This window comes from Ascaphus truei, chromosome 2, assembly GCF_040206685.1.
Source record: "Ascaphus truei isolate aAscTru1 chromosome 2, aAscTru1.hap1, whole genome shotgun sequence".
Classification (NCBI taxonomy): Eukaryota; Metazoa; Chordata; class Amphibia; order Anura; family Ascaphidae; genus Ascaphus; species Ascaphus truei.
Genome location: NC_134484.1, coordinates 259,512,889 through 259,584,977, shown reverse-complemented (window position 1 = coordinate 259,584,977; position 72,089 = coordinate 259,512,889).

The following is a 72,089-nucleotide window of genomic DNA, read 5'->3' as shown; positions in this document are numbered from 1 at the left end:
CAATGGCTCTGATACGGTGGTTTTCAATAACCTCTTAATATAGCACACCCTACAATTGTACTGCGGCATAAGCTTCACTCCCACCACAATTGGCTCTCATACGGTGAGTGCCCCATTCACTTCTCATGCTGTCCTGTTGCTTTAATCTCAGCAGAGCCTCCAAATGTAGCACCCTTATCCCCTCCCCGCCCCCCCTAAGGGAGATCTGTTCTTCCAGGATAAGTGCCACATGCCCCCGTTGTAATGGTGCATACCTGTAGGTTTACAGCAATCTGAGTGCTCCGTGGATTGTATGGGAGATTCAACAGGACAGGATAATAGCAGTTCGATCATTCAGTGTAGCGCCTCCAGCTTGCAGGGATCCTGTCAGGAACAAGAGTCCAACCCAAAAGCACTCCTTTACCATGAACACACAGTAGGCAGATGATTGAATAACTGTGTTTATTAAGATATTCCAGCCACTCCATCCTCCTCCTTCTTCCCTGGACTGAACCCAAGTGGCTTGAGGCCCCCAAGAGCCTATCCTTAGCCCCCTCAGCCCTGTTTGGATGAGGGGCATTTCTCCCACTCCACAGAGGGAGGGGACAGAAAAACACACAATTTATTTGATTGCCAACTGTTACTGTATACCTGGGGAGGGGTTTGTAACCCTGCCCCATAACAAGGCAGGTCCAGGTACTGACAGGCATCCCACCACTGACATGTGACCAAGTCAATACCGTCCCAGGTATGACACTCCAACTGCAGGGAGACATGCTCCTGGATAGTGTAACATTGTATCTATCTAGGCTGCCACTGCAAGCTAGGCCCTGTCCAGGAGTTTAACCCCAACACTGCCTTTTCTTATGAGGACTTATAGTATTAAGGCCAGGGGAAAGTCTAGGCCAGGGGCACTAGGCTACATCGATATTAGGCTTTTTTAGGTAAGGCCGCTAAATGAACACCTGTCCCATATGTATATATATAACCCCATTCACTGCTGTATTTCATTTTTCAGGCTATCAGCAGCATACTATTAAATTGTTATATGTTTTAAAATCCAATGTACTGTAAGTCGGTATGGAAACAATTTATATCTGCCTCACCTACAATCAACACAAACAGAGAAATAAAGGAATAATGTCTACTTATTTTTTTAGTGGTTTGTGTAGACTTTGGACAAAGTTCATGCAAGTTTTTCCATACAGATAGCAAAGCTCTGTATATGGTAAGGCTTGTATAAACTGGGAATATATATGAACTGGAGTTCATACAAGCCAGGAAATAAATAAGTAAGCCTGTTTTATTATTTATATGCAAAGCTTTGTGTATGGAAAAGCATACTGTATATAGGCTTTGTATTAAGTCAGTGCAGCAAGGAAATAAATTATTAACCTTGTTTTATTTATTATACTACTTTACTTGTACAGACTTTCTATAGTCAGTGGATGTTTTTCCCATACAAATGTATTGGTTTTGGCATGATACAGTATCTTGAAAAAAATATTAAAGGGTGCTAGTATAAACACTGGCCTTAGAAAGAATGAGTTTGGGATAACTTTTAATAGACAAACATATAAATTATACAATGTTTTCTGTATTCGCAAAATAGTTCTCTTAGGTGCAGTTCCTCACAAAGAGTTGTTCATGGTGAGATGTATGAAAAAAACAAATGAAGAAAAAGGTGTATAGTACAATGTGAAAACACCAAATAATGCTAAAGTAAGCTCAAGAGGTATCATAGACACTTACACTCTTTGTTTGGTAGGTTGCCCAATTATGCTGAAGAAGTTAAGCGCTCTTTTATAAACTACTTTTTATTTTAACTTTTTATCGGAGAATAAAAATAATAGTAAAAAAAAATAGTAATGGGGTACAGGAAGGAGAAAAAAAGGGGGGAGGGGTACAATGGCACATTTAATACATTACCATCAGTTCATCTGGTTAAACACTTTACTAGAACATATTTAATTCAGTACAAGAAATAGAATTCACTAAGTTATTTTTGTATATTTTGCAGGTCAAGGGGAAAAGTACATGATTGTTTACATTCACAGATTAATTAGGGGTATGTGGAGTTAATCCAAATGCCCCATGTTTCACAGAAGCTATCATAAATTCCAGAGAGATGTGAGGATCGGGTGCATGCTCTGACCCAGAGTTTGATCCAGACCTTGCTGCAGCTGGTGCCTCAACAGTGCCTGCTGTGGAGACCCTGCCCAGCAATGAATTAGGACTCTGATTCTACTATCAGTTTCTTCTGTGCAGCCGTTCAGCTATTGGCTGTTCCTGCTTTATAAGCTCAGCGATGGCCTCTACCTTTGCTGTTCTTATCTTGCAGTTCTTTACCTGAACCATGGCTCCTGTCTATGACCAACCAACTCTCTCCAACTCTCGACTATGGCTAGTGGCCCCAATGATCATACCCTCTCCTACCTCCGACCACAGCGAGTCTATTAACGTTCAGCACTTCTCCAACCCCGACCCAAATACCCACACCTATGAATCTGCATTCCGGAAGTGACTTCACAACTACAGGTCGGTGTTTCAATATCCGCACCTCGGCGTCGCGGTTCAGTCCAGTCGGTAGCGAGCACCCGTTACAAGAGATAAGTGGAGAGTCTCTCCATTAACATTGCATTGATAATTCTATTTAGAATCGTCTCAATTGGTTTGTCTGCTTCCAAGGGCTTGCAATGAAGCACCTGGTAGCCATGAGAATAGGAGTTATTAATACTTTACCATGTTTGGTTATGTATGGGGTATCTATGTTTACATATAAAATTATCACATTATTTTACTTTAAAAATATCATAGATGATCTTGAAAATAGGGACCTAAGTCTGGGAAATTATTGGACACCTCCACCACATATGTAACATGGAGCCCACTTGCCCACAGCCCCTCCAGCATGTATTGGACACTTACTGCTGCGGCCAACTTTATTCTTACTAATCACCGGCTTGTGCCTGGAATGTTCCTGGAATGCCACACTGTTCACCCGGAGCATGCCGGGCTCCTTTTGCCTTCCCAGCCAGGAGCATGCCCGGCTGACGCGCGGTTGATGTGTTAATTGATAATGGTTCAGGCTTTACTAGGCTGCAATGTTTCGCGTGTCCGCCAGATGGCATAAATTCATGAATTGTAATGCAGTATATATATGTATATGTATATATATATATATATATATATATATGTATATATATATATATATATATATATATATATATATATATATATATATATATATATTGTAAAACAACAACCCTAATAACCCCTAACATACAGTACTGTACACATACAGTACTGTATATGCACATCAATGATACTGTAAGCCGGCGGGGGCGAGATGTGTTTGCAGCAGAGAGAGAACCGCTGCTCTCTCTGCGCAAACATCGGCACATTAAAAATTATTTAAAATACATTTTTATTGATAGTGTACATGTGCAGGGGGTCTCGGGAGCTTAACCTCATTGGTTTCAGGTCCGGGGACCCCCTGCTCCCCGAGATACAGCCCCCTTTATGAGGTGCCGGTATACCTCTGCGTTTCAAGGTCCCGATCACGTGACCGCGACCTGTAAACCAAGCAGAGGGATACCGGCATCCCCTAAAGGGGCCTGTATCTCGGGGAGCAGGGGGTCCCCGGACGTAAAACCACAGAGGATCTGCTCCGGAGACCCTCTGCACATCTACAGTATGAATAAAAAACATATATAAATAAACACGCATTCCTTACCTTAGCGGCTATGTGCTATGGTAACGAAGCAGCATTTCTGTATTTTAATAATATTGTACAGTGAGCAGGGGGTTCCCTGAGCCAGAAATTAATGCTCAGGGGACCCCCTGCTCCTGCACAATATTATTAAAAATACAGAAATGCTGCTTCATTACCATAGCGTATAGCCGCTAAGGCAATGAAGGGGTTAACTCACCGTGCCCGCTTTATTGTGGGTAGCGGGGGTGGGTGAAGGGGGTATTTGGCCCTTGGTGTGAGTTTAGGACTTGCGGGGGGGGTTGCGGGTGCACTTAACCCCTTCATGGCCGTAGCAGTTAATACCGCTACGGTCATGAAGGGGTTAAGCCCTCCCGCTACCCCCCGCAAGCCCTAAACAACCACCTTTGGGGCTAATACCCCCTTCACCCACTCCCGCTACCCACAATAAAAAAAAATCACACACAGCAGCCGCCCAAAAAAAAAAAAAAATCTAAATAAATAAATGACTATAAATAAATACATTTGAAATACATTTTTATTTATAGTGTAGATGTGCAGGGGGTCTCCGGAGCTGAACCGTGTTGGTTTCAGGTCGGGGGACCCCCTGCTCCCCAAGATACAAGCCCCTTTATGAGGTGCCGGTATCCCTCTGCGTTTCAAGGTCCCGATCACGTGGCCGCGACCTGTAAACCATGCAGAGGGATAACGTCACCCCCTAAAGGGGCCTGTATCTCGGGGAGCAGGGGGTCCCCGGACCTAAAACCACAGCGGTTCTGCTCCGGAGACCCCCTGCACATGTACAGTATAAATAAAAAACATATATAAATAAACACTCGTTCCTTACCTTAGCGGCTATGTGCTATGGTAACGAAGCAGCATTTCTGTATTTTAATAATATTGTACAGTGAGCAGGGGGTTCCCTGAGCCAGAAATTAATGCTCAGGGAACCCCCTGCTCCTGCACAATATTATTAAAAATACAGAAATGCTGCTTCATTACCATAGCGTATAGCCGCTAAGGCAATGAAGGGTTAAGGCAGAATAAACAATAAATACATTACATACATATTTTTAATGTGTGTGTTATACCTCCCTGCCTTCACTGTAATCTATGTAAAAAACCCTCCCCCTATTGTGTGTTTTAAAATTCCCTGCCTTCACTGTAATCTATGTAAAAAACCCTCCCCCTATTGTGTGTGAAGCTTCCCTGACTTCACTGTAATCTATGTAAAAAAACCTCCCCCTAATGTGTGTTAAGCTTCCCTGCCTTCACTGTAATCTATGTAAAATCCCTCCCCCTATTGTGTGTGAAGCTTCCCTGCCTTCACTGTAATCTATGTAAAAAAACCTCCCCCTATTGTGTCTGCTAAGCTTCTCTGCTTTGACTAATCTGTGTAAACCCCCCTCCCCCTATTGTGTCAATTAAATATGCCTGGCCTGTGTTTCTGTGAGTGCAGTGTACTGTATGTAAATGTGGGGAGGGGGATCCCGTGTAAATAACCACACCCACTACCCACTACCCACCTGCACATGGCCACTTATTAACCGCTACAGTCATTAAGGGGTTAACCCACCCTCACCCACCACTCGGGATGCCTACATACCCTCCCACACTAACCCCCCCCTGTGAGGCCTAACCACCCAGTACCCACAAGGGAGGCCTACCCACATACCGTTGGGGAAACAACCCCCCCCCCCCACCCCCAGTACCCACAATAAAAACAGTACAGTGACCCACAATAAACAGCATTATATTTATTAAATACATTACCCACCCCCTGTGGGTAAATACAAGATTTATCCTTTTACATACAGGGTTCATAACGCAGACCCACGCGAGTCCCCGGTGGGCTGGCGGGGCACCTGGACAGACCTACAGTTTACCAGCAGCCCTTTTTACACAGGTTCTGGAGGCCTGCTGGTGGATCCCGCCAGCACCATGGCCCCCAGGTGGTCTCCTTGGGTCACTGTGGGCCACAATTGGGTCCCCACGGTAGGCCCGCAGATGTCTGGGAGCCCCGGGTCAGACCCACAGGTGTCTGCGGAGCCTCGGGTGGTTCCCTCGGGGGTCTGGGGAACTCACAGGTGATCACTACGGGTCCGCGGTGCCCCCACAGAAGTGGGACCACACATCATCATCCCCGCAACTACGGGTCGGCGGTGCCCCACAGAAGTGGGACCACACATCGTCATCCCCGCAGACTACGGGTCCGCGGTGCCCCCACAGAAGTGGGACCACACATCATCATCCCCGCATGTGTCACCCGTGGAACCACCAGCCTGATACCCTTGGGATACCCGAGGATACCCGCAGGTGGTCTCCAGAGGTCCCACGCAGAACCACGGAACCAACCCTGAATGTAAAAAAAATAAACCTGACCTATACATTCAATACATACACCCTCCCCCCCAACACCTACAGTACAATAATGTGCAAAATAACTATTATCCAGATTTGGATAATAGATTAATTGCCCATTATTAAAAACATTAACTAGCATATTCAAATAAATAAAGTACTATTGACCTCATCAATACGAAGTGTCCATCGCCAGCAACATCCTTGTCTTGCCCACAACATACATAGCAAATACAAAGCCAATAGATTGCAAGTACATTCAGATATCAATTAACCCCTTAAACACCTTATCAGATAATAACCGCAAAGGTGATTAAGGGGTTAAGCCACACAGGCCCGATACCCACCCTTCACCCATGAATTTGTACAGTTGCTTCATCATGCAACTATATATATATATACTGTATATATATACAGAGAGAGAGATATATATATATATATACACAGTATATATACACACGATGAACCAATATACAAATAAATGTAGAAGGGTTATCAAAACCATACTGTCCTACAACCAAATCTTCTCCATACAGACACTACATTAAAATCAATTTCCTTTAATAATCCTAACTGATCTCACAATCTATTTCATCACAAGCCAATGAAACACCTCACATTCCAATATAAATGATGCATAAAATCTATGCACCATATACATTCTGCAAATGAATCAACCAAGAAAAAAAAATCAATTAGCAATCATTTTTTACATCCATAAACAATACACACTCCATCCTGAACAATGAAACAATTAACTAATTCACGCCTGGAGCAGAACAATTTAGCCTGTGAAAAAATATAAGTACTAACCAAAATCCAACCTTTAAAACCAAGGCTATCGCTGACCTCCCTCAAACACACAATACAATACCAAGGAATACATCTATCTAATTTTAAAATACTTTAAACTCACAATAAAGCATAGCAGTATAGACAAATTAATTTAAAACACATCAAATCAAGCTTTTAAAACAACATAATTTCTTACCCTGTATGTATATATCTCTCTAGACATATATACATACATACATACAGTGGCAAGAAATGATATACCACAAAAAAAAATACACATGTTAAAAAAGCTTTTAAAAAAATTAACAAGTTAAATAAAATACATTTCTTTAGTTCACTTACCATTACTTGCCCCCACCGATTCCCGTTGCGCAGCTTACTCACGAACCAATCCACGATCAGGAACCCATAAAATAATAAACCATAAAAAAATAAACATTAAACTAAAAATCCAAATCAATCCACGGGTCTTCTATTTGTAATCCATCTTCATCTGTATTCTTCTTTCTTCTATCTCCTTCCAGCGGGGCAGGGCGGGGTCTTCTCCCCGTCTGCGGCCATGCCCTGGTCTTCTTTCTTGCCCAGAGGTCCTTCCTCCGTGGCGTCTGGCTTCAAAATGAGACGACATAGGCTGTTAAAGGCCTATGACGTCACATTTTTTGTCATGGTTCCCACGGTCCTGATTGGGCCGTGAAAACCATGTGTTTTGGCCGACAAAAAAATGATGACGTCACTTAAAGGTAATGAAAGCACAGCCAATCAGAATGGCTTTGCTTCAATTGCCTTTAAGATGACGTCATGAAAAGACACATGGCCGCCCTCACATGGTATGGTAGCCAATCAGAGCGTGGGAACTCCATCCCTACTCTGATTGGCTCTAGTATACCATGTGACAGAGGCTTGGGGGGGAAAAGGATGTGAGTTACTACAGCCAATCAGAGTAGGGATGGAGTTCCCACGCTCTGATTGGCTCTAGTACCATGTGACAGAGGCTTGGGGGGAAAAAGGATGTGACGTACTAGAGCCAATCAGAGTAGGGATGGAGTTATATAAATAAAATACAGTTTATATATATATATAGTTGCATGATGAAGCCACTGTACAAATTCATGGGTGAAGGGTGGGTATCGGCCTGTGTGGCTTAACCCCTTAATCACCTTTGCGATTATTATCTGATAAGGTGTTTAAGGTGTTAATTGATATCTGAATGTACTTGCAATCTATTGGCTTTGTATTTGCTATGTATGTTGTGGGTAAGACAAGGATGTTGCTGGCGACGGACACTTCGTATTGATGAGGTCAGTAGTACTTTATTTATTTGAATATGCTAGTTAATGTTTTTAATAATGGGCAATTAATCTATTATCCATATCTGGATAATAGTTATTTTGCACATTATTGTACTGTAGGTGATGGGGGGGAGGGTGTCTGTATTGAATGTATAGGCCAGGTTTATTTTTTTTACATTCAGGGTTGGTTCCGTGGTTCTGCGTGGGACCTCTGGAGACCACCTGCGGGTATCCTCGGGTATCCCAAGGGTATCAGGCTGGTGGTTCCACGGGTGACACATGCGGGGATGATGATGTGTGGTCCCACTTCTGTGGGGGCACTGCGGACCCGTAGTCTGCGGGGATGACGATGTGTGGTCCCACTTCTGTGGGGCACCGCCGACCCATAGTGAGCACCCGTGAGTTCCCCAGACCCCCGAGGGAACCACCCGAGGCCCCGCAGACACCTGTGGGTCTGACCCGGGGCTCCCAGACATCCGCAGGCCTACCGTGGGGACCCAATTGTGGCCCACTGTGACCCAAGGAGACCACCTGGGGGCCATGGTGCTGGCGGGATCCACCAGCAGGCCTCCAGAACCTGTGTAAAAATGGCTGCTGGTAAACTGTAGGTCTGTCCAGGTGCCCCGCCAGCCCACCGGGGACTCGCGTGGGTCTGCGTTATGAACCCTGTGTGTAAAAGGATAAATCTTGTATTTATGGGGGGGCACAGGGGGTGGGTAAGGTATTTAATAAATATAATGCTATTTATTGTGGGTCACTGTACTGTTTTTATTGTGTGTACTGGGGGTGGGGGGGGGTGTTTCCCCAATGGTATGTGGGTAGGCCTCCCTTGTGGGTACTGGGTGGTTAGGCCTCACGGGGGGGGGGGGGTTAGTGCGGGAGGGTATGTAGGCATCCCGAGTGGTGGGTGAGGGTGGGTTAACCCCTTAATGACTGTAGCGGTTAATAACCGCTCTGGTGATTAAGGGGTTAGGGGACATTACTTTGTATGTTTTAATTTTTGTCTCTTTTTTGCAGCAGCGGAGGGGCCATGTGCAGGTGGGTAGTGAGTGGGTAGTGGGTGTGGTTATTTACACGGGATCCCCCTCCTCACATTTACATACAGTACACTGCACTCACAGAAAACACAGGCCAGGCAGATTTAACTGACACAATAGGGGGAGGGGGGCTTACACAGATTAGTCAAAGCAGGGAAGCTTCACACACAATAGGGGGAGGGTTTTTTACATAGATTACAGTGAAGGCAGGGAAGCTTCACACACAATAGGGGGAGGGGTTTTTACATAGATTACAGTGAAGGCAGGGAAGCTTCACACACAATAGGGGGAGGGGTTTTTACATAGATTACAGTGAAGGCTGGGAGGTATAACACACACATTAAAAATATGTATGTAATGTATTTATTGTTTATTCTGCCTTAACCCTTCATTGCCTTAGCGGCTATACACTATGGTAATGAAGCAGCATTTCTGTATTTTTAATAAAATTGTGCAGGAGCAGGGGGTTCCCTGAGCATTAATTTCTGGCTCAGGGAACCCCCTGCTCACTGTAAAATATTATTAAAATACAGAAATGCTGGGCGCATGCGCGACGGCTGGCTGCATGGACGTGTGAGTAATTAGCTCCGTTCACAGCCGGCACGAAAATCAATAAAAACAGCACATAAATTTCACCGAAACTCACATAAAAGCTCCCATAGCCCTCCGAAGCTGCAGGGATGTCAAGGGCAACGCGCTCGAAGCGGACCTCGTCGGTCTTAACCGACTACTTTGCCAAGGGAGAAGCGGGCCGCGCCAAAAACCACGAGGGGCCTATACATAGCGGCTCCGAGTCTGAAGGAGAGGACGGGGCTGATCACGAAAGGGATGACCAGATAATGCGCCGACGGGACATGAGGGAGTTTTGTATGGACATAAAACGCTGCTTTCAGTCTGAACTGACCGCTCTGAGGGCGGATTTAGGCAGCATAGGGATCAGAACAGACTCCCTTGAAAGGAAACTCGACTCCTCCATTAAGGCCCAACAGAAAGCGGAGAAAAAATTTGCCCAACTGAAAGAGGAGGTGCGGGACCTCGCCGACCGACAAGAGGACGCGGACAATCAAGACCGCCGAAACAACGTGCGGATCCGGGGGGTCAGGGAGGAAAAGACGGATCCGGAGGATTTCGTGGCCAGATGGCTCCAGCAGCTTATGCCTGAGAAGTCGGAGCGTGACACCCATCTGGACAGGTGCCACAGAGCCCTGCGCTCGAGGCCACAGCCAGGAGACCCCCCCCGCGACATCATAGCACGCTTCCATTTCTTCAGGACCAAAGAGTCCTTTTGTCAACTGACCCAGAATGAGGCACTATTTGAAGGCCACAAGATGCAGGTCTTTCAGGACATTTCCCCCGCTACCCTCCTCAAACGGAAAAAAATTACACCCATCACGAAGGTACTACGTGATGAGGGGGTTCGCTATCGCTGGTTATACCCGTTTGGCCTAATGGTGATCCGCAATGGCGTCCCACACACCCTGCGGCAGCTAGAGGAAGGGGGGAGTTTCTTGGCCAAACTCGGGCTGCAGGATAAGGCCCCTGCAGAGGCGGCTACTGAACATTCAACCCCAGACCCAACATGGAGGGAAGCTGGGAAAGCTAACAAGAGCCGACAGCCTCGGAGCCCTAAGTGAGGAGGGATGGTGACAAAGGAGAAAACTGACAACAAAATCAAAACTAAATCGTTAAAAGACTATATATACCCATGACAAAAGGGTAAACCGGCTCACTCGACATCGCCACAGTTGACAAAGTTTGCAGTGTTAAGGCTCTAACGTTGAGAGCCGCCTGGGGAATCGGTTGCTCCAAGTTGCACTTACCTCCAAGCCGCCTCCGCAGCCCAGCAGCAGTGTTCCACGTCTGGCGGCCATCTTGGTTCCTCTCCGACTGATCATCTGGCTGAGGGCGGTACCTGATGACGTCACAGGGAAGTAACTGGAAAACCCCGCGAGAAGACCTGCGGGGAGAAAAACGGGACCCTCCAAGATGGCGGCGACACTGACCAAAGGGGGAGGAGCCACAGCGCAAGCCTACGGAGGCCGGGAGGAGCGCTGGAGAGGCCCGAGGAGGAGGATGTCCGAGACAACGAGTGGCACGGGGCCACATCAGACGGGGAATGGAAGAAGGGAGAGTAGAAGGGGGAAAAGGGAGGGTAGAAGGGGGAGAAGGGAGGGCAGGAGAGGGAGAAGGGAGGGAAGATGGGGGAGAGGGGAGGGAAGAAGGGGGAGAGGGAGGGGGGAAGAAGGGGGAAAGAGGGGGAAGGGGGAGAGAGGGGGGAAGGAGGTAGAGAGGAGGGAGAAGGAGGAGAAGAGGGGGAACGGAGGAGCAGAGGGGGGGGGAAGGGAGAAGAAGAGGGGAGGGACAGGAAGAGAAGAGGGGGGGAAAGGAAGAGTAGAGAGGGGGGAAAGGAGGAGAAGAAGGGGGGGGGGGGAAGAGAAGTGGGGGGTTGGGAGTTAGGCACAGAAAGATCGCATGTTGACTACAGGACGAACACAATTACAAGGCCCCAGAAGGGGACATTGGGCGGCAAAATAAGAGGTCAAGGGGGACCGAACAAAAGATAGGGGAGGGATTCCGAGTTAGTTATAGGGAGGGAGGGGAGCTGGAGGTAAGCTAGGTTACGTAGTTAGGAACGCGAATAAGTTGGGGGGGGGGGGTTTTGACGGTAGAGTCAGTTCTTTAAAAGTGCTAGAGGATAGCTCATGGCAAGAGATACCACGTACATAATGGTAAAATTTGTCTGCCGGCGGGGGCTTCAGTCTGGCCGTCGCTGTGCGTCTACAGACTCGGGCCGGGGCGGATGCCCAGGTAGCCGAGAAAGTCCTTGGGAGAGGGTGGAGCGGAGGAGCCCTGTGGAGGGGAGGAGGGAGCCAGGGGCGCGGGAGGAGTTCCACCTACCCAAAGGCAAGGTGGGGGTGGTGGTCTGGGACCATTATTGCCTCACCCACATTGTTGTTCATATCAATGTTGTTTTTTTCCCTTTATGTGTCCTATGTCCCATATGTCTTTCCCCTACCCTTCCCCCCCTCCGGCCAGAGAGGCAACCCACTGCCATTGAGCGCACCGCTGTGCACTACAGAGAGGCCGAGTACTCCCGCGGGGCACCGGACACCCCATCTGAGGACACACAGGACAAGAGGTGAGAACACATGCACCTCATGTCACTAACATTTATCTCACACAACGCCAAGGGGCTGAATTGCCCGCGTAAGCGGAAAATAGCGCTCACTGACTATAAACGTAAGGGTGCGGACATTGTGTTGCTGCAGGAAACACACTTCAGTACCACCAGTTTCCCCAAATATTTTGATAAGCAATTTAGACAAGTTTACCTAGCGTCCGCAAGGGTAAAAAAACGCGGAGTAGCGATACTGATACATAATAGGGTGGGACTGGTGGTGGATGAGGTGAAGAAGGACAAGGAGGGTAGGTTCCTGTTACTCACAGGGTCCATTAACCAGCAACCGCTCACGATCGCCGTAATATATGCCCCTAATGGACAAGACCCGGCCTTCTTCGCCTCATCCTTTGAAACTATCCGCAAACATGCTAAAGGCGCATTAATTATAGGGGGAGACTTTAACACGGTATCAAACGCAGCCCTAGATCGCTCAGGGCCCTACAGAGGCCGAACGGATCCTGGATCCAGGGCCCTCGAACAGGGACTGCGCGATCTACAGCTGGTCGACATCTGGAGGGAACTCCATCCCCTCACCAGAAACTATACTTTCTACTCACACCCACACGACTCATTTAGTAGAATCGATTACTTCTTTGTCTCTAGTAGACTGGTCCCAAAGATCGCCCATGCGGGAATCCACGATATTTCGTGGTCCGATCACGCACCAATAGAGCTACGGTGCACACAGATAGGACTGGACAGGCCAGGAGCAAACTGGAAATTAAATGAATCCCTTCTAAAAATCCCGGATCTACAGATCAGGATTGGAGACGAAATCCAAACATTCTTTAGAGAAAACAAAGGAAGCGTTAGCTCTCACATAACCCTCTGGGAGGCACACAAAGCAACAATAAGGGGGAACCTGATTAGTATTGCGGCCCGTAAGAAAAAAGAGAGCAACGCTAAAATCAGGAAAGAACACGCGGAGCTAAAGACACTGTGGGATAAATATAAAATCACCCCAGACCCTGCCACCCGCCAACAGATTGGCGACACTCAGACTAAACTAAATCTACTTCTGGCCTCTCAGGCGGAGAAGTCGTTGAGTTGGACTAAGAGAAGATTCTTTGAAAAAGCAAACAAACCAGATACCCTGCTGGCTAATATGATCAGCGCTAAAACCAGTAATTATAATATCCAGGCCCTACGGCTGGAGTCAGGCGACACCACGGCCAACCCACAAAAAATTGTAGCGGAGTTCAAAACATACTACGCGAAACTATATGATGGGGACAAAGTAGCCCATTCGGCTGGCACGGACAAAGCCCTGAAAGATTTCTTGAAGGGCTCGAATCTACCGGGCCTGAGTAGGTTGGACAGAGAGGCAATGGGTAGTGACTTTACAACGGAGGAAATATTGGAGGTTATCAAACACCTAAAACCCTCTAAAGCCCCGGGTCCCGACGGTTTCTCGAATCTTTATTATAAGAAATTCGGAAAATTCTTAACCCCGCTCCTTCGCAACATGTTTAATCAAGTACTGGGAGGCACCCCTTTCCCCCAACACATGCTCCAAGCGTCCATCTCGGTAATACACAAACAGGGAAAAGACCCGTTGGACTGCAAAAGCTACAGACCAATATCCCTGATTAATTCGGACATTAAAATTTATGCCAAACTCCTGGCCAATAGATTGGGTCTCATCCTACCCAGACTGGTGCACCCAGATCAAGTCGGGTTTGTCCCGGGTCGACAGTCTTCGGACAATACTCGACGAATCATTGATCTGTTAGAAATAGCCAATGCCAGATCAATACCAGTTATGGCGCTCAGTCTGGATGCAGAAAAAGCATTTGATAGGATAGACTGGCCATACCTTGAGGCCACGCTTGGAGCGTTTGGGATGGGAAAGAAACTAACAAAAGCAATTTTCGCCCTTTACGAGAATCCGTTGGCAAGGGTTACCCACCAGGGGTTCGTCTCGGACCCCTTCCAAATTAAGAGCGGAACAAGACAAGGCTGCCCGCTCTCCCCCCTCCTCTTTGCTTTATGTATGGAGCCACTGGCCGCCCACATACGCGAGAGCAAAGACATTACGGGTATAGACATTGGAAACCAGTCGCATAAGGTGGCACTCTATGCGGATGACGTGTTCCTGACTATATCTAGACCCCTTACCTCTCTGCCAAATCTTTTTGACCTGCTGGGGAGATTCAACAGGATCTCTGGATTCAAAATAAACCAGTCCAAATCTGATGCCATGAATATTAATCTCCCCACGCACATGGAGAAGCTGATCGCCTTAAATTTTAATTTTAATTGGCAACCGAAAAACATTAGATACTTGGGGATCAACGTCACCAAGTCTTATGACACGCTATATCAGGCAAACTATCCCAAATTGACACAGACTTTGAGAGGGGACCTCAAAAGATGGTCCACCCACAATATTTCGTGGATCGGAAAGATCCACTGCGTTAAGATGAACCTGCTTCCACGCATCCTATACCTCTTCCAAACCCTCCCAGTGCCGCTAGGATTGAAGGATGTCCTCTCACTTCAATCAGCTATAGATAAATTTATCTGGGGAGGCAAGAAAGCGAGGGTGGGAAAACAAATTATGCGTAAACGAACGGAAGAAGGAGGGCTGGCGGTACCTTGTTTGTTGTCCTACTACAAAGCGGCGCAACTATGCCAAATCGTGCAATGGCACACGAATCCAGACTCAAAAAGATGGGTCGCCCTAGAAAGGAGCTCTGCTCCCCTGTGGCTCTGGAACATGTAATCTGGCTCCCCAAAAAGGCACGGACTGGTGCCAAACTGCCGCTATCCTCCATGAACAACTCGATCTCGGTTTGTGAGGCCACACGTATGAGATGTAGTCTGACCCATAAAGCGTCAGGTATGACCCCACTTTGGGATAACCCACTTTTTGCTCCGGGCCGGACCAGCGCAGACTTTTCTATCTGGAAAAAAAGAAAAATCAACAGGCTAATAGATATGGGGGGAAAACGAGGCGTTCAAACATTCGATTTACTTAAAGAACACCAAAACATTCCCAACGCCGAGTTCTTTAGATACCTCCAGCTCAGAGCGTTTTATCAATCAGTACAGCCCCACATACCAATGACGAATTTTGAAAAGCTCTGTCGTTCGGGGACATCCACCAAGGGACTCACATCGCAGATGTACGGGGAAGTAATCGGTTCTAGTAAGACAGTGACGGACAAAACGGGGTATATGATTCAATGGGAAAAGGACTTAGGGGAGGAAATTGATGTAGAGGAATGGACAAAAATTGTGACGGCGACTTCAAAAAGCTCAATGTGCACGACTTTGAGGGAGAATGCATATAAAGTTATGATGAGATGGTACCACACCCCCACTAAATTAGCTAAATTTCTGCCCAGCTACTCCCCATTGTGCCCAAGACAATGTGGACAACAAGCAGACTTGCTCCACATGCTGTGGTCTTGCCCCAAACTTACGCCGGTCTGGGATTCAGTTAATGATTGGCTGAATAGGATCCTCGGCACATCCACCCCCGTCGACCCATGGCGGTTCCTTTTGAACAGGCCGCAAAAATGTCTCTCCAGGGGAGCAAATAAACTGGCGGTACATTTCGCAACGGCGGTGAGGGGGGAGATCGCAGCACGTTGGAAACAAAATGAAATCCCAATAATCGCAAAGATCAGGAACCGAATTTGGTCAGTTTGCCAGATGGAGAAATTGACGAGTCTGGTCAATGACACTGGCACAAATTTCTTAAAAGTCTGGTCACCATGGTTGGCACAGACAGACATACAGGGGGTAGATAGGGCCACGATTTGGCATTGATAGATGTAAAATGCATTCTCCCTTAAAGAGGCCCTAAGACACCTCGACGGTCCACGAGCACACACAGTTCATGGGTGGACAGAGAGTGTGGGGTACACCGGTTGCCCACCGGACTATCGGTTTTCTTAATTGCAGAGAGCCAGCGGTCGCACGTTTAGAAGCGGAACCTCGGTCGGAGATCCCTTCCCACCCCCCCCCCCCCCCCCATTTCCCCCTCCCGGCTGGGAGCTATATGTAGTTTGTCGGTTAGTCTGTCTGTCTCCCCGTTTGTCCAAAGTACACAGATATTACGCATGCTGCATGTTCCCCAATTACAGGAGGCACGTTTCCCTCCAAATGTTTACCATGAATGCATGACATGTATGTTCACACAATTTAAAAATAAAAAATTTCAAGTTGAAAAAAAAAATACAGAAATGCTGCTTCGTAACCATAGCACATAGCCGCTAAGGTAAGGAACGAGTGTTTATTTATATATGTTTTTTATTTATACTGTACATGTGCAGGGGGTCTCCGGAGCAGAACCGCTGTTGTTTTAGGTCCGGGAACCCCCTGCTCCCCGAGATACAGGCCCCTTTAGGGGGTGCCGGTATCCCTCTGCTTGGTTTACAGGTCGCGGTCACGTGATCGGGACCTTAAAACGCAGAGGGATACAGGCACCTCATAAAGGGGGCTGTATCTCGGGGAGCAGGGGGTCCCCCGACCTGAAACCAATGTGGTTCAGCTCCGGAGACCCCCTGCACATCTACACTATAAATAAAAATGTATTTCAAATGTATTTATTTATAGTCATTTATTTATTTAGATGGTTTTTTTTTTGGGGCGGCTGCTGTGTGTGATTTTTTTTTATTGTGGGTAGCGGGAGTGGGTGAAGGGGGTATTAGCCCCAAAGGTGGTTGTTTAGGGCTTGCGGGGGGTAGCGGGAGGGCTTAACCCCTTCATGACCGTAGCGGTATTAACTGCTACGGCCGTGAAGGGGTTAAGTGCACCCGCAACCCCCCCCGCAAGTCCTAAACTCACACCAAGGGCCAAATACCCCCTTCACCCAACCCCGCTACCCACAATAAAGCGGGCACGGTGAGTTAACACCTTCATTGCCTTAGCGGCTATACACTATGGTAATGAAGCAGCATTTCTGTATTTTTAATAATATTGTGCAGGAGCAGGGGGTCCCCTTAGCATTATTTTCTGGCTCAGGGAACCCCCTGCTCACTGTACAATATTTTTAAAATACAGAAATGCTGCTTCGCTACCATAGCACATAGCCGCTAAGGTAAGGAACGAGTGTTTATTTTTATATGTTTTTTATTCATACTGTAGATGTGCAGAGGGTCTCCGGAGCAGAACTGCTGTGGTTTTACGTCCGGGGACCCCCTGCTCCCCGAGATACAGGCCCCTTTATGGGGTGCCGGTATCCCTCTGCTTTGTTTACAGGTTGCGGTCACGTGATCGGGACCTTGAAACGCAGAGGGATACCGGCACCTCATAAAGGGGCCTGTATCTCGGGGAGCAGGGAGTCCCCGGACCTGAAACCAACGCGGTTCAGCTCCGGAGACCCCCTGCAGATGTACACTATGAATAAAAATGTACAGTACTGTATGTTAGGGGTTATAGGGGACGGCTTTAAAGACAACAGCTCGCAAACGCCCCCATGCGTTTTTACACGGCATTGCAGTATTGCAGCCAGCGGGAATAAAATGCTTAAATCACAGCCGCGAAAATAACGCTATATACCCCGGGAGAAAACGACACAAAACCGCACATCACCGGGATCTTCTGAAATTCGCGGAGCTAGCCAAGTAAGAATAAAGTTGGTCGCCACTGTAAGTAAACATTTCTTGTAGCCTTGCAGGAACCAAGTACCACCTGAACAGGACCTTATAACCATTTTCTTTAATATTTGAACATATGGAAAGCTTGAATGTCTTAATAGCAACTAAGTGCAACAATATGTTTCCAGTGATAATTCAAGACCCAGCTATTTTTTCCATTTCAACATTTATGGGTTTAAAGATCTGATTTTGGCTCTTGTAAGGTATTAAACAAAGTGGCTATCAGTCCTTTTTTAGTGTATATTTTTTACAAAGTTGTTAGAATTGTGTGGATGTGGGTGGTGAGACACCTGGGAGGTCTGAGGAAGAAATATAATGTTGAATTTGTAAATAGTGATAAAATTCCATATTGGACAGGTTTAATTGTGTGTGAAGATCAGAGAACGGTTTTAGCTTCCCCTTGTCGACCATATGGAATTGCCTCCATCCATGTCTGAAATGTACCTAGAATAAAGCTATTGGTAAAGTCTGGTTTGTCCAGTAGGGGCATTAATGTTGAGGGGTCGTTTTTCAGTTTAGGTTTTGATTTTCACCTATCCCACATGTTACATGTAGGGAATTATTTATGGTAATGTGATAAAATCCCCTTTTTTGGCTGAAGGGTTCTTGTCTGGGATCCTTAAAAACCACTGGGGGTCATGCACTAAGCTCCGTTAAGTCACTTTTAGAGCGCAAAGTGCTCTTAGAACGTGATGTTGCGCTGAACATGATGCACTAAGCAACGCAAACAGGCACTTTGCGCTCTAAAACTGACTTTTTCCAGAAAATTTTTCTAAGTCCAACTTTGCTCGTTCGTTACCCTGTTTGCGTTAAATTCTGCCCTTAAGCGGGATGATCTAAGCAACGCAACCTTAGCGTACGCAAAAATTGCGTTGAACAGAACACGTCAGCTCAAAGTAAACGCAAAAAAAGCTGGACTTTGAAAAACTTCCTGCTTTACATTTTTGCATGTGCAACACCCATACAACAGGCTGGTGGGTGTCCCCGGCTGACCCCGCAGGGGTCCCCGAGGGAGGCCGGGGGTCACACGGGTGTACCCGGCTGACCCCGCTGCCGTCCCGGGGTCCCCGCGGGCCTGCGGTACCAATGTTGTGCCTACAAAAATAATAAACATTATTTCTAACTAAATACACCCCCTTAACACATACAGTACAATAAGCACCCACCCTGAACTGACCATACCCACCCTGTACCCATCGAGTAGTATAGTGGTACATCATACCCATATAATAATAATATGGGCATGATAAGCCTCCATAGCACTCAATTGGCACCCTAATTACAATACATTAAAGCACCAGATACACAATAATAAAACCTAACTCCAAAAAAACATACTTCACTAAATAAAAACAGTAGCCAGCTAATCCAATGAATACAAGCAATAACAACATCAACAATGAATTAATTAAACCATTAACCAATCAAACCAATTAATTCCTAAACTAACTCAAAATGAATAGTAACACTAACCAATCAAACCAATGAATTACTACAACATTAATGAATGTAACCATTAAAAGACAAAGAAATACATTCAAACAATCTCTGAAGTAACCATAAAACGCAATACAAGCGAACACAAATCGCAAACATTTTATTTATGGCTGTGCTTCATTTGCCTTTAAGATGACGTCACTAAATCCAAGATGGCCGGCGTCACATGGTATTTCAGCCAATCAGAGTGTGGAATTGTTATCCACGATCTGATTGGCTGAAATACCATGTGACGCCGGCTTCGTGACGTCATCTTAAAGGCAAATGAAGCACAGCCATTCTGATTGGCTGGCATCATTCCCTTTTAGTGACGTTATGTAAAACAAAAAAATTAAAGTCGGAACATGGTTTGAACAGCCAATCAGGTGGCTGTTAAACATTTTGAGGCTAAATGTGACGTGAACAATGACAAAAACGCTGCATGGTGCACAGGAAAATACAGCAATCACTGCAAAGATCTTGATCGTTGAGAAAAGGTGGATTAACGCAATGTTAAATGTACATATAGAATGTCCAAAAGATGCATACTGGCACTAAAATCCCAAAATGCACGGTAGTAAGGATATATGAATAGTGAGCATCTATAGCATTGGAACAGTCTTAGTTAATAAAGTCCAGAACTAAACCTGGAGAGACTCACATGGGAATAGGTGTCCACGATAAACAGCAAGTCCTCAGGTGTCCAGGGATCCACGGGTTAACTGTGCCTCCGCCTGTTGAAGAACAAGTGTAGCAAGAGAGAAAAAAACGGAACACTAGGTCAACACTGATATTTCCAGAAAAAATGCAAGTATTTTATTCACCTTGATAAAGGACTTGTAATAGTCCGAAACGCATTGGTGTGTATCTTTTTTTGTTCTTGATCCATTAAATAAGCCTTTATTTTGGGAACGCATCCTTGCATTTTTTCTGGAAATTTGAGTGTGGACCTAGTGCTCCGTTTTTTTCTCCCTTGCTATAAATGTGATGTGAAGCCCTATTTAAGGCCGTGACGCCTCATTTGAGCCCAAGAAGCCGACGAGACAACATCGGTTGGGATTTAACATGGGTTTTTTTGGATTGACAGATGAAGAAAGAAGATAAAGAAGATCAAGAAATGGTGACAGATGAAGATAGAAGAAGGTGATTAAAGAAAGAAAAAAGAAGATTTGGGTACCTGATCCGGATCTTCATGGCGGATGGCATCGGATGTTGGAGGCCTTCAAGGTACGTGAGCTTCCTGTTTCCCCGGGAGTCGGAGGGCCACCGCTTCTAATGGTGTGTAATATATTGAATGTTTGTAAATGTCTCTTTTTACAGGTGTCTTCATTGGATGTGTTTTTTTATTTTTTGGGTGAGGCACATTGACTGATAATATATTAATCTGTACCACTTTAAGGTACAGATTAATACATTATTATGACAATATTTGGGGGCATTTGTGGCTTGGTATTGCTGTTGGTGTTTTTAATGTCAGTTTTTTATGTGGATGTCATTGTTTGTTTTTTTCCTGCTTAATGTAATAAAATGTTTGCGATTGGTGTTCGCTTGTAGTTAATGTTGTATTACACTGGCGACACACTTTATTCGAGCTTGGCTAGTCCCACGAATTCGGATATACCCGGGTGTATTGAGGTTTGTGACTGTTTTCTGCCCGAGTACATTGAGTTATTTTCCAAGCAGGGATTGAAGCATTTTATTCCCGCTGGCTGCAATACTGCACAGTATATATATATAAACTGCATTACAATTCATGAATTTATGCCATCTGGTAGACACGCGAAGCATTGCAGCCTATTAAATCCTAATCATTATCATTTAACAGATCAGCCGCCCATCACCCAGGCATGAACCCAGGCTGGAAAGGCAAATGCAACGGGGCTTGTCAGAGGTTAGGAGTGGCGCATTCCAGGTATCTGCCAGGTACATACCGGGTATTTGCTCGAATAAAGTGTGTCGGTGCAGTATGTTAGCTAATGTGTTTTATGGTAACTTCAGAGATTGTTTGAATGTATTTCTTTGTCTTTTAATGGTTACATTCATTAATGTTGTAGTAATTCATTGGTTTGATTGGTTAGTGTTACTATTCATTTTGAGTTGGTTTAGGAATTAATTGGTTTCATTGGTTAATGGTTTAATTAATTCATTGTTGATGTTATTACTGCTTGTATTGATTGGATTAGCTGGCTACTGTTTTTATTGACTTTATTTAGGTATGCTAATGCAGTGTTTAATAATGGGCAAATAATCTATTATCCATATCTGGATAATAGTAATTTTGCAATTATTGTACTGTATGTGTTAGGGCGGAGGGGGGGGGGGGGTTGTGCATTGATGTTTGTTAAATCTTTTTTTAATATACATTTGATTAATAGTGTAAATGAGCATTGGGTCTCCGGAGCTGAACAGCATTGGTTTCAGATCCGAGGACCCCCTACTTCAGGAGATACAGGCCCCGTTATGGGGTGCCGGTATCCCCTGCACTTTCAAGCTTCCGCGGCACGTGACCGTTACATTGAAATTCTACAGGGGATACCGGCACTCCATAACGGGGCCTGTACCTCCTGAAGTAGGGGGTCCTCGGACCTGAAACCAATGCTGTTAAGCTCCGGAAACCTCCTGCTCATGTACACTATTAATCAAATGTATTTATTTAATGTACGATCGCCGGTAACAGCCTTGCATGGAGATGACAAATCTCCATGCAAATGTTACATGCGGCTTTTTTTTCTATCAGCTAGCGAACGTGAAGTTTAAGAATGCTAGCGGGGGGGAAAAAAGCAACACGTACGCTATGGATATTTTGAGCAGGTACGTTAAAAAATGAGCTCAAGGCCTTAGTGAATCGCGTCCCTGGCCTCACTTTTTAACGGACATGCTTTTTTTTGAATATCACACTGGCGACACACTTTATTCGAGCTCGGCTAGTCCCACGAATTCGGGTATACTCGGGTGTATTGAGGTTTGTGACTGTTCTCTGCCCGAGTGCATTGCGTTATTTTCCAGGCAGGGATTGAAGCATTTTATTCCCGCTGGCTGCAATACTGCACAGTATATATATATATATATATACTACATTACAATTCATGAATTTATGCCATCTGGTAGACACGCGAAGCATTGCAGCCTATTAAATCCTAATCATTATCATTTAACAGATCAGCCGCCCGTCAGCCAGGCATGAACCGTGGCTGGGAAGGCAAACGCAACGGGGCTTGTCAGAGGTGAGGAGCGGCGCATTCCAGGTATCTGCCAGGTACATACTGGGTATTTGCTCGAATAAAGTGTTTCGCAGCAGTCAGAATGCAAAGCCATTGAGCTTAGTTCATAGCCCCCATTGTCTTTTAGGGAAAACTGCAATCAATCCAGCTCTGGTTTAAGTTTTTTATTTCCTTTGGCACTCCAGCCAATAAAAAAATCAGGATAACCAAAAGAATCAAAATAAATCCTTGCTCTATCTGAGCATTAACTAGACAGCAATTATCTAGCTATCTTTGGGTGGCTTCCACACTTACCAAATAATATAACACAAGTAATGTAGAACAAATCTGCTGCAAGCCAGTGCCTTTTTGTAGCATCCAGCCCCGTTAGCTGGAATAGGGGAGCGGGGATAACTGATCCAGCCTGGACTTTCTTAAACTCTGTTAATTAAAGTCAGGTGATCTGCACAGCTGTGCTTGAAGAACCTCCCCTGGATATTTAACCCTTAGTATAGTTCATGGCAGCTCTTGGGTCTAATGTTGCATATTGTTATGTTTCCCTGCAACTCTTTTCCCATTATATTGTCCCCTGCAGGGTAATAAGCTGGGCATGGCAGATGCAGTTGGGATTCCCCATAGAAAATAGCTGCAGGACTGGGACTTTGGGAGAAGGAGGTAAAGGGTAAATATTAGGGAATATATAGAGTTAACAACCGTGTGTATTTGGGCAGAAATCCACTGCCCAATCTGTATTACAAACCATGTGTGGTTTTTCACATTTCTGGACATGTATTTAACCAGGGATTTCTTGTGCGTGTATTTTAAGGGGGATATTTGGGTGAAACTGTTGTCAGAATGTGCCTACGGGGTCGGGGTCAAAGTTACCGGTTCTCATGTAAAAGTACCTGACGAGCAGGCAAGGTCTGTGGGTACATGTATGTACATTGCCCCATTAATACCTTTAAAACCATAACCGCAACTCACCACTAGGGTGCCATAGTTCAGCATACCCCTGGCGTGAATTAGCCATTGTGTGTTGTATTGTACCTGTATAACGTGTCGCTAACCAGGGGTACCAGCAATACTGGTATGTCTACCGCAAATGGTGTATCATTTGTGAATACGCGTCTATACATAAAGACGCAGTGAACTATGGAATGTCTATGGGAAATATGTGTCCTGCGACCATGTTCTAGGGACCAAGTTTTATTCCCAGCCCCAATGTTAAAGTAGAGTAATAACCTGACCTGTTTAGGGCTTTTTGGGTTCCCGGTGTCCTAGAGACATGAGATTTTGTGTAAGTTCCAGATGTGATATTTGGGTCAAAATGCATTTGTCTTGTTTGCAGGAGTTCGGGGGACAAAATGACCAGTAGTCCTGTAATTCTCCCCGGCTTGCAAGCATGATTTGTAGGTACGCGAGGTGAATTGCACCGGGAATACACAATGTCCCCAGAATCCTGGTTTTGAGCCCAAGTATGCCAGACCCATTTCCCTCACAGATACTTATTAAAACAAGTTTAATAATGTTTTGTACATTCTGTGTAAAGGTCTATGCAGTCATCCCAGGCATATACTGTACATAGGTGCTGGAATGTCTACATAAAGTCAAAGGAGAAAGGATGTCCAGAAGAAAACTGTTTGGTGGGCAAAGAGGGGTGATTTGCCAGGTCCGGAGAACAAAGGGCACCCTGTGAGGCCACCTTTTGATTTTGCCAGACCGGGTGGAGCATGCCCAACATGAGGCAATGGATTAGCTGTGGGAAAATGCAGCTCGTAGGTACATTTCCCATTGGGAAAAGGGAGACCAAAAAGCGCACAAGCACAAACGGAGCAGGAAGAAACCAGGACAAAAAAATGATTAAAAGGGCACTTTAATGTGGCACTTTTTTTTTTTGTCCTGATTTTTTTGTCCTGGTTTCTTCCTGCTCCGTTTGTGCTGGTGCGCTTTTTGGTCTCCCTTTTCCCTGTATTGCATTGAGTAGCTGCACAGCCTGCCTGCCTGCCCTACCAGGATGTGAGTATTTGCATATTTTTCAGGGGAACCTGCCAATGAGACTGATGGTGAGTGGGTTGCACCACACACCACCTGTCTTCAGGAGGATAGTACCCATTATATGACACAATAGGTACTATATCAATTGTTAGTACCCTGGTACAGTGGTCTGGCTTATTATCATTTTGAGATATACCTGCATTTGAGCGCTTCAGCTATTTTCCACATTTCCCATTGGCTAATTCATATTTCCTGCACACTCGGCTTTTCAAGCCGGGTTGGCATGCCTCCTCCTCTGACGTCAGCCTTGAAACGAGCCCTTGTTTCTATTGGCTAGTAGGAGGGAATTCCCATGCTCTGATTGGTCGCTCCTCCTACTTTCATGCTGACGATGGAACAGCGGAATATATGTAAGGAGATGGCAGAGGCAGAGAACCAGACCATCTTGTGGCTTGAGTTGGTGACGCACGGGTGGGCTTTTCAAAGTTGCTCTGTTACGGATGACAGAGCAGCCAACTTAATTTTTGGAGCTAAGAAAGCCTGCCCTGCAGAGACTAAGTCAGCCAACTTAATTTTTGGAGCTAAGAAAGCCTGCCCTGCAGAGTCTAAGTCAGACGCAAGGTGCAAGTTCTCGTTTTAGAACATAGCGGTCACAGTTAGGGTTTCTAGCCGAAAAGAGGACCAGGCAGCCTGGAGGGACATCCCGGTCAGGGTAAGCCTTCAGAAGCAATCGCCCGGCACCTATTTGAGCCTAGTTTTTACCCCCAGTAAATGTATATTTTGTCTGTATTTTGTTTAATTTGTGTGTACGCGAGTTTACCCGAATAAACCTAATTGTATTCCACTATCTTGTTTTGCCTATTGAATGATCCCAGTTAAAAGGTGTTAAAAGCCCTGGTCTCCCATGACAAAGACCTCCGTAGGGGGTGCTGAGATGTGCTGCCAGCGGGGGGGTGGGAGGTGGGGGCGGGGACATGTTCTGGCAGCGGGGGGAGACACATATAGACAGACACACCCACATATACACACATAGAGACAAATCTCATCCTGCACTACATACAGCAGAAGGGGGGGTAAGGGGGGCGTGGGGAGATGTTCCGGCAGCGGGGGGAGGGAGAGGGGGGGCGAGGACATGTATTCAATATTACATTCCCCAGGCGAAGTCGGGCACAAAAGCTAGTATTGTATAAACTTCAGAGAAAGCAAATATGATCCTTGGTAGATGTGAGATAGACCTCTCATTTTGTGGACTGCTAGTCAAAAAATATCAATACTCTTTTACATCCAGTTATCCATTTTCAGTTTTATATAGTATTATCGAGTAAGACTTGTGAATATCTTAATTATGTTTGGAGTCCTTAGATAGTTGGTTTGCTTTATGTGGTGACACTTAACCAGATGGCAGTTGGCAAGTTTATTTGGGTCACAAGCTTAAAATCAGTTAATTGATTTTCAACAGATTAAGAGGTCATTACTGAAACCAAGTTGACATATTTATCAGTGAGAGAGAGAAAAGGTGAGCTTAAAAAAGAATAGTGGATGAAAAGCCATCACTATAATTGTTTCATAATTACAAATTCAATTGATAACGTGTATTTTAACAGACACAGAGCAAGAAACTGATCAATATCAATGTATTCACATTTATTTAGATTTTCGATGTCCTTCTGATAGCGGAAACATTTTGGGGCCTATTCACAAAGCAGTGATAAAATCAGTGCTTTTGCATCCGACAATGCATTTTTTTATTGTGCTATAAAACATTAATCCAAAAGCGGTATTCACTAAGAAGTGATGGTTATTTTTTAAAGTCCGATAAAAAAAATGCTCCCTCGTGTGACATGTTTTTTGTATCGGTGATATACAGTATAAATTCTATAGCGCGATAGCTGATAGAAAAAATTGCAGCCTGTAAGAGCTGCATGGAGACGCTGCGTCTCCAGGCATGGCTCTTACAGGTGATCGTGCAGTAAAAATATTGATTTTAATAATAGTGTACATGAGCAGGGTGTCTCCTGAGCCATTGGTTTCAGCCTCGGGGACCCCCTACTTCCGAGATACAGGGGACCCGATGCCCCATACTGGGGCCTGTAACTCGGCTACCAGTGGGTCCCTGAGACAGAAATCAAAGCAGTTCAGCTCAGGAGACCCCCAGCTACCGCACACTATTAATAAAATATACATTAAATCAGCTTCATTACCTTAGCGGATAGCTGCTAAGGCAATGAAGGGGTTAAGGCACAATAGTAGGTTTATTGGGAGAAGGAGTGGCTCAGTGAGTAAAAGACACAGACTGGCACTGAGTTTGAAGCGGGTCACAATTCCCGGTGTTGGCTCATTGTGACCTTGGGCAAGTCACTATATCTCCATGTGCCTGAGGCACCAAAAACATAGATTGTGAGCTCCAGGCATGGACCTGTGCCTGCAAAATGTCTCTGTAAAGCGCTACGTAGAACTAGCAGTGCTATACACGAACATGCTATTATTATTATTATTATTATTATTATTATTATTATTATTATTATTATTATTGGGGGCACCCCACTGTCACGGGAGACCATGTCTTATCATCACATTAATACCGGGATTGTGGATTGAGCACAACAAGGCAGGCAAAATAAATTGTAATTTACTGTATTTCCTTTTCAGACAAACACACAATTCTTCACAATTACACTTAATAAACACTTACTGGGATGGGGAAACAAAAGAAAATGTCCACGGAAAGAATGACTTGAAAACAAAGTCTCTGGGCACCTCTGCACGCATGCAAGTGGGTGCGTGATTTGAGCCATGCGCAAGTTGCCACACCTGTATCTCCTCCGGAGGAAATCTTTTCGTTAAGTCCTTACAGGATTAGTTCGGGAATCCCGAGCTCAAACGAATTCTGGAAGAGGGTCTCGAACATTGGTTACTGTAACGCATAGCTCCCCACAAACGAAGCGCAACCGCGGTGCTGAGGTAGGGAATTGAGAAACGCCAACCCACAGCCACATGGGCGCGCCTAGGATGTAGATTGGTCGTGCAAGCCAGGTCAGGATTATAGATGTGAGAGTAGTTAAGGGTACTTGCCAAATCAGGAGAGGAGAGTTGCGGATCGTCGGGGTGCGTAGCCAAGTTCAGGATGGGAGAGTAGTGGATCATTGGGGTACGTAGCCAGGTTCAGGATAGGAGAGTAGCGGATCATCGGAGTACTAGCCAAGGTCAGGACTAGAGACAGAAGAATTGTCGTTCATAGCCAGATCAGGAGAGGAGAGGTGCAGAGTCCAAGGAGAGTAGCAGGGTCAAGCAACAACGGGATATCAAGCAAGGATAAGCAAGGAAACAGGAACCGAATGTAGCAAGGCATGGCGTCACACTAGACTATGCTCAGCAATGAGAGTCAGGAACAAAAAGGTATATAAAGGGAGATCCTCCAATGGTAAGCCAGGGCGGAACCAGGAAACCATATCCTGTAGGCTGCTGGTGCACACAGGTGTGCCCTATGATGCAGCCAGATCAGGAAGGGAGGCGGGACTGAGCGCGCCGACCCGCGCGCATCACGTAGGCCTTTAGGGAGGAGTGTAAGACACTCCCACGATGGTCCTGTCTCTCAGCAGAGCGGGGGCGGAGACCGGGGCATGTTTCATAGGGGAGGCTGGACAAGAGCAACTGCCGAGCGTCAGAGCAAGTGGTGGGGCCAGAACCCGCCACCGGGCAGATAGACCGCGCAAGATCCATGCACGTGTAGCGGGACAGCGAGACCGCACTTCCTGAGTGTCAGACAAAGCAGCAGGTTTGAGGTGAGGAGACGGTCTCCAGCCACCTGGATGGCGAATCCTCACAGTACCCCCCCACTCTAGGAGCGACCTCCGAGCAACTCCACGATGGCTTGTCCGGAAATTTTGTGTAGAAGACATGGACCAGTCTGGCTGCGTGAACCCGATGACTCAGAATCCAGGACCTTTCCTCCGGGCCGAAACCTCTCCAATGCACCAGATAATGCAGCGACCCCCTGGAGATCTTGGAATCCAGAACAGACTGTATTTCATACTCGGGTTGGCCTTGGACCATATGAGGAGAAGTGGAAGGAACAGGAACCGAGTATGCATTCTGGACCACGGGTTTGAGAAGAGTAACATGAAACACAGAGGGAATCCTCATGGAAGGAGGAAGAACGAGTCGATACGCAACTGGATTGGTCCTCTCAGAAACAGAGAAGGGTCCAAGAAATCTGGTTGCGAATTTCATAGAGGGGACCTTCAGCCTGATATTCCTTTATGACAGCCAGACTTTGTCGTCAGGTTTGAGGTCCAGAGCAGGTCTACGGTAACGATCTGCCTGAGTCTTCGCCTATTGACTGCTTGCCTGATATTGACCTGAATCCTTTTCCAAAGGTCTTGCAATTCTTTGATCCTGTCATCTGCCGCTGAGACCCCTGAGGAAGGTAGAACGAGAGGAAGAGTAGGCAGGTTGAATCCGTAATTCACGAAGAAGGAAGACTTCAAGGTTGAACCACTATGTGTGTTGTTGTGGGCGAATTCTGCCCAGGGTAAGAGTTCAGCCCAGTCGTCTTGGGAGTCAGACACAAAATAGCGTAAATATTGTTCAAGAGACTGGTTTGTCCTCTCTGTCTGACCATTAGTCTGTGGGTGGTATCCTGAGGAGAAATGAAGAGCGATACCCAACTGGAGGCAAAACGAGCGCCAGAACCGGGAAAAGAACTGAGAACCTCTGTCTGATACTATTACCATGAAGGCGAAAGATCTCCCTGATGAAGATATCGGCTAGTTTGGGAGAATTGGGGAGACCCTTGAGGGGTATGAAGTGAGACTGTTTCGAGAATCAGTCCACTACCACAAGAATCGTTTTCATACCCTTGAAGATAGGTAAATCAACAATGAAATCCATGGATAAAAGTGTCCATGGCCAGTCAGGAACAGGTAGAGGTTGAAGAAGACCCGAGGGAAGGATTCTGGGCATTTTAGTCCTGGCACACGTAGGGCACGCAGCTAAGAAATGTTTTACGTCGTTTTGCATCCCCGGCCACCAAAATGTGCGAGAAATGAGATCCAAGGTCCTCTTGGTGCCGGGATGTCCTGCAGATTTGGAAGAATGGCTCCACTCGAGGACTTTCTTACGATGTAGAGAAGATGTGAAGAGACTGTCCTGGGGTGGCAAGACGCCATGAGGAATATGACTTTGTTGGCGGACAATGTCTTTGAGTGCTCCAAATGGTTCCATGATCAAGCTATAATGGATCCTTTCACAATCTGATTTAGCATCCACAGAGTAGTAGCTTGGTTCACTTTTTGGCTAAGCAGTCCTGAGAATGTATCCACAACTGTACAGCAGTAGAGTAGTCCTCCGCTATAAAGTCTATCTGCCAGACCTGGGCTGGAGTTCCTTCACAAATCTTCTTGGATTTTTTTTCCCAACGGCCATTGCTTGAGAACACCACACACAGGACATGGATTCTTTACAGTTTTTAACATTTGAAGGGTTATACTGTAGGTAACCCCAGCCATTGGGCACATTCATAGGTGACCTGTGTGTCTCTATGTCCAGCTGTTTCGTGAGCCCAATTGGCCAAATTAAGTAGGACTGGGTCTATTTCTCTATGTCCCCCTGGCAAACAATATTGTTTCAAACACACAGGCTCTCCTGGAGTGGGTATTCGTATGGGGGTCAATTTGGCATGTCCTCTTAATATTTCTTTGATTACCTGTAAATAATAGGCCTTGTGAGGGATCCCAAATGTGAACACTCCCACTTTGTTTGTATGCTTTAACCCAGTAACACATCTATGCCGAGAATGTTTTCCAAGGATTTCAGGTACCACTACACTGGTGGTTAAAGAGGGGCCTTTATAGACTGCCAAGGGCACTGTAACCCAAATTGCCCTAATGGTGGCCCCACCTAGATCCTCTATATGTACTACTTCTTTTTCCCTATCAAGGTTCCCATGTATGATTGTCACCTCGGCCCCCATATCCATGAGAGACATATAAGATTGTCTCAGTAGTGGGTCATTAGTCATAGCAGCCATCGCCACTGTTTCCTTCCCTGAAAGCCTCACTTTCTCCACCCTCAACCTAAAGGCATAGCACCCACGAGAGGATTAACTCCCCCCTTGCTGGCAATATGGCCTTCGCCATATCAGTTAATTCTGACACGGTGTAGTCACATACAGCTTCCATCTCATTATCTTGCCTGTCATAGTATCGAACCTCGCCATCTACATCATCCTCCCTATGCCTTCTCTGTCATCGTTGCCTGGTCACTATGAGCCAGACCTTCCATACCGACCCCACCATACCTTCCACTATTGACTCATCAGATAACTCTACCTCCACTTCTTCATCCTCTGAGTCAACCAATGGACACACGGGTCCCAATCTGCAGTGTGTACTACCGCTCGCATACGTGCAACAGTGACCCAATTTTTCCCTTCCACTTATACCTTCTTTTGACAGCATTACCAGCAAGTGTTGTGCATTTTCCCTAAAGGCTCTCAGCCCACTCAGTTGCAGCTCACATACACTCTTTTACTATAGACAATTGGTCCTGCAGTTCCAGATCCCCTGTCCCCCTCGACTGGGCTTCCTTCTGGACCGCCTACAACATAATCCATCCCACTTCTGTTGCAGCCTCTCTGCTCCCCTTTTTTTATAGCCCAATAAATTGTACCTGGTAAGTTGATATCCCAGCTTTTCACTTACTTCTGGGTGTATAGGGGGGGGGTTATATTTAATTAGTTCCTCGGCTACAGGTGACCAAGGTCCAGATCTAGACCACCCAGGGATGGGGCCGTTTTTCCCCTTCTCCTTCCCTGTATTTCCTATCTTCTTCTTTAACATACTGTAATCTGTTGCAGACTACTAAACATAACACCGACCAAATACTCATAATGAATAAACACGTCAGTCTCAGTTTCCCCCACTTACACTAAATCTCTGTTTCATCAGACGTGTACGTTTCTGGGTCAATCCTGCCTACTACAGTACGCCAAATGTAATGCAATGATTCTGGATTCAGCAATCAACTTGCACACTCTGAGGCAGTAACAGTCTTAGAGATTTAATCAAAAAAGGGTTTAAATTAGCTTTGATTATGTTCTCAGTTACAGTTTGTACAACTAAACAGCATACAACAGGAAAAATGCTCTGAACACACGGGGAAGCTCCATCAGTCCAGTCTAATTCTCAGAAGGCGAGGGAATTCTTGGTCTGGCATCTGCACTGTCCATGGAGAACTCTGGCACTAACCCAGCCTAGGCTCTTATTTATAGCATATTTTTTAGGCTTCCTCCAATCAGTGATGTGTGTTATAGCAAAAAATGCTAAATGCTGATGAGTTAAGCTGATGAGTTGCACTTAAGCTGATGAGTTACACTTCCTTTGTAATAAACAATTCTTCATATGGCAACAAACATGTGACAGAGAGAGGGCTCTTCTTACCAAAATCACATGGTATGGCATACTTGTGTGTGTGTGGTACTTTCCCATACATGTTGGTATACCTCAGATAGAGATGGGAAAATGTGTCAAAATCCCTCACATATTATTCTACAAATGTTTCCATTTCTTTGCAAACCTGACAAAGGAGACAGAGAGATACATTTAAATATATCCCAGGTATCTTAGGTGTGCTCCCTTATCCTAAATATTAAGTACCACACCAAATGTTTTCCCTTGGCAATATTGCTAAAATACAGTACGCCCTTCCTCTGTAAAAACTCCACCAAAATTCTTACTTACTCACTCTTTAAATCCTGATGGGACTATTGCAACTCGACTCTAGTTACTCTCCATCTCTCCATCTCTGCCATCTGTCCCCTGTACAGTCCACCATTCTAAATGACATAGCCAAGTTTATTTTCCTCTCCCACCACTCTGCTGTCCTACTATGCAAAGCACTACATTGACTGGTTGGCAAGCCATACCCAACAGGGTTAACTTGAAGACACCTGGCTCACTTATTGTAAGGAATCCGTTGCTGGCTTTGCTTGTAGCCTTGCAGATCTCTGCAGTTCACCTAATACTCCCTCTTGAAATCATTAGCACCTGTGCTAGCTTTCACTGCCCTGTGCTCTGTCATTGGAGGATTCTCACACACCTCCCTCCTGTTATTGGCCTGTCGCCCTATATATATTGCTCTATATATTGCTGCTTCACTGCTGCTTCAGCTCCCTGTTCCTTGAGGCCTGCTGCCTTTCTTATAGCAGAGGCCTGCCTTCTGAGGCCTGCTGCTCTCTCTCCTCGCAGAGGCCTGTTCTGGACTCCTGTGCTAAAGCACTGGTTTTCCAGTGCTACCCTGCGGTGTGCCTAGCCCGGTCTGCATTCTCCCTTGGCAGTGACCGGTACCACGGGCCATTCCAGCTCCTCGCGCAGAGGCCACTCCTGTGCTGCTGCTGCTGCTGCTCCTTCGCTGAAGCGGAGCGCACCTTACTTCCCGTTGCCAAACCCCTGCTCGGATATCAATGCTGCTACTGTCTCCAACCCTGACCCTGCTATGAATGACTACGAACTGCGCAATCCTGAACCGGCTGCACAGCCTAAGGTCGGTATATTCACATCCCTACCTCAGCCCCGTGGTCCGATCCCGGTTTGTGGCGAGCACGACAATTACACTTATAAAACTATACATAAGTAGCACCGCTATCTTCTAATTCCCAAGTACAGGTATACTGTACAGTACATGCAAGTTATTATTTTACAAGAATCAGATTGAAAGCTATATTATATTATTAAGTAATCTTATGGTTAGATGTTGCATCCCTTGAACTTATACCTAACATCTCTGAAATTACAAGGTGTTATTTAGCACAGCACAATAATTATTTGCATCCATTACATTGGAGGGCATCTATGGACATATAGGGGTCATATTACAGTATGCTTGCACCAAATATTATTATTATGAAATATTCAAACCCTCGGTATTCATTAGATTAACTTTTTGAGTACCCTAATGACGTACCTTGTATGAAATGGGTCGTCATACACCTGGCACTGTATGTTGTGCCATACTGTATTTAGTTAGCAGTGCTACTCCATAAGCACAGTTTACTAAATGTAGCCATTTACAGCCCACTCAAGTGAATGAGTTTTAAAGTGTCTTCCGATATGAAAGGTATCTTTGAAGTAACACAGACTAGTAAATATGACCTTGTATTAAGCATTCAAATAAATGAGGCCGTAAATTGTCTTCCAGCACAAAAGGTTTGTTATGGATGGTTTAGCACTTCTTACAAAAGTAATCTCAAGAACTCATAGCAAATATTCAATACTTTGTTTTACTTCTTTTATATTCTTTATAAATCATATACTTTAATATGAATGTATTTACAAAATATACTGTAGATAGACAAAAACAGCAGCACAAGTTGGGTGATATTTAAATCATCTTAGTGTTTTGCCACATTATTGGCAAGTTGCACAAACAATACAACTAGTGCCTTTAACAGCCGTAACTTGGTGCCAATAGCTTTTGTGGATAGGAGAGGTAAATGAGCACATACCATATAATATCTATATATCTCTGTAGTTGTCTTTATTAGTGTAGTGATAGTAGTTTATTACTTATTTGTAGTTGTAAAAGAGCTGGCACTATCTTGAATTCTAATTCTTTTGGCCTCTTTCCTAGTTTGTGTTGATGTGCTTCAGTGGAATACTAGAATATGAAAACAGCAAAGATGCGGCTCAATCAGAGATGGGAAGCCAGTAACTCATGGTAAAGGGATATATAATATATTGGTTGTGCCTGATAATGAGATATGGTATAATAATAACAATTATTTTACTGTAGAACAGGAAAAATCTAGCTTGATAGAAGTTACCAAGAATTAACTTTAATAAACCATTAAAAATGATGATAATATTAGTTATGGAGTGTGGCCTATATGCATGACAAATATGATGTGAATCACGGGGAAATTCACACTGTAAAAGTTTGATTGCTTTCATACATTTCTGTGGAACAGTCTTTTCATCCTGCTGGTTCCCAGTGTTATTAATGCAGAAATAATGTTCTAAACTGAGGAAAAACCTACTTGGAATTTTGATTGTTGAGCCTTTAGCTACTGTACATTATTGTGAGGATAGTTAAAAATTCGGACGAGCATTGCTGTGAGGAAGGCGGGAGGCAAGGTGCTGCAAAAATAACTTTATTCAGGCATACAAGCCCAGGTAAAACCACATCGACTCTTCGATAAAGTCCCATAAGGACGAAACGCGTCAGAGGATCCTCCTCATGTGGTTTTACCTGGGCATGTATGCCTGAATAAAGTTATTTTTGCAGCACCTTGCCTCCCGCCTTCCTCAAAGCAGTGCTCGTCCGAATTTTTCACTATCCTTGCTCTATCCCGGGACCGAGGCACGCAACTGAACAGGGGCCATCCAGCTTTCCAGCGAGGGAAGCGCAGCAGAATCCAGCTTGGAAGAGTGAGTACACAACCCTTTACAATTGAGATTATGGGAGGTTATGTTTAGCCCACCCACAGAGGGACCGCCGGGTGGAGTTACATACTCACCGGTTAGGTCAGTTGGCTTTCTCCCCTCATATTATGGACTGCGGATTTTGTATTGTTGCTTCCTTCCAAAATTTCATGGACTTTGAATATCGCTGGTGTGATTATTAAGGAAGATGGTCACCCTGCTCTAAGTGTTTATACAACATATGCCTTAATAATGATTGCACTGGAATAACATAGAGCACCTAATTAAGGGAGTTTCCCTTATCCACTTTGTATATTATTGTGGACTGACTGTTTTTACTAAGTCCGTAGTAGCCTAGTCAGCATACAGATTGGCAATTGATTGATTATTACTAATAGGCAAGCATATATTTCTGACACCTATACGACGTTATAACGGGGTTCAGCTGTACATATGTATATGTGCATCATAAGAAAAAAATTATCTTTAAATAAAAGTTTTACGGTCTACTCGCTATATTCCGGTTTAAACGCACCAATTGCCCTCTTAAATATCTCATATTATGGTGCATTACTTTATTTTCCCAAACTAATATCAAAAGACTATGGAAATGGATATTCATTTCACCAAGAGTATTTCAATTAATTGATTACATCTCCAAACTTTCAAGCTTTACTTTGAGGTCACAGACATTACGTGGCAATAATGTTACAAAGACTGTATTCTGTTTAGTCTTAAGAACATTTACTTGCAACTTTTTTGATAAGGTCATTTATACAGTTGGGATTAATTTACAATTGTACAATAGGTTCATTGATAAGACCCTCTGTACATTTGATGACTGACATGAGCTAACCTTCAAGTGCAAAAATATATTTTCATAAGCATGAGAAAAGGTTAATAGCTCTGTCAATTTATGTTTGATCTTAATCATCTTGGGGCAAAGTCTCCCTTCCTCATCAGCCCAGTTAAATAGCATCACACATAACCCAAATTACTTTAAATATTGTAGGTGTACAGGCCGTCATTTTTCTAAATCCTTTCAGATGAATCAACCTTTACATTTAATAATTTCATTTTATCCAAATGACTCAAATGTCAGCCTTCACAGCTGTCAGTTTATAAATTAGTGGGAGGGAGGGAGGGAGGTTTATGACTTTGCCATCTTTCACTTTTTTTTCCATCTTTCTTGCAGTGTGAAAGGAAGCAGGCTACCGAAAGAACAATTACAGAAATCAATCAATCTACTGTATGTTCTTCTTCCCAAGGACTTAAAAGAATGAATCTCAGCTCATACTTTTGAAAGCAGAAAGTAATTGATTTGAAAATGTAATAACACAGAAAATACTGTGTTTTCTTTTTCAATTTAAAATGTGACAAACTATTGTTCATACTTTAGGAACAACGGAGAGGCACGGTTGTTTGAACAAAAACATGCCCCCTAAACTTTTCCTTACAATTCTCTAGAAATAAATAAAAATACAGTGCTTTGGGGCCTATTCACTAAACTTTGGTAAGTGACTTATAGCACTATAAATGCCCTTATAGTGTGATATTGCCTATGTTGCTATTCACAAACTCTGATAACAGGGCAATATCGCACTAGAATGGCTTTTTATACTACTATAACAGTTTCGCTAAAACAAGCTGCGCGGTAAGCCAAAAAAAGCCTGAAATTGCATTTTTTGCCAGAAACTGCTATTCACTAAACTGTGATAAGCATATACTGTAGTACTATAAAAACTTGCAATATTTTGACGCCAGCTTCACACTGGCACTTACAGATGAGACAACAAGTATTCTAAGGCTTGCCTTAAACTAGCCTGGTTACATGCTTGGTACATGCTGGGTGTATAGAAAGAGGGCTGTGCACGCACTCAGACATTCAGGTGATAGTGGGGTACTTAGCTGCCGGTGCGCTGGTTCTGGGGAGCTCCTGATTTCCAAAAATGGTCCAGTAGAGAAGAAGAAGCAGGCACACGGTCTTAATCAGCAGTGAAAAGGGTTTAATGTGCCAAGAAATCCAACGTTTTGGCAGTAATAGTGCCTTTCTCAAGGTGTAGGCTACCAGATACCAGTGAACAGCATATATTTATACATATACCCCACATGGTACTCACCCCTCCCTGCTCAGCCTCACAGTCATGACATCGATGCCCACGTGATGACATCAGCGCGCCTGCGTGGCGCTCCGTGATGACGATCCCTGGTAGCAGAGCACAGAGCTGCCCTGGGAGGAAATCACTGCCACACCACACACCAGGATGTCGACGCCCCCGTGATGATGTCAGCCGTCGGGGGGGGGGGGGTGGAGTTGGAGAGGGGGGCAGGTCTCTACCAGTGCAGTACTCACGTGTGCTCTGCTACTGTAGAGACATGGGAACACAGTCTGAGCAGGGAGGACTGAGATCCCAATACATCACCCTGTAAGTGCAAATAAACAAAAACAAAACAAGCATATGTGACAGGTATACAAACACTTTAAGCTGCAGATTACTCTACCCTGATGGACTATAAAGCCCTAAGTATATAGTATATACCCATAACAAAAAAGAGCAGTACATAACAAAACTATTAAAGCATACATCAATGGAGGGGGAGGGAAGAGGGGGGGGGGGAATGGGAAAACAAGGACAGGAGAGCAGGGGGGAGGAAATGGGGGGTAAACTGCGGTGGGGGGGGGTAAGGGAGGGCAAGAAGGGTGGGATGTAGGGCGATCTCCCACACTGGATAGAAGAGTAGTCCATGGAAGGTACCAGATCACGCGTGCCTGTAAAAAGATAGAATTACCTTCTGTTAAGGAAACACCTCAAATTCTGTTGTTCATTAAGTCCTGCTCCATTACTGGTGTTAAGAGCGTGGATCCAGAATGCTTCCCGTCTCAGTAGAAATGTATCCCTGTCAGGAGTGCCTTGACTGGGCGCTACTGATTAGATTCCCATAATGCGCAGAGATGCCACGTTATGATTGTGTTCCACACAGTGCTGCACTAGCACAGAGGGATCCGTACCTTTTCAAATGACACTTTTATGCTCTATGAATCTAGTTTTAAGCATTCTTATGGATTTTCCCAAATAGAGAAGACCACATGGGCACTTTATTATGTACATGTAACCCTGCTTTCCCCCTTCCCCCAGACTCTACGGTGGTGTCTAGGGTGCATGAGGACGGATTACATGAGGTGTGGTGCGTACCTGTGAGGAACAGGAGGGCCTGAGCTTCCCGCGATGGTGTGGGGGAGCTTGGACCGGGCTTCTGGTGTGGTAGCCTCCATGATCTCTTAATGGTGCAGCGCCTCCATCTTCTATACTCCCAGGAATATGGGACAGGACCAGTATAGAAGAACCCCTTGGGTCCCAGGGTCGTACTTTCCAAATCACACACAGTCTTTGCGGATGATGAATAGTCTCTTTTATTAACAGAGCAACAATATCCCAATGATAGTGGCTTCCAACAGCCGCAACACAATAGCCAGGACGGGTTATATGCCGCTCGCCATCACCCAGATAATTCCTCCTCTCCTTCCCTCCAAGTCGCTTCTCCGGCAGGATGGTCTGGGCTAGGGCTTCAATACCCTGTGGCCCACCCCCGAGGTTAGCCTCGCGGTGGGGCTTGGATTCTCCCCATCACCTTCGGCATTGGGGTGAGGGCATTGGTCCACCAAGTCTATAATTCTATCAGCTCTAATAGAAGACGCTGAATCTTTCCACTCTTCTCTCTCCTGCACTCTGCGCAGGGGAGACTGTAGTCTCCTCCCAAATCCTCAGACCGATCCGCAGGATTTCTTGACTCATAGCATATTAACTGCACTGCATACTCCCGGCATAACTAACCGGCAACTCCAGGCTCTCGATATCACCATTAACTCTCTCGAACTCTCTCTGACTAAATCTCGAACTAACTCTACTCACCGGAGTTGGCTGCTAGATATAGAGCTAGCCCCACCCCGCGTGATGTCAACAGGACCTCCCCTCTTGCTCACGCCTGTAGCAGAGTCCAGGCCTGCATCTACCATTCAGGATAGGGCTATGAAGGGGGAAAACCCATGATGATTACTGGTGCCTGATCTTAACAGGACTTACCACAGCAAAAGGAAGATAGGTATAGCCTGTGCTGTTTACAGGGGGCTACATACACAACGAAATCTAATCTACGTGTCATTCTATCCTTGATTTTAATTTCTTTACCACTGTTCGGGTGACAGAATATATTGCCAGTAATCGAACAGCTCAAACACCTAAAGTTACCCGGCCTGCCTCCCATCAGGAAATGAGGGGTTTTGTAGTTACCATCATTGTATGCATGTATCAGGCTGTCTGCCAAGTTCCTCCCTCTTTTAAAGGCAACCATAGGTGGTGCACAGCAACTTGCAGAAAGGATGTCATCATTTTGTAAGGTATGCCAATGTTTTAAAATTGTAGATTTTACAAAACCACCAGCTTGACTATAAGTAGTGTTGAATACAAGTCTGTCTTCCTTCCTCCTTTTGATAGCATTTACCTCTTTGTCCAGTGCCCGGTCCAACACTGCAGGAGGATATCTACTAGCCAGGAATCTGTTACGCAAATCTCCAATGGCTGGTTTGATTTTATCCTCTCTGCTCGTGATCTTACAGACAGACTTTCTGTGAAAATGGTAATGCATCAATAAGTGAAGGAGGATGGTGACTATCTGCTCTTAGAATGGCATTCCTGTCAGTACTCTTTCTGTAAAGATCAGTATGTAACTCACCGTTGGTTTGTGTAATGAGGACATCCAGAAAGGCAAGTTGTTGTGTACTCCATGTGTTTGTGAGGCGTACTGGAGAGCGAAGATTATTAAGATATTCAAAAAATGATAATAATTGATCCTCAGTACCAGTCCACACAAAGAACAGGTCATCAATATACCTAAAATAGCTCAGGATGTGCACAAAAAACTCTGACTTATAGATATACTCCTCTTCAAAATGTGTCATAAAAATGTTGGCGTATGCAGGGGCCATATTACTGCCCATTGCTGTTCCTTTGATCTGCAGGAAAACATTGTTCTCAAATCTGAAATAATTTTTGTATAGAATGAAATGTAGAATAAGCATGATGTACTCAGTAGGGATAGTATCCCTATAGGGGGTGGTGAGAGCAGACCTTACTATCTCTAGGCCTGCATCATGTGGAATTATCGTGTAAAGGCTAGACACATCTAGACTGACCAATATGTGGTTCTGACCATTACGTGGTATGTTTTTGAGTTTGGTAAGAAAGTCAAACGTATCTCTGATGTATAATTTTGCTGTCTGTGCAATCGGTTGTAAAAAGGTGTCTACGAATATGGCAAGGGGTTGGTTAAGTTAATTTATGGCAGCTATTATAGGGCGGCTTGGAGGTGGATTCAAACCCTTGTGGATTTTCGGTAATGTGTAGAACACAGGGCATTTAGGATGCGGCATAGTAATAAACTCTAATTCTGACTCTGTTATCCAGCGGTTGTTAACTCCCATCTGGATGATCTTCTTTATCTCCCTCGCGTAATTAAAAGTGGGGTCTCTATCCAGTTTAATGTAGCAATTAGTGTCACTCAGCTGTCTGAAAGCTTCAGCCTCGTAATCTGAGTAATGTTGTACTACTAGGGCTCCCCCTTTGTCTGCACGCTTAATGATGATGTTATTATTGTTAGTTAGTTTTGAGTGCTTCCTTTTCCTGAACCGAGATGTTGTATGTGGCCCTAGGTTTGTTTTTTTTGTACCTAGCAATGTCCGCCTTAATCAGTAGCATATAGGTACTAACTGATTGATTTTTAAATGGCGGTACAAAGGTAGACTTGAGTTTACATACTTTGGTACCTTGACTTGAGACCGAATTATCTGTCCCTTGTTCGTCAATTGATGAAATACCTGTCCCTTGCGGGTCAATAGCCGAATTATCTGTCCCTTGTGGGTGAGTCGGATACCCCGATTCTGTAGACCTGTTGCAAAAAAAAACGATTTAAGGTTCAATAAGCGTTCAAATGTAAACACATCGATCTCAGCTCAAAGTCATTAAAAAGTGTGGTAGGTACATATGATGGACCTCTGGCAAGGACAGACACCTCGCATGGATTCAAAGTTTGATTAGACAAGTTAATGACCAGTGTGTCCATACTTATTACTGCTCCGTTAACCGTAGAGAGTAAGGGGATTTTCCCTTTGCCTTGGCCCCCGCGTCTGGTCTTCCTTTTCCCCTTCCTTTGGGTTGGCCTAAAAAAGGGGCCGGGCTTTGACCATTCTGGCGATCTGTTGAGGAGTGGACAACACCTATGGTTGCCTTTAAAAGAGGGAGGATGAAGCCAGTCACGGTGAAACGAATGTAGGGTACGTCTGACGTCACCATCACGTGACGTCGGCTCATCGGAGAGGTGTGGGCTTGTGTACCGTCTGAGTGATTCGTAGACTGCATTCGTGGGCAGCAAGAGCACTCAGACTTTAGGGTCAGTCTGTTCTACTATTATATGTGTCTACATTTGTCTTGTTAGAGGCAGGCTACATAGAAATTGCCAGAGCTATATGTATGGCTGCTTCATGTTAGTAACTAACTATATATAGCCAGGATTTACCTTGAACCAACACCTCTTCATGTTTTATTGAGAATATATATAGTTTATCCCATCCAGCCTATATTTATGACTGGTTATTAGGGATTTGAGATATAACATTATCCAAACTATACTTACCCATTTATGACATATATGGACACCCATAAACAACTGAAGGGTCAATAATGTTTAATAATAGGATATATACAAATATTATCCTATTAATACCCTCACCATACCTCTCCGTTCTTTTAATTTATTTTATTTAGCTTTTTGTCCTGCATTTATGGATCCTCCAAACAGTTTTATTTTAAAATTATACAATAAATATTAAGTTTTAACTAGGGAGTCCTTTCTTTAAGTGCCACAATATAGGGATTCTTTCTTTTCACTGATTTGGGTATATACTATATACTTAGGGCTTTATAGTCCATCAGGGTAGAGTCATCTGCAGCTTAAAGTTCATTGTTTTTATTACACAGGTATATGTTGTTTGTATACATGTCACATATGCTTGATTTCTTTTTGTTTATTTGCACTTACAGTGTGATGTATTGGGATCTCAGTCCTCCCTGCTCAGACTGTGTTCCCATGTCTCTACAGTAGCACAGCACACATGAGTACTGCACTGGTAGAGACCTGCCCTCTCTCTCCTACTCATCCCCCCCCACCCCCGACGGCTGACGTCATCACGGGGGCGTCAACATCCTGGTGTGTGGTGTGGCAGTGATTTCCTCCTAGGGCAGCTCTGTGCTCTGCTACCAGGGACCAGCACCACGACGTCTGACGTCATCACGAAGCGCCACGCAGGCACGCTGACGTCATCGACTGGGCGTCGACGTCATGACTGTGAGGCTGAGCAGGGAGGGGTGAGTACCAAGGGGGTATATGTATAAATATATGCTGTTCACTGGTATCTGGTAGCCTACACCTGGAGAAAGGCAGTATTACTGCCAAAATGTTGGATTTCTTGGCACATTAAACCCTTTTCACTGCTGATTAAGACCGTGTGCCTGCTTTTCTTCTCTACATGCTGGGTGTAACCTGGCTAGTTTAAAGCAAGTTTAAGGCATTTCTGCATTGACTAATGACCCATTGGATTAACACAGCAGGGGTCCCTGGCAGTCCCATTCAGTTTGAATGGGACTGCCAGGGACCCCCGCTGTTAATCTGATGGGCCATTAGTCAATGCAGAAATGCCTTAAACTTGCCTTAAACATGACCCAGCATGTACCCAGCATGTACCCAGCATGTACCTGGGTCTTTTTGGCGATTGCCACTGGTTTGTATTAGAATAACCGTCGGCACTACAGTATGCATTTACAAGAAGCATACAAGGAGTTTATTTTTGTTTTACTGCACTGGATTGATACCAGAGGCCGGCAGGAACCCCCGCAGACCAATTGATTGGAGTACCATGTGACAGCTTCCATACTTGTTAAAGGATGGGATGTTCTCCCTTTAAGATGATGTCACATCCTTTGAAAAAAATGGAAGTTGTCAATCAGATTTGGGGTGTACCATTTGACACTCAAATGGGATGTCAAAGGCCTTATATAAGGCCTGTCCCGTCTCATTTGATGCCAAGAAGCCAACGGGACAACATCCGCCTCATTGTAATGAAGGACAGAATAAAGAAGGAAAGAAAAGAAAGAAGAAAATAATTAAGCACTTACACGGGAGACATCTCTTCAATCAACATATGATCATGGACTTCTGCGCATCGGCTGTTGAGGAGCATTGCATCCTGGGTCAAGAGTTGGTGCACGCATGAAGACATCAAAGGTAAGAAATGCATTGATTGTATGTTATTTAATTGTGGAATTTGTTTGGGGATGCCCATTGACTGTGAATGTGCTTATCACATGCACAGAGACAAACAATGTATTTTTTTTTCCAAATGCTTGTTTTTATTTAATTGTTATGTATTGTATTTGAGGTGCTTGTTATTTTTTAGGTTTCCCAATGACTGCCTGTAGGAGGACGTGCGCAGAGGTATGCAAGGGAGACTTGTTAAGGTGAAATTAAATAAGGCTTTTATTGCGCCTGTTCCTTTAACATAAGAAAAAAACATCCAAACATATTCAAAAAAGGGGTCAAACAATGCTTCTGTTCCTCTTGGGAGTATTTCTAGTGGAACCTATGCAGTCCACAACTCCCTTTAGATTAGCACGTCTCCCAGCCCCAAACATATATCTTGATATGTGCAGATATACCAAAAGTCTTATAAAGGAAAGTCTTATCTGTTTCTTGTAGTTGGAGGGAAAGTCTTCTCTGTTCCTGGGTTGCTGCCTTTTTCCTCAGGGTATGTCAGCATTCAGGTTTAGAGGTTCTTTTCCATGTGTCTTGCAGGCAGCGTGCTGTTTCTTCTGGCAGGCTTCAAGACATCTGTCCCTATGGTCAGTCCCACAACTTGTGAGACTCAGGAACAATCTCCCTTCCTGTCTCAAAGACAGGCTTTTCTAAGAAAACTAATCAGGCAGGTGATGTTTGTTAATTGACTACCAGCAGTTAACCACCACACTGCTGGATTAGAGCACATTTCCTGAACAGGGATAACTCCTTGTTACATACCTCCCCTGTTTGTGGGAAGCTCTGGCTTGCCACGGCCAAAGCCCATCCTTCCACTCTCATTCTAGATATCTCTGTGACTTGAATGAGAGTGGATGGAGGAAGAGAACCCTCAGTCCCACTGGGATTGGAGCCCTTTCTCCAGTTTATTCGTGTCTCCTCCCGAAGGTGCTTGAGATAAGCACTCCTCAGTCGCTCGAGGAGGACTTTTTCTAAGTATAGTCTTTATGCTATGTGCGCGGTCATGAGATATCCCTCGTGCTCATCTTATTGTAGGCAGACTGTATGGCAGCAGTTGCAGAGCGTTTAACAACAGCCCTTTGAGTTTTCCGCTCTTGAAGCTGTCTCTCTGCACTTTTCCCACTCAATGGAGTTGCTAGGTCAGCCTCTTTGGGATTAAGTTGCAATTCCATATCCACTTCCACAGAATGTCCCATCTTTAAGAATTCTTCTGGTTTTGATTCAGCACGTGTACCTTCTTTTATTGCCTGTTGGGTGGCTAAAGGTTTTGCTAGTGCTTGTTTAGGTGGTTCAAATTTTGCAACCTTGTTTTTCAGACGAGCGGTATTAACAGCTCTCACTGTACCCTTGTCTTCATGGGTTTTTGTGGCTGTGGGATACTGACTCTTAGTCAGGGTCAATACTTGTCCTTGTAGAACTGTAACCTCATCCGCGAGAGATCCCTGTTTTTTGAGTGCGTCTTGCAAGTGTCTTCTCAGGGAATTTATCTGCACACTTTGCTTTCTCTGAGCTTGCTTCCACATTTTCATTGCATTTTGAAGCACTATGAATTTCTTTGCTCGGACCACAGTTACTTGTCTCAGTTTCTGGACCTTCTTGTGCTCCCTTTTGTGCCGAGTCACCTGGGTTCTAAGCTTGGCCTCTAGCGATGCTTTGGTGATGCTCAGGGTAGCCTTCAGTTTCTCATGCTGCTTTGCGGGGACATACTGGGTAATCAGACGTTCCTGCAGCACTTGTATTTCTTTAACAGCATGCTGATTGTCTTCCTGCAGAGTTCGCTGCTTCTCCTCGGCCTTCTGGATGTGCGTACGCAGAAACTTGCAGTTGGTTCTGCAGTCGGTGCTCTGCTTCAAACTTCTCACCTTCCAAAAGTCTATTTATTTCTTTAAGCTCGTGCAGCTTATCATTCTTTTCCTTGACGTCGTCTGTCAAATGAAAATTTTCTTCTTTCAGTTTAAAGTTTTCTCTTTTTAATCTTAAATTTTCTCCTTTTTCAGTCTCTGTACTATTCAGGGCCTCCTTGCAGTCCTCCTTCCATTTACGCATATCTGCTTTGAGAATGACAGTCTCCTGGCGTGAGACTTCCTTCTCTAGGTTGAGGGTCTGAAGCTCCTTCTGAGAGACTTTGAGATCTGTATTAAGATTGACAATAGATTTCTTTGCAATGTCTAGCTCCTCAGTGAGACTGTGAAGTTCCTTTCTGGAGACTTCCAGGTCTGTCTGGCAGCTGTTGGTCTCATGATGTGAGGCATCCAGTGCTCTACGGAGTGTATGAACCTCATTCTGAGATACGTCCACCTCTGTCCGGACACTGTTGACCTCCTGTTGTGAGGCATTCAGCTCTACGCGACGAGTGTGAACCTCTTGGTGAAAGACTGTCATCTGCTTCAGCGCCTCCTCATACTTCCGCTTCAGCTTAGCCATCATTTTATCAGATTGGCTCTGCTTTTCATCCATGGCGGAAATGGTAGCGTTTGCAGTATCTAGCTCAGTCTTGAGATCACCAATTCTGTCCTGGCCGAAGAGTACATTTCGAGCACATATTCCTGTAGCTTCGCGTTATTTTTCTGTAGCTCTGTGTAACCATCTTTCTTTTGTTTCAATTGTTCACAGAGCATATCACAGTCATGCATGGCATTTTTCAGGGCATCTTCAGGGCTGGTCAAGGGATCGACACTCACTGGTTCCGGCTCCGCTTCCCTGGGATGGTTGGTTGAGGGTTCCTCACTGTTGGCCCCGGACAGACACTTCTTTGGGGAACACGACTTCTGTCTTGGGCCCTCTGGATATTCGGTTGTCTGGGGGACGAATTCTCCATTTTCTCTAGGCTGCAGGGCAACACGTCCCCCTTTTTCTCCACAGGATCTATGGACGTGTCTGTTCCTTCCACGGTAAGTGAAGAACCGCTTTTCTTTTTTTTTCCGCCTTTTTGTTTTGGATGACTCTGTCCCATCAGGAATACTGGGGTCTCCTTCTTTATTTGACACTTCAGCGGCTTCATTGTATACGCCAGACTTTTCTTGCAGTTGCGTTATCTGACAGAAATATTTGGTGATCTGCTGCTCCCGCTCTTTCTCCTGCCGATCATATTCGTCATCATAGAAAGCGGTCTTTTCGGTTCGTGCCGAGTTCAGGCACACCCACCATTCTTGGGGTGTTTTGTGGGTATGACTCGGTTTGGGTTCCCCGTAAGAGATGTCTTCCTCTTTATTGGACTGGAAGGGCCACTCTTCCGTGGGGTAGGGTTCATTACAGGAATGCTGCATCTTGTCCTCCATTTTGGGGCTATCAGGTGTTATTTTATTCCTGACCTCAGGAGGCGCTATTGCAGCTGTTGCCACTGTATTTGCTAGAACCCCCAATTGTGGTAGTCCTACAGGTGGGCATATTTTGCTTGTAGAGGTCGTAGCTCTCACAGGCATCTCTGTAGACTTTTCTTTTTCTTGGGTAAGTTTTACAATATCAGCAGTACTGTGCCCGCATTTTCTCTCATTAGGTATACGGGATGTGCAGTTGCTAGGTAAAAACTTCTATTTGCTTTACACCATTTACTTGCTAGGTACAATCTCTCATTAGGTATACTGGATGTGCAGTTGCTAGGTAAAAACTTCTGTTTGCTTTACACCATTTACTTGCTAGATGCTATCCCTCCGCATCAGCCAAATAATGTGGTTTTCTGCTTGAGTTCAATAATTTTCAGTCTCAACTTTGGGTATTATGGCATTCACTCTTCACACTTTGGGATACCTTTACACAGCTCAGCAATTCCTTTTTCCCCAGTAGGGCAATTTTACCCTCAGCACTTATTTACTGAACATTACCCTGCTTCAGCACAGTCTTGCATCAATTTTCACACTTTTCTGCATATACTCCATTCACAGCTGGTAGTCCTATGCGGTGTGGCAGCCTTTACTTGCAGAATCAGTACCGCTCGTGGGTCACCATCTGTATTCACTGCTTCAGCGAAACATTTGAAAACAACAAACGCCTATCCCTTTTAAGGGCTAACTTACTTCTTGAACCCTGACTATGGCTGGAAGGCAAAACCCCTATTTTAATGACCATATTATACTTTATTGTGATAGGCAAATAAGGTTTACCTGCTTCTGCACAGTCTCTCTCTCTCCTCTTGGAATCGGGGGAAAAGAATCCATCTGTGGTTTGTGGATTTCAGAGCAGTGTAGATTTCCTGCCTGGGTGTGTATCCCTTTAACTCTGGTCTCTGCTGCATGAGATCCTTTGTTTATGTTGCTCTGGCTGTTTGTAGGCAAAAAGCACAAAATAATTTTCACAGGCAATCTCCGGGGCCCCTTTTAACTTCAAAGGCCATCTCAGTCCCGATTCTGACACCATATGTAGGAGGACGTGCGCAGAGGTATGCAAGGGAGACTTGTGAAGGTGAAATTAAATAAGGCTTTTATTGCGCCTGTTCCTTTAACATAAGAAAAAAACATCCAAACATATTCAAAAAAGAGGTCAAACAACGCTTCTGTTCCACTTGGGAGTATTTCTAGTGGAACCTATGCAGTCCACAACTCCCTTTAGATAAGCATGTCTCCCAGCCCCAAACATATATCTTGATATGTGCAGATATACCAAAAGTCTTATAAAGGAAAGTCTTATCTGTTTCTTGTAGTTGGAGGGAAAGTCTTCTCTGTTCCTGGGTTGCTGCCTTTTTCCTCAGGGTATGTCAGCATTCAGGTTTAGAGGTTTTTTCCCCTGTGTCTTGCAGGCAGCGTGCTGTTTCTTCTGGCAGGCTTCAAGACATCTGTCCTATGGTCAATCCCACAACTTGTGAGACTCAGGAATAATCTCCCTTCCTGTCTCAAAACAGGATTTTCTAAGAAACCTAATCAGGCAGGTGGTGTTGGTTAATTGACTACCAGCAGTTAACCACCACAATGCTGGATTAGAGGCACATTTCCTGAACAGGGATAACTCCCCTGTTACACTGCCATAGTGGCAAACCATGCTCATACTATGGGCATGGTTACCACTGTGCCAATCAATTGGTTTATTGTCAAATGCTTGTTTTATTTAAATGTAATTTGTTTTATTTTGTGCCTGTTTGTTTTTAGCTTGTCCATTTATTGTCAGTGTAGGCAATCCATGTCCATATTGGGAGCATAGTTTACCACTGTGACAATCAAAGGGTAGCAAGGGTGGAGGGTAGAATAGTTGCCCCAGGAATGGTGGTTATGCCTCCCAGGTGGAAAGCAGGGGAGGGAGATTAACCCCTTAATTACTATTGTGGTAATTAACCACTAAGATGATTAAGGGGTTAATGGCCATTAGTTTGCTTTTTTATTGTAATTTTGCTGCCCACGGAGGACAGAGAAGACGGGGAGGAAGATGCACTATTATCCATGTTAGGACCAGTAGGTCAGGCAAGAATCTACACTTGTGTTAAGCATCCATTTTGTCTGATCATAACTAGTTAAGATTCTGTATTCAGCCTTTTGCTGAAATATAATTCCTAATGCACTCAGTTTCTGCCAAATTACATAGACTGATTCTCTGAAAGACGCAAAATAGTATAATTTAGTTGCTAAAGATTCAAGGTCTCTTTTGATAACAGACAATGAATAAGCTATTTATTCAGAAATTGCCTGTATTGGGAGAATCACGTCCCAAAATCATGCCACTAATATGTCCTGCCCCTAAATCATGCTTCTAATCAATGCTACGCCCAAGACACACCGAGGTTATGCCTATGTTACACCTATGTTACGCCTCTAACCAATATCTTCTTTTTCTGGTATAAAAGTCATTACCCTATGAGTAATAAATTGAGACAAAGGATTTGAAACCTGGCTTGCGTTACTTTTCATTTCTTTCGTATTCCCTGGCCTGTATGTTCAACAAAAATCGGAGATAACAAGTGGCAGTGCGTGAAAGCTTCCCGGGGAGTCTGCTGCAAAACGGTGCAGAATGTGTATAATCCAGTCACAAGGCCATCAGCTTTCTTGGCAGAGGAAAGGTTCCTCTCAGTTTTGAAGTCTAGCCAAGAAAGAGGTTTTTCCTTCAGTTTTGGTGTGAGAAGTGGGATTGGGTCTCACTGGGATAGGTACGAGATATACTTTTTATCCGTATTATATTACAAGTGTCACCCGATCCAGTATGAGACCCTTGGCTTCCAGAAGTGGGGATTTCCACATGTGGTAAGTACATAATAGATTTTTTTCTGTCTCACCACCTCTGGGGATTCAAACCCTAAATTAGTAGATTTTTTTATTTCTGTTTTACCCCTTTTTGGGAATTCGTTCCCTAAAGAAGTGGAATTCACTAAGGCGGCAAGTGAGTATATGTGATTTTTACATTGTTTCACTTCCCCTCTGGGAATTCAGTAAATAAATTATGCTGGTTAGAATCCAGATAATTTCTGAATTGTGACTGTGGATTGGGTTAGAGTCCTTAGAAAAAAATTTGGTTAGAGTCCAGTAAATTTTCTGCATGACTGAACTGTTATCTTTGATCTTGGTGAACGACCATTGTATATTGTGTAAGTATAAGTATTGTACTATTATTTATCTGCAATTATTTGTCATAATTTAGCTGTTCTATAAGCTATTAATGGTTTATGCTGGTCCCAGAAATCAATCAGGAAGAATAGCTCAGAATAATGGTGCCTGTTTAATTGTGGTGGTTTTGGTCATTGGCAGAGAGTGTGCCACTATTAGAGTCAGAAGCAGGAAAGTGTTGCTTCGCCCGTGGGGGCTCAGAGTGCAAGTCTCTGTAAAAAAAAAAAAAACGCTATCTTATGTAAATGAGTTTGTTCGTAACCCTGATTCATTTTTTCCTAAATGATTTCTTATGTGAAAGATACTGTGGGTCATGCTGATTATCATGTGTATAGGTCGCCATCCATGAATTTGCAGATAATTACAAAAAAAATATGAATATTAGTTGCTCATGATGAAATCTAAATTTTAAAAGGTTTTAAAAAGGTGTACACCGAATATAGGAGAGAAATACCTCACAACAAAAAGGGAGTATATTCAGCTCTGTCCCTGGTTATAGTTTGAAAGGTTTATTCGTCCTGGCCAGGCGGATACTTTTTAAACTGGAGACATTTTTTTTTCATTTGCGGTATTTCTATCTTAATGAAAGGAGGGGCACTGCCTTTCCCTTACAGTTTAAAGAATGTGAAGCATTCACATTAAAATTAACTAGCTCTGTGCTTAAGCAGTTTATTTATGAGAACAAGGTAATGTAGAACTGTTTTCTCATCTGTTTATTTCTGTGAAGCTGGCTGTGTATAAGAGATGTTTTTGTGTTGTGTGTCCTGTATTGTGTGTAACCAGTAAGATAACACATTTCAATTTTATTTCTACAGGATTAAGATATGTTTGGGAATGTTTTTGTTTAAAAATGCTGGTAAAAGCTCACAAGCACTGTTTGAATTAATATATTGTATTATATATGTATATAACGCCATTAATGTGCATAGCGCTTCAAAGGAGGGTGTCCGTGGTGGCAAATGCTGCAGAGAGGTTGAGTAATATGAGCAAAGTGTAATGATATCTGTCTTTAGCAGCATGGAGGTCAGTTATTTTAGTGAGAATTGTCTCCGTTGAATAAGCAGTGTAGAAGCCATACAAGGCAGGTAGGGTCAAGCTTCCAGTTTTTTTAGTCATGGTATAACTGTTGCATGTTTGAAGAGATTTTGTTTTAGTTTAAGAGAGGGCAGAGTTGAAACGGGATAGCATAAAATTGTATTGATGGAAGTTTGCATTAATATGAGATTTCTTTCAGAAGGCATTCAGTGGAATGAGTGGAAGAATATTGCATGCTCTTGTTGGCATAGATTTGGTGTTTATAAGTAATTTGAAATATTCCCGTTATTTCATTTTTGAAAGGCCATACAAAATGCAGTTTTAGGACAGCGTGGAAAGCTTCATATTTAACATTAAACTAATGTTCCAATCCCCTGCGCGAGGCATTAATAAGACAGCGAAACCCGTTATCCATACTTTGAGGTTTCTGGCGAAAAGCCTGGAACAACTGGCTGTTTGCCCAGAAAAAAAAAAGCGCTTTGAAAATAATTTTTTTTTTATTCAGAGTGTCTTTAAAAGTTAATGCTGGCCATGAGCTCAGCACTTTGCAAAGAGTTCAAAATTATTTGTCTATTTTAATAGGAAATCTCTTGTTCAGGATTTCAGGATTTTTATTATATTTACAGGTTCCCTATAGTTAATGCTACAGTTGTTAAAAGACCTACTGCAGGCTCTTTTTCTTTTAACACAAGCAGTAAATATTTTTATAGTCGCTACGCATACACATCTATTTACTAGTTTAATTTTGCTATATATCAAGCAACCTGTTTTCATAACTATTTTTGTATTTTTGTTCACATAATTATATATATAATATATGAACAAAAGAGGGGAGATACATAGGTTATTGAAGGACTCTCTGAGATCCCTATAGAGGACCAGAACTTGATATGTTGTAAATAATACACAATGCACAGCAGGTTCAGAATTTATTTGAAGCAATGTTAACTCCAAGGGCTCTTGCAGTAATAAAGGTTGCTGCCATACTAACAGGGCTGACAGGCCCCGGGTAAAAAAAAAAAAAATACATTTGCAGATGTCACAGCAAAGCAGGTAGCAAGCCGTCCCTATGTTGAGGGATATATCATATCTGCCAAATTTATAATTTTGTAACCATTTATTGTTTTTTGGGTATGTCCTGGACATAAAGGACAGGGGGTATATAATTGCAAGTGCAGTTGCATAAGTGAACAGGGTATACATTATATACAGGGCATTTCACATTTTTAGCAGAATAGTTACAGTGGAGTGTTTGAGGTGAAAGCCAGGAGTGACTGTGGGTGTGGGACAATAGCCATGAGTGCAGGCTGTTGGGATGCTTGATTTGTGGGGCGAGTTTTAAGATTAGTTAGTATAAAATCATTTAAAGCTTGACACCATTTGCATCAGAGAAAATGGCAGATGGCAGTTAGGTATGAATGAGAGCAAGTCTGTATTGGGAGAAGAGAGATGGATCTGTAGTTCGAGACAGTGTTTTTGTCCCCATTTTTGAAGATTGGGACAACTCTGGCAGTTTTCCAGGTCTTAGGGATATGGCCTGCAGGCAGGATAGAGTTGATTATGGAAGCAATTGGTTTTGCACAGGCTGAGGTACCAAGTTTTAGGAACTTGGATTGTAGCAAAGTCAAGTCCACATTGGTTGCTTAGTTTAAAATTTGAGGAGCGTTAATAGGGGATATCTCTGTATAAAGGCGGATGCTAATAATAGTAGTAACCATATTAATACAAGAATTTATTTCTAGGTATAAATTCTCTCCCTATGAGACACTTATGGGATGAGTTATGACCATCAGTAGTTCAAAGTAACGAATTAAGGACCATGTTATTGGTAATAAAACAATTAATAAGTATTGCATGCAACTGATATATTTTTGAGTCTTTCTAGGCACAGGTTAAAGCTGAAATTGCACCTACGCGAGATGGGTTAATGGTCAAGCATTTTCTACGCAAGCACACTCTTCATCCCAGATGAAAAGGCCATTTAAATACTACTCATCACCAGCATTGCAGTAAAAATTTGCTTATCATCATGAATACACATCACGCACGTCAAAATAGTGCCAGCCTAGGCACAAACAGCTAATAAAGACAAAAACATAGCGCCTGCAAATTAGTGTTTTGATGGACACAATACTCTCCGACCACTAATCATCAAGGGAGAAAGGTCATAGGCAAAAAAGTCCAGGCCTCAACACACGAACTTTGAACTTTTTATTTTTACAGGTTTTTATTATTTTTCAGTTACAATGTATGCTCCATTATGTTTGTGTAAGTGGCGTCCCATAAGGATGACAAAATAGTATAAGGTATTATTTGTTTAACTGTTTATTTTGTTTGGATTTATAGGTTAATAGAATCTCCCTGCAGAATGATATCCCGATGGGAGAATGCTTTATCAGTCAAACACACGGTTATGTTAATTGCTCACAGGTAGAGTTGGAAACAGAAGAGAGACACCCAATACACAAGTGCTAAAAAGTAGTCTATGGGAAGAATAAGTTTCGGGGAATTTATTCCCAAATGTAAGAGTTGGGTTACTGTATGACAGGTTTACAGGGATATCCTCAATCATACTACCACAGACATTTACTCACTTAACCAAGAATAGGTTTAGTTTAAATTAATGGCTCTACAGAATACAATAGCTCTAGACTATATTTTAGCCTCAAAGGGAGGGGCATGTATGCGCCCTAGTTAAAGCGCAATGTTGTGTATTTATCCAGGATTCAGGGACCATGGGGACTTGGTGGTTGGATTTATTTGCTTTGAGCGAAAGTAGCGAATGTTTTTGTATGTGTGTGTTTGTCCTACTCATTGCTCTCTATGTGTTAAGTACAGCAAAACTCTGATCCAGAAGTGCGTTGCAACCCCCACCGACGTTATGCCTCTTTGTGGTGATGATGTCGCCAGTCCCCCAGAAGAAGAGACTGAAGAAGAAATCAACTGGGCTGATATAATGGCCGGAAAAGAAAGGAATGAAGTTATGCACAACTTGGACATCTTGGTCCAGCAGGACTATGAAATGGTTAACTGTTCTGTTCTTTAAATAGACTGTCACTTAAGGATATGGAGGGACTGGGAAGACTGGAAATGAGGAAGGTGGGAGGTCACCAAGTTCCGTGAGTCAACAACAAGGAAAGGATCACAAGTCAACCATTTTGACCATAGCAGCCATCTTGGTCCGTTTTGCCATTCTGAGTAAATGCAGTATGAAAGATGCATGCAAGAAGAATGTTTGTGCAGTCGCTGTTAGCAGAAATTAGCCCCCACCAATTCTCACAAATTGCTGACCCTTAAATTATGTGACATATTGAGATGTAAGCCATTTTCTAATCTATAGAAATATTTAATGATATATATATGTCTCTATTGGTCACTACAAGGCCATAGTCATAAAGAAGAGTACCAAGTAAGGGTATTTGTTCTTTTAGAGAACAAAAAGGAGGGAATTGTTAGGACCAGTATGTCAGGCAAGAATCTACACTTACTGAACAAACACTACAAAACATACAATAAACATAAATGTCCTTGGCGCACTATCTGGTGAATAACCTGACAGTTAAAGAAGTCCAATTGGTCCTTGATGATAGGGATATTAAATCCGGAATCCAATCTTTTCTGGAGGTCCTTAGAGGTAGTTGAATCAAATCTGTGTTGATATAAAAGACAGAACAACCATTGCGCAGTACTTCTGGTCAAACTTCAACTCCCCCACCGTTGCCAGCTACTTACATAAAAATGATTATAAAAGGGCCTCAAAAGGTATCTTTCACTTCTTCCCCGTCACCTTAATTCTGCTATGTTGCCAGGTGGGATCGACTCCTCTGATAAGAGGGAGGCCTCTCTCCAGCGTGATACCGGAAAATAAGGGAATAGGGCCAATGGTATGATACCGTCACAATTTTAATACAATAAAAACAAGACTATAAATCAGTGCACTCACATGCTTATAGTCCCTATATACGTGGTACAATGTGCCGTCCGCTTGCGTGGCAGGATGCTGGGTTGCTGCAGATAGGGGTGAGATTCAGCGTGTGTCCCCGCTTCGTGGCCTCGATTCAGAGCGCCTCGTCTTGGGTGGAGTTTCTGTAGCAGTGTTACGTTGCTTACGTCCACGCATGCACGGAGGAAAAGGGGAGCTTGAGCAGTGACATCATCGGTGTGAGACGAGGCGCTCCGAATCGAGGCCACGAAGCGGGGACACACGCTGAATCTCACCCCTATCTGCAGCAACCCAGCATCCTGCCCCGCAAGCGGACGGCACATTGTACCACGTATATAGGGACTATAAGCATGTGAGTGCACTGATTTATAGTCTTGTTTTTATTGTATTAAAATTGTGACGGTATCATACCATTGGCCCTATTCCCTTATTTTCCGGTATCACGCTGGAGAGAGGCCTCCCTCTTATCAGAGGAGTCGATCCCACCTGGCAACATAGCAGAATTAAGGTGATGGGGAAGAAGTGAAAGATACCTTTTGAGGCCCTTTTATAATCATTTTTATGTAAGTAGCTGGCAACGGTGGGGGAGTTGAAGTTTGACCAGAAGTACTGCGCAATGGTTGTTCTGTCTTTTATATCAACACAGATTTGATTCAACTACCTCTAAGGACCTCCAGAAAAGATTGGATTCCGGATTTAATATCCCTATCATCAAGGACCAATTGGACTTCTTTAACTGTCAGGTTATTCACCAGATAGTGCGCCAAGGACATTTATGTTTATTGTATGTTTTGTAGTGTTTGTTCAGTATTGATTGTGCATTCCTTGTGGATAGGTGTGTCATTCTCGTCCATAGGCAGCCACTTCCTCAGTTTAATAATTAGATTGCAGGATTCAGTGCATATTCATTATAAATTCATGTATAGAGGAATTAATAATTAGAGACTTATATATCACAAGTAGGTAGTTAAGTTAGGTTAATAGGTTGAGCGCTTTAGTATATGTTTTAGTTTAGTTTAATATCACCATCACAAGAATCTACACTTGTGTTAAGCATCCATTTTGTCTGATCATAACTAGTTAAGATTCTGTAGTCAGCCTTTTGCTGAAATATAATTCCTAATGCACTCAGTTTCTGCCAAATTACATTTCCTTTCTTCCTGCTCAGGATATTGCTAAGATACTTTTTGTATTGTCAGTCTCCTGCTCTTTTAGTTAGAATATAATAGACTGATTCTCTGAAAGACGCAAAATAGTATAATTTAGTTGCTAAAGATTCAAGGTCTCTTTTGATAACAGACAATGAATAAGCTATGTATTCAGACATTGCCTGTATTGGGAGAAACACGTCCCAAAATCATGCCACTAATATGTCCTGCCCCTAAATCACGCTTCTAATCAATGCTACGCCCAAGACACACCCAGGTTACGCCTATGTTACGCCTCTAACCAATATCTTCTTTTTCTGGTATAAAAGTCATTACCCTATGAGTAATAAATTGAGACAAAGGATTTGAAACCTGGCTTGCGTTACGTTTCATTTCTTTCGTATTCCCGGATCTGTAAGTTCAACAAAAATCAGTGCAGTGCGTGAAAGCTTCCCGGGGAGTCTGCTACAAAACGGTGCAGAATGTGTATAATCCAGTCACAATGCCTTCAGCTTTCTTGGCAGAGGAAAGGTTCCTCTCAGTTCTGAAGCCTAGCCAAAAAAGAGGGTTTTCCTTCAGTTTTGGTGTCTAGAAGTGGGATTGGGTCTCACTGGGATAGGTATGAGATATACATATCTGGATAATAGTAATTTTGCACATTAATGTACTGCATGTGTTGGGGGGAAAGGGGGATTGAAGGGGTTGTTGAGGGTATAGGGGGTAGGTGGGTGGTTGTTTATTGGTAGGTAGTAGGTATTTTAATGTTTATTTGGGGTAGAGAGGGAGGGAGAAGGGAGTACTTGGTCCACGGTTCGTGGTTAGACCTACCGGGTGGGTAGTGGGAGTGCTAACCCCTTCATTTCCATAGCGGTTACCACTGCTATGGTAATGAAGGGGTTAACTGTTCCTGCAACCTTCCTGATAGGCATTACCACTCACCTTGGGCCAAGTACCCCCTTCACCCCCCTCTCTAACCCCCAATAAACCAGCTATTGTGCCTTAACCCCTTAATTGCATTAGTGGCTAGCCGCTAAGGTAATGAATGTGCTTTAATGTTCATTTTAATAATAGTGTAAGGAAGCAGGGGGTCTCCTGACCTGAACCACATTGAGTTCAGCCTCGGGGGCAACACAGAAAGGGGGGGAATGATCCCTGCTCGGCACTAGATTAACAATTAAAGGGGTGCTACCTGGGAAGAAAGGCTAATGTATATACGAGAGAGAAAGAATCCCTGATGATGCACTCATCCTCTACTAAATGAAAATAAATACATATTACAAATACATATTATTACATTCGAAATATGGAAAGAGAACTAGCTAAGTTAAAACTTCAATTTGTGCTTACTAGTAGATGCTCAGTATATCCAAAAAAAATCACAGAACAACAAGTGAGGAACACACATGAACCCTAGTGGGTTACTTGCACAAAGAAAAATAACCAGTATTATGTTCCTTAGTTAAAAAAAATGGTCATGTAGATGTGCCAGTCCTGAGTATAGCTTTATACAACTATTGTTCAGTGATGTATTGCTAAGAAGCACCGGGCTCGCAGATCCCTGTATATCTCAGTATGGTGATACAAGATGGTAGATGATCACCTAGATACTCTAGTTCCCCTAGATTGACAGGGACTAATTATGGTCAGTATGCTTGTTTGTCCATATGCATATTATTAATACTCCAGAGAAGTAAATAATCATGGAATTAAAGATATAATTCCCCAAGTTTAATAAACCTGTCTTTTTCCCTTAGAGTTAGCACTGTTGCTGAAAAACTACATTAATTATTTACAGAATAAATGTAGCATAGTATAGACTTCTTAATACTGCTAGTGGCTGTCTATTGCAACCCACATCATATTATTGCTTTCTTTATTAATGTGGCAGAATTAAAGAATGGAAGCGTATTGGAGAGCTAATATACCCCAATAGTGGACTAGTAAAGTCCAAAAATATAGTATATGTACCTTATAAGGTTAGGTCAACTTCATTGCAAGCATATTCTACAACCTATACAATGGTTGTAAATCATTTATTTCAGCTGCGATTTTAACAGAAGCTGCAGTCATACTACTGAGATGACATGTGATACAGCTGAGTCCTGACTGATGCTGGTGGGTTCCTGCCTCGGGGACACCCTGCTTCTCAAGTTACAGGCCCTAGTATGGGGTGCCGGTATCCCCTAAAAAATATTGAAATCCCCCAGCCAGGTGACCGGGAGATTTAAACGCACAAGAGATACCAGCACCCCGTATCCTGGGCCTGTATCTCAGGAAGCTGGGATCCCCGAGGATGAAATTAACGCGGTTTAGCTCTGGAGACCCCCTGCTTCCGTACACTATTATTAAAATGAACATTAACGCCGCTTCATTACCTTAGCGGTTTGCCGCTACGGTAATTAAGTTTTTTGCTTTTTATTTTATTTTAATAATAGTGTATGGAAGCAGGGGGTTTCCTGAGCTGAACCGCATTCATTTCAGCCTCAGGGACCTCCTGCTTCCCAATCAAAAGAATAAACCAAATAAAATCAATTAAAAAGGAGAAAGGTGTGTGTGCTTCACCACAGTTATATTCAATTCAATTGTATGAGTATTCTGTAAGTAATTAGTACTTTTGGTGACACACCAACATATGTCAACGCTCTATAAGCACACACGCCTTTCTCCATTTTAATTGATTTTATTTGGTTTATTCATTTGCGTCGTTCAATTCCAGCCTCAACTACATTATTTTATTTTTGATTAATTAAAGTATAATGTTTTAAATTCTGTTTGGGGTGTCTCTCAGTGCAGCTTTAAGGGATTATTTCATTCCTAAATTATCCAAATATCGATCTCTTGTCTAGCATCACCCTTAATCTATATATGTTGGGGCTCTTTATATTATTTACCCTTGCCCTCCCAGGCATTGTAGTAGGGTTTTTCACCACTCCTTCATGAGTACCCCCCTCCATACATATATACATACATACAGACATACACATACTGTATATACGCCCTATGCTTCATGGCCACCATTGTGCTTCTGCATGGGAAGGTGTTTGAATGGGTTGGAAGGTAGGCGTCACCAGGCACACAACAGCAATCAGAAAACAAAAACAACAAAAGCAGAGCAACAAAGCAAATAGAGGAGAAGACAGAAAGAGGATATGGCAGCAAGAAACAGTGATCGAGACAGAAAGAAAGCATACACATTAACAATAAGCATAGGAAATAATAATCAAAAATAAAACAATGAAAGAAAAAGCAAGTCAACATGAATATTAGAACGGAAATAGAGCATAGATATTAATCTAATATTTCTATTTAAAAAGTATTATTTTTATATTTTATTTATAAAGAATAATGTAATAATGTGGTCACATTCCAAAATCATGGCTAATTTTGTAATTTACTAGTGGGTGATGTAGTAGACTACTGTACTGTAATTATCCCATTTGATTTCTAATTGTTTTATATTAATTATTTTGTTGTGTGACATCGGGGTTAGGTAAAGTCATGTTTGGCAATTGGCACACAGATAATAGCAGCACTATCGTATCTCTCTTTGATTGTACCAGCCAAATATTGACTGGAGGTTTTAACATCATCATGCCATTACACCAGTTTTTGTTAAAATCAAGTTTGGCATTTGGCACACAGATACTAGTATAACAGCAGCTCTACAGATACAGCGGCCGTTATTCGAACATTTCACGTAATTCGAACATGCCGCCAATCACACAAGTCACACTTGTGTTTACCGTTATTGATTTTTTTTAATTACCTGGATTCAGATTTCTTTGGGTGCAATTCTTCACGTATCTGCCAGATGGCAGAAATTAATTATTTCCCTTAGCACTATCCAGTGGCTATTGTAGTACTGTCCAGTTATGTACTGTACTACTGTAGTGTGTCAATTTGCAGGTGTTTAAAAAACAGATAAAAACCAAGTCTACCACAGTGATCCATTGTGAATCGACCTTGGTCCTTGAAGACGCTGAAGACGTTATCAAATGTAGGCGTTTTATAATAAAAACTTCTAAAACACAATGCTGTGGGCTTTTTGTATATTGTTATCCCTGCACAATTGCTGAATGGACACCATGTCAACTCCGTACATGTATACCAAACCTGACTGTAGTTTTGCATTTTTAATATTTTCTGCAATTAATGCTGGAAACAGACAAGAAAGTTACTTTATCAGAAATCTTTCAATATTTCATTTTGAACTATGATTTTTTCACATTTTCACCTAACGTTTGTGGGTGGAAGCATTTGGTAAGGCAAACCTTAACTAACGATGATTGCTTTTATCACAGTGCCCCTCCTCGCGGAGATAGAAGAGGGTATTGGTCTATGATCCCACATTTTGACAGTATGTTTGCTCATGGAAACTACAAAAGGAGAAAGATCGGATTTAATCCTTTAAAGATTCGTCTTTCCCAATCCAGCAATGTACGAGCACCGGTACCAGCACCAGCACCGGCTTACAATAACGGTCCGACCGTCAGTGAAAACCTGGTGAATGGCAATCCTTGCTACCTGGCCCCGCCAGATTACCCGCAAGATTTCCAGACTGATTTCCAACCAGATTACACATACCAGCCTGCTTACCAACATGATTACCAGCTTCAGCAGCTTCAGCAGCTTCAGCAGCTTCAGCAGCTTCAGCAGGCACCTGTCAACTATAATGCAGACTACTACAGGAGTGACCACAGCTTGAATGCACAATACAACTCTGACATTGATTCATCTCCACCCGGTTGGCAAAGTTTATAATGAAGGTAAATATAATGTTCAACAACGTTCCAATTAGACATACACACATGCGCAGAAATGTGATGATACACATATGCTTCTTTCCCATGTACCGTATACAGTATGAACTCATAACATTAATCTTCAAATTACAATTACACACACTTGAAGTGCTGTACAGCAATAAAAGACAGGTTGAATTGAAATTAGATTTTTAAGACAACTCGCGATCGCCCACTTGATTTTCTCGACGGTATAGCAGACAATGCTAAAATGCCTTTTTCTGCACTCGATAAAAATACTAGTAAACACGTGTCTTAACGGGTAAAGTTTGAAGAAATCAATCAACATGACCTGAGTATGCCCAGGTATACAACCTGTGAAATGTTCGAATAACGGCTGCTGCATCTGTATCTTGTCGCTCTTAATACTAGCCAAAAATGTCCTGTAGGTTTAACCCTTTGACATTACACCAGTTAAGTAAAGTGTTTGGCATCATCTAGTTTTTATTTGTTGGCAGCATGTTTCAGGCAGATTCATATCCCCTCCCTATGTCATGTAGCTCCACTTCAATTCTTTCAGATATGTGCAATACCCCTAGCAGCACTAGTAGAATTCAGCAATGGATTGCTAGGTCCTCTGTGCATGCGGGTAAGCCAGGGCCCTATACGTTTATAGCCAAAACTACGCATATTAAGTGCATGCAAACTCCATATGGTACTCTATCTTCTGCAGCTATGTACACATGCAAAGTGAACATATTTGTGAATACTGTAATGATGAAAAAAAGTAAATTTAAACACAGAAGCCACCGCGGAAAAGACAGAATATCTGTGCAATGTGATGGTAGGCCCCCTAGCAGCAAAAGTGTTAAACAGAATGATATAAGTGATTTCTCCAGTTCAGTGTTCTTTGTTTGCCAACTCTTTAGACAAATACACTGCATATAATCTTAAAACATTCCAAGACAGTGGCTACAGTAACAAGTTGATTCATTTATCACTAAGGTAAAAGTTACAAATTAAATCATATTTGAAATATGGAGTTTCAAGATAATGACATGTCAAAGTAAAGATGGATTTTGATCTGGTCAATGAGAACTGGAGAGTGTTAGGTTGCATTTAAAAAAAGAGTGTGTGTGCAGAGCACGCGCATTTTAAGTGACATTTCTTTGTCTTTTGTCACTGTTTAGTCACAGAAATTGTATTTGTGATGATGTTTATAATTAAAAATCAAAACCCAATTTCAGTGCCAAAACGCAAAGAATTTTGACTTAGAACGCATGTTTAAGCTATTTGCACTTCTATATTTATAGTAACTGGGAAATCCTCGTGTGTGTGTGTGTGTGAGCACGCATCAGTCAGTGTGTCTGTGTGTTTGTGCACGCGTCAGTCAGTGTGTGTGTGTGTACCAGTCAGTCAGTGTGTGTGCGCGTCGGTCAGTGTGTGTGCGCGCGTCAGTCAGTGTGTGTGCCACATCATTCAGTGTGTGTGCACGTTTCAGTCAGTGCGTGTGTGTGTGTGCCACATCAGTCAGTGCGTGTGTGCATGTGTTTATGCGTGTCAGTCAGTGTGTGCGTGTCAGTCAGTGTGTGTGTGTGTATGTGTGCGTCAGTGTGTGTGTGTGCGCCAGTCAGTGTGTGTGCGTGTCAGTGTGTGTATGCGTGTCAGTCAGTGTGTGCGTGTCAGTCAGTGTGTGTGTGTGTATGTGTGCGTCAGTGTGTGTGTGTGCGCCAGTCAGTGTGTGTGCGTGTCAGTGTGTGTATGTGCGCGCATCAGTCAGTGTGTGTGTGTGCGTCAGTCAGTGGGCATGTGTGTGTGCACGTCAGTCAGTGTGTGTGTGTGTGCGCACATGCGTCAGTCAGTCGGAGTGTGTGTGTGCGCATCAGTCAGTGTATGTGTGAGTGTGTGTGTGTGCCTGTTAGTCAGTAGAGGGTGTGTGTGCTCACATCAGTCAGTGTGTGTGCATCAGTCAGTCAGTGTGTGTGTGTGTGTGTGTGTGTGCATGCGTCAGTGTGTGTGTGTGCACAGTCAGTCAGTGTATCAGTTGGTGTGTGTGTGTGCGTCAGTGTGTGTGTGTGTGTGTATGTGTGCGTCAGTGTGTGTGTGTGTGTGTGTGCACATCAGTCAGTGTTTGTGTGTCAGTCAGTGTGTGTGTGTGTGTGTGTGTGTGTGTGTGTGTGTGTGTGTGTGTGTGTGTGTGTCTTCCAAGTGTGACGCTTGGGTGGAGGGTGCACTCAGCATGTCCTGCAGGCTCTCCCAGCAGTCTATCCCCCTCTCCCCAGGACACTGCGCTCATCGCTCTCCCCCACCACTCCCTCCCAGCTACAGGGACATGGCGCACACAGCGCTTTCCCCCCACTTCCTCCCCGCTACGGGGACACAGAGCGCTCAGCATTCTCCCCACTCCCTCCGAGCTATGGTGTGCTCGCCCCCTCCCTCTGGTGGTGCTCCCGGGACACGCTCTCCCCTCTCTCCTCCTTGTTACAGGACCAGAGCAGCTCCCCTGTGTCCCCGCAGCTCCCCCCTCCTTCCTCCCCCAGGGGAGCTGCGGGGACACAGTGCCCAAATCTCACAGCCCCGTTCGAAGAGGAGGAGATCTCAGGGGAGCAGGGCAGAGAAGTTTGGTAGTGGTGTGTGTGTCACCCTCCTCCTCTCCAGTGACTGGTGGGTGCTTGCAAAATTGACTTCACTAATAGCCCTTTCTGCCAGCAGTGACATCACTTCCTGCACTGTACTTCCATCACCATCAAGACAATTTACTGCCAGGGAAATTTGGATGTGGGAGGTGCTGCTAAAAAAGTTTCACTTCAAAAAGGACAGCTGTGTATGTGGTGGATGAGATGAATAGGATATTTAGTCCTAGCAATCCCCTTCTATAAAGTTGTGGAACAGCCTGGAAACATACAGAGGGTTGACCCAGTAGGTTAAGTAACCTGCTAGGGACCCCTCAAATGTATAAATAGTGCACTAAAAGTGGCTGTTCCCCTGGGGTGCTTAAGAATAAGAAATAAACTTACTCAGTTCTTTCATTGGTCTGTGTTACGCCGGTGCTGCCCGCAGACCAGACCCGTCCCCTGTGCTGAGGTGGGACGTAGGGATACACGCACCCGCAGCAAAGGGAGCGCGTCCGGAGTGTGGTGTTAGTGTTGCCAGGCCAGGTATAGTAATGAAGACAATACTTGCCGGTACGGTAGTAGAGGAGGAGTAGTTATTGGCGTTGCCAGGATCAGGGATAGGAGAGTTGCGGATGATCGAAGGTATAAGCCGTGTTACAGGGATGCCAGAAGTTACGAAGTCCAAGTAGAGCCGAAGTCGAGAGCCAGAGGGGGTAGTCGTCCAATCCGCGTCTATACCTGAGGAGTCACTGAGAGAGTAGTCAAATGCTTCCATACAGAGACTATGTCAAGCGACGAGTGATGGGAAGCACAGGCATAATAAAGCTGGGCAGGCCAATGGGAAAAGGGGGCAGGTCTGGAGGACTGCAAGGAGTCTTCCCTGATAGGAGGGAGGTGTTACAGCCCAGCTGAGTGTAATCCTTGATTTGCATGGAACTGTGTGATGCTTGGGGGCGACGCCTCACTGCAGGAGCAGTGGTTAAAAGTGCTCTGTTAGACGTGTGCTCTGTAAGCTGGGAATGCATGCACATAACGTCTGGGGCTGGCGTGCGTGTAGGTGTGCGTGCAGGAGGGCGTGGGCGCGCCCGGCGCTGAGCAGAGGAATCGCCGAGGGGAGTGATCCCGCGACGGCGGCAGGGGCGAGGAGCCGTGGAGGCCGGTAAGGCAGGATTGTTTTGTGTGTCCAGGGGCTCCCTGCAGAGAGGGAGTGCTCTGTGTGGGAAGCGAGGAGAACGCCGATTCCTGACAGTCTGTTCCAGTTGGCGTGCTCCAGGCTTGTGAGCAATAATGTAGCAAGATATCCTCTCCATAGGAAAGTAATCAGCGGGCACTGCTTGGACAAAAAATGGCAAGAAGGCTGGACTGTGCAAAAAATATAAAAGCCTTTATTGGTTCCCGGCAAACATGGACAATATAAAATTGAAAATATGCGAATGACAGAGAGATCGCCAATCCGGTGGAGTAAAACCAGAGCCCTACTCACAGGATGGCTGATGCAAACAGGCAGTGGATGTCGGGTGTGGAGAGATGTAAGTCCTCCTCTGACTGCACAGTGGCGTTCATCGGTGTGCTCCTGTGCACATATTTTCAATTTTATATTGTTTTAATTTGTATTAAATTAGCTTTTATTTTTAGCCTTGCTATTGTTTGTACTATGTTTGTCCTGTTTGTCTTGTATTGTCATGTATGTGTGTTAGTTATTGTTATTGATCAACCTATAATATGTTGGCTGTGTTGCACTATTTTTATATATATATATATATATATATATAGGAGAAGCACAGATAACATTCCAAGAGACACTGTTTTCAAGTTATCCTTGCTTCATTCATTGTAACATCGCCGGAAGAAGAGATCAGTGTATCTCGAAAGCTCGCACAAATAAAAGCATTTCGTTAGCCACAGAACGGTATCATCTATTTATTTTTTGATTATATATATATATATATATATATATATATATATATATATATATATATATATATATATATATATATATAAAGCAACTGTAAATATTACTGTATGTTCATTTGCATGTCTTAGACAGGTCTGCAACCCTGTCTTTCCCCATTGTCACCCAGCATACAGCGCTTCCACTGCAGCAAGGGATTCTGGGAAATGACATGCAAATGAGCACTCAGTGCCTCCTTTTGTCTCAAGCTCGTATTACACAAGCCAATCCTCATATATATATATGGTACCCCATTCTGCACTTCTTTCCTGCCTGTTCCTGCTAGCTGCAGGGAGTAATAGGTTAATCCTTAATTTGCTTGAAGAGGCAGTAAAATAATTGGATACTTGTTTATTTTTGGTGTGACCCCCTTCCCCTTAGCCAGGGGGAGGGAGGATACGGGTGTTACATATATGAAGTGTGCCCTCATGCATAATATTTTTGCATATGATATATATATATATATATATATATAAAGAACAAATAAAGTAGTGCCAAGGTATTGGTGAATATAAACCTTAATAGTGACTAAAGATATCTAGTAGTGAAACTTTACCATGTATAAGTGCATATAAAAATGGGTTTTAAATGATGTGCAATAAAAAAGTGATATATAAACATACAACACAGTAAATACCACAATAGAATAATGTAAATATGTGCACAAATGTGAGAAAACGTGCATGAGAAAAAGAAAAAAGTCCAACCAGTCCTTTTACATCAGTCCATGAATGGTAGACAATTGGTGCTGATATGGTGGTCTCCGGCTGCTCTCAAAATGGATGAACCACTTCCAATGGAAATCTAAAGGAAAAAAAGAGGAGAGAGCGCACGCCCCATAGCGTAAAATAGTAAATTTAATGGTAAAAAGGAAGGGGGGAGGGGGGGGGAGGAAATGCACTCACAAGAGTAAAAACAAATCAGGAAATTTGTGAATAATTCCCCACCATCCGGTTTCTCTGTATCAGGAATCAACAGATCGAAGCTCCCTCAGGGCTGTAAGGCTGCTACCAGGAAACCAAAGATGTCCTCAACGGTCAGATCCGTCTGTATGAGTCCCAGAGATTGCCTCCTACACTTGAATGGCCGCAATGTTAACTCGCGCTCAAGGCGGCCTCCTCGTGCGCATGCGTGAAGTCGTAATGACGCGATGACGCGATGACGTTCCCTGACGCGTTTCATCACCAGACAACGACTTTCTCAAAGGGCTGATAGTGGATGCTATACAGTCTGTGCATTTATAGCCAGTGGGTTGCCCAGCAAAACGTATCTTGCAAGGGATAGGCTTAGCCATATACATATTCGTCCAACCAAAGTTAGAATAACTCCCGAACTAAAATGAATAGTAATAACTGGCACAGATATACAGATATAAGTGGCGAAACATAAGACACATAAATTGTTTATAGAATGGATATAACTACTGCGATAAGACCATAATGATAATTTTTATGTAGGTTAATTATTTATATAATCTTTATTTGTAATATTTAGGTTGTATAAATGTATGTCTTTATTCATTATTATAGCTCTTACTCCTTGAGAAAGGGCAAACTCACCCGAAACATGTGGGAGGAGGTCTTTTTGTTTTGTTCTAGTATCTGTTTTATGTAGATTTAATCAATTGATTTTATTACCTACCTGGTGAGTCTGTCGTCCCAAGGAGCAGCGCTGATATCGATAATTTTTTCTTTGTTACTTCTGGATCGTGGTCGCGCAGGAAGTGCGTCATTACCCTTTCAGGTATCACAAGACCAGGAGACACAGAGGGGGTGGACTCTCGTGAGTTGTGTGAGCTTCATCCGTGGACTGCTGCAATTGCAGCCGCTGGCCCCACATGGGAAGCGGGTCTGTAAGTGGCCCTTACCCCGCATCTTCAAAAGGTCTTTGTTCCTGCTCCGCATTTATATCTTATTTGGCTACTAGCTGTGGGGGTCAACCTTGAGTGGACAGACGGTTCCTTTGGATATCTACTAACAGATTTAACATTGTTAGCACCTTCAGCACAGCCTCAAATGGGATCAAGCGAAGTGTCCGGACTAACTGGCGCATCCTTGAGAAAGATGAGAGAGTGGGTACATGTGCCAAAGAACCTCCATTGTTCTGCTTTTGGCGTGGGCCCAGTATTGGTGACATGGTTACTGGTTCAGACCCTATAGAAAAGTATGCTACCCCCAAAACCTGGTTGGCTAAAAAACCCGGGTCATATCGTTGCCATGGCTGCACAAACTGCCAGTTCATGCAGCTAGGACCGAGCTACAATCACCCACATACGGGCAGATCCATCATTATTAAGTAAGCACTCAATTGTGAATCCAAATTTGTGATTTACTACATCAAATGCCCGTGCGGACTCCTGTACATTGGCAAGACCGTGAGAATGCTCAAAGAACAAATGGCTATGCATTATACGACAATCAGAAAAGCCCTAGCAAGTGGGCCCGGTGACATACACCTGAAATGTCTTCCTGTTGCCAGACATTTCAAAGAAGCCACGCTTCTCTAGCCACGCTTAGGTGTATGCCTACCTTCAAGGTCCCAGTACCTGCACGGGTTGGGGACAGGGGCAAAACCTTGCTACAGCAAGAGGCCAGACTCATTTTTGAGTTACGGACGGTGGCACCTGGTGGCCTAAATGAGGAGTAAAAATTGGGGTGTTTTTTCTGTGATACAGGTCCATTGCTGGATTTGCATGTGTGTGTTTTTAGTTTTTAGTTCCACCATCCCGATTGATAATCAGTGATCCCAAATGTTTACCATAGCTTCACTTTATTTGCACAACTTCACCTTCCCTGTTGTTTTTGTGTTTTGCTTTCTGTCCAGTATCAAGATATAGCCTCACCTGTATTATACTCCTTTCTACTCCACATCTCCTGTTCTGATCTCTAGTTTTGCTTGCAGCTTAATTATTTTACTAACACGTTGCCTGTCTGTGCTGGATGATTCAGTGTTGTCCCTAGTGGCTCATTAGTTCTAGTGCGCATGCGCAATGCTGTCTGCTGGCGTCTGAAGTTGCCAGGGCAATCACTGACGCTTACTGTGTCCATATACAGTTCGCAGTTGAGTCTGCTCTATTGGCTCCTCGGCTCACAGCACCTCTGCACGCGCATGCGCGACAGGGACTGCACTGTGAATATCGGCACTAGACGCCAGGCAATGACGTCAGAACGGACTGTTCTGATTACAGGATTGAACTCCTTACGTTTGGGGGAGTATTAGACACGAACTCCTTGCAGAGATTGATTGGAGCTGTGAGATAACCAGGTGAGGTGCATTTTGATATTGATTGGGTGTTGATGATTGGTGTATGTGGGTTATGTGCACTTGTGGTGGGGGCATATATATGGGTCACTCACAGTTGATGGTTGCACGGCCCTGAGGAAGGTCTCCCTGGGGGACCGAAACGTTGGCATTCGTGTAACAGTGTGTTTTCTAATACATTACTTTTGGATTACTCCTTGCTGTATGCTGTCTCCTTTATTGGTTCTCGGACTGGTAACTATACTGCATCATTTTATGGGACAGGCATCGGCTTTATGCTTTACATCAGTGTGCTGACTGGCTCTGTGACTCTATATATATATAAATATATATGTGTGTGTGTGTGTATATTACAACAAGACAAACTGCCTGCAACAGACTAAGCAAATAATGAGTACTTAAATTAGTAATATAATAACCACTAACGGTGCTAGGGACAAGAAGTAATGTAACAATGAAAAGAAAAAGAAAAGCGTCCCAACTCAGCACTCAAATATACTCAGAACAAATATCAAAGAAAATTATGACTTATTAAACAGCACAAATAATCAAACATAAAATACAAAAAATATTAAAACAAACCCTGACATCCTCCTGTGATAGAATATGTATCAGACAGGGGAAATCCCCTATGAAGATACTGATGGACCCCTAATACCCAAGGCAAGGTAAAAAAGCCTGTAAGCACAAAATATATGTAGAACAAGGGGTTAACAATAACCCATTGAACCTACAAGGCCGGCCTCACCCCTAGTTCATATAAAACCACACAGCATGCATAGATAACACATGCACCAAATTGCCTAATACATGCTGATGTCAAATACATATGTTATATACATACACCGTAAATGCAGTTGGTATAATCAAGGCAAGCCAGGCACAGTACCAAAAAGAGACTGTTAGTATGGAATCAACAATGGTTAACAGTTCACATCAGTTACCATAGTCCAGGAGACCATCGATGCCACACTGTGATAGTAAAATGTCCAAAGGGTAAAGATCTTCCAATTATATGTGTATATGTATATATGTATATATGTATATATGTGTGTGTGTGTGTGTGTGTGTATATATATATATGTGTATATATATGTGTATATATATATGTGTGTGTGTGTGTGTGTGTGTGTGTGTGTGTGTGTGTGTGTGTGTGTGTGTGTGTGTGTGTGTGTGTGTATATATATATATAATCAGAGTACCCCCTTCTGCACTTCTTTCCTGCCTGTTATGTAACTCCTGCTAGCTGTATGGAGTAACAGGTTAATCCGGTGGGCATTAGACCCCCCTTGTTTGCTCTGTGAGTGGCAGAAGGGGGTGGTGACTCATGGTCTATGTATAGCCAATAGAGGTAGACCATGAGCCCGCCTCTTCTGCTTCCTCTAGGAAGCAGCACCCACATTTAGTTGTTCCTGCTCCGGCTGATGAAGAGAGAGGTCCTGCTCTCTGGAGCTCCTGAGCAGTAAGGCTGTGAGTCTCGCTTATGGCAAGATGAGTGTGCCACCTCAGGCCCCTAGGCTTGAGGACCATCAGAATCACCCAAGGAGACCCTCTACTATCAGGATCAGCACTGTTCTTTCACTTTGGAACATGTACTCCGCTGTACAAGATCTGCAGTGATGCATCAACTAATTAATACCCTTGTTCAAGATACCTCTGACTAAGTGTCAGTCCCTGGGCAGGAGGGGTGAGTGTGTTATGGTGGGGGCTGATCTTCGGGACACCTGGAGCCCACCACAACTGTAAACGCAAGCACCAAGATCAAACATCAGAGATCCCATAAGCCTGTCCTGATCTCCATAAGACCGCAGATCAACTCAGCTCTCCTGGAGCCCAGCAGGTATGCCAGCACCACACAGCAGTTAGTAGCAGTGTACTGTATTCCTCAGAAAGGCTAGGAGCACGCCAGATGGAGCTGGGACACCAGAAGGCTAGGGTGTGCGTGTGCAGGGTATCAGTGGCCCCTGGACTAGGCCAGAGATCACCTTAGGCCACAGCTAGGCCCCGACTCCCCTCAGTTTGTGGTTGCTGAAGGAACCGGCCCATCAGTTAGGGACATGACCCCTGTAGTACCAGAGAGAGGGACACGCAGTGGCGAACTGGCGATCCGGTGGTCTGGAAACAGACTACCATATTAAGAGTCTATCTTCCAAGGTGATACAATCCCGACGGGAGGTCACCCCACATGGAGGCAGACGTCATCGTTGACAACAACCGTCGCTGGATCAGTGGATCCCATCCTTCCATTGTCGGCTTTACCCAGCAGGTACTACAAGTGCACCAACTATAAACACATTAGTGGGAACAGCACACATTTTGGCAGGAGTTGCTACTCGTGGACACCAGGGTGGTTGAGTGCCCGAGAGCCCCTCAGGTTGCGGGACTATATCGCAAGTGTGTGGAGACTGGGTTGTTGTACAGTATATTGGAGGAAACTGTTGTGTGTGACTGGGTTGGTGGAACTGCGTATATATATTTGTTCAGTATTATTCTGCCTGCAGTAAAACTGTTATACATACTAGCTTGTGTTTTATTGTATGGGGTTCCTGAAACGGGGTTATCCCACATAGTAGGATCCCATACAGGTGGAGGCACTACCGATTTTCAACTCAGGTATACAACATACTGTGTATACTGCACCGACACACTTTATTCGAGCAAATACCCAGTATGTACCTGGCAGATACCTGGAATGCGCCGCTCCTCACATCTGACAAGCCCCGTTGCGTTTGCCTTCCCAGCCTGGGTTCATGCCTGGCTGACGGGCGGCTGATCTGTTAAATTATAATGATTAGGATTTAATAGGCTGCAATGCTTCGCGTGTCTACCAGATGGCATAAATTCATGAATTGTAATGCAGTATATATATATATATATACTGTGCAGTATTGCAGCCAGCGGGAATAAAATGCTTCATTCCCTGCCTGGAAAATAACGCAATGCACTCGGGCAGAAAACAGTCACAAACCTCAATACACCCGGGTATACCCGAATTCGTGGGACTAGCCGAGCTCGAATAAAGTGTGTCGCCAGTGTATGTGTGTGTAGAATTTTCCGACTGGTTGCTGGCCGCGATTTTACTTTTGGCGCAAATTTGGAGCCCTTTAAAGAGCGCGCATGGATGTCTAAGCCCTACGTACCCGGAAGAAGCCTCACGGCGAAACGGCCGTCGGAGCGGAGCAGAGACAACCCTCTCACTACCCGCTGACCCGTGTGGAACGTGTGGACTTCACTGATGCTATTTTCTTTATGCTGGGACTCCCGAAGCTGGTCTGTACTGTGGGATTTCCTTGCTGCCTTGTCTGCCTTACGTTTGTAGTGCTTACTGATGCTGGGCTGCCAGCCCATGGGGACTTCCTTGTTGCCTTACCTGCCCTATGCTTTAGTGCTCACTGCTGCTGGGCTGTCAGTTTATGGGGACTTCCTTACTGCCTTATCTGCCCCACGCTTTAGTGTCCAC